The following is a 72089-nucleotide window of genomic DNA, read 5'->3' as shown; positions in this document are numbered from 1 at the left end:
AGCTTCAAGACATACTATACACACATTTGAAATTTTCCATAGCGGTGAATAACATAGAGAACCCATGGGGAAACCGAAGGTTACATTTTACTTACGTGGTAACTAACATATTTAAAAAGGAGGTGTATATTGCTATATGGAGAATCATTAACATTCAAATGATTTTCAGCCTTTTAACCACACAAATAATGGTGATAAACATGCATAAGACTTTTGCAAGAAAAGGAAGAATGACAAGCACTTTTAAATTCATAATAATGAAAAATACCTTGTAGATGGGCCGATGAGGATCTCTCATATTAACCAAAATATTATCACACTTCAAATAAAAGTGGACAATGTTCTTTTCATGCAAATATTGCATACCACATGCAACATCACGGGCTATAAAGATCAATTGTTTTGCAAATGGTTTTTAGAAGATTGTTAGTAGTAGGAATGCAATTAGACAATACTTACGAGAAGAATCACAAAACATGATAAAGGCTTGCATATCAATTTATTTTGATAATTAAGAGATTAAAATGTATTTTCCAAAAGTAAGGTGTCCTTACCTATCCTTGTTTAGAACTTGCTCGAGAGAATCATTCACCATATACTCTATGACAATTTCCAAAGTCCCATATGGTGCATTTATAACTATGAAATAGAAAGACAACGTTGGGATAGTGAAATTGACCTAAAATACTTGCCCCTTCCCAGAATTCTACTTTTTCCAATAGACAAAGAGAAAGTTAGGCCATTGAAGCTAAATATCAAGATACTCAAATGAATGAAGGTGCTTTTGAAAATGACAAAAGAAATAGAAACATAGGTAGTGTCTATTCTTCATAGGTGATCAAATATTATATTTGAACCGCATCTAGAAATTCATTCTTTATTAGGTGCATGAACTTTAAAATGAAAATATAAAACAATTCATAGGGAAAGATATCCACCATTCATTCTTGCATTGATTGTCTTCTTGTAAAACAACTACCTTTTATTTTCTTCATAACAACATCTAATTCTTTCCATTTTCCATAATAAGCATATCCATATGTGTATTTTAAACTAGTGTGACCAGTGTGACCATCAAATTCCTTGAGTCATTGAAAAAAATGGCCATAAAACTAAAGGTGCTAAATATCAAACATGAGATCTTACTGACTTCATATATATTTTATTTTTTATATTGTAATGCGAACATTAAACAATTTAACATTCTTGGATTTTAAATATAATATCAAGTCTTAATTATTACCTAATATTGTATAGTAATTAATAGATGATAATATAAAGAAGATAAATTAAATATAGGGAGGAGGGAGGTACATGCTTTGTCCACTATGTCATAACATTTAAGACATCCTTTTTATCCAAAGCTTTCTATAGTCAAATTTAGAAAATGATTCAAAAGATGTTAGTTATGTTTTGTCTATTGGTTCATAACTTTTGAGACATCCATATTTTTAAGAATTTCCTCTTAAACCAAAATTGGAAAATGACCTGAGAAAAATTAGTTGAAAATTGGATCAAAATGATGAGTTTCTAATCTTTTTGTGTGGTTGATAAAAGATTATTTTTAATTTGGCATTTAGATTTTTTTATAAATGATACTTAAAATGTACTTGTAACAATTTCCCATGCTTCATTGTTTCTTGTGCAACATCACCCCTCACTATGATCTAGAACAAGATGACTTTGTGTATTCTCTGATTATTATTTGGGAACCCATGCAAGCCCACTTAGGAAGTGAATTGTCGTTACTTGAAAGAGTATTTTCCATTGAGATTATTGGGAAGCTTTGATACCATTGTGACAATGAACAAACATCAATCATATACTTTTCTATTAAGATATGATTTAACATATTTATAATTGGACAAAATATGATTGTAATGTGAACAATTATTGAGACATTTGCAAGTTGAAGAAGGATGGACTCCAAAAATCATTTATCATATAAACAAGGTTATTCCCACCGCTAACACCATATAAACATACTACATAAGATAACTGCAAAGAAGCCACTTACAATCCAATCCCATAAGTCTAAAGGGTGTGCCATAACACAAACACCACTTTGAGCCTATACCCCACAATTGTAAACCAAAACTAACAGAGAAGAAGCCACTAGACCAAAGGCCTTTTTTGTATACATCCAAAAATAACTTTTTGAGAAGTAGCTCAGTTGTGAAGAAAAAACAAGTTTAGACTGAATTTAGAATCCTTTTTCCTATAGTTGTCCATGTTTTTATATGCCCCATTAACTTATGAACCTGTAACTCTAGTATATTGTGCCTAAACTCAACCACCCTTGAGATTATTGAAGGGATGAGAGTTTCCATATCCCTGTAATGGATCTGATTTCCATATCCCTGTAATGGACCCCCACTAGTTGAAGTATCAGATATATAGTGAAAATATTGTGAACCAGAACATCTAGATTCCTACATTTGGACCCTCACCAAATTTCTTTCATTCTCATGATATGTCTAATGAATACTTCTAATCTCTTTATCTAGTGCTTGCCTAGGGAGGAACCAAGATAAATGCATTCCAGTGGTCATGTGTTTTCTAGTGTACAATATATGGAATCATGTACAAATATAGATCATAAATGACAATATGCAAAAATGATGAAAGCTTACCCCCATCACTTCTGCTATCCTTTGCATATTTACAGGGCACATGAATGTGCTCCAAAGTGAGAAGAAAGAAGAAGAAAATTAATTGCACATTTGACCTAGAACTAGAAATATTAATGAAACAGTGATCATGTTGGTTCACTCCCTCTCCTTTCATCAATATTGTATAGCAGACTGCCCAGGATATCCTGAGTGGGGCATAAATATAGAATAATCATAAATGATAGTTCTTGGAGAAAGGCCCCCAAACCCTCTATGGGTATACAGACTTAGAGGACAATGAGGTGAAAATAGAAGGTTACCATTTACTTGGGATCCCAAAGACTTTATTAGAGGTCCTCGTGAAATTTGAGATGGATATGCCAAACATGGTGATTGATTAATTTATTCCTGTGTTGAGGGGGAATTAGTCTGCCTAGTAGAAACACACAGTAAAGGAAAAGGCATCATGTATGTACCATGGATAGTGGTGATATCATGTATGTTGGATCTTTTCTTGTTTTTATTATCTGAACCAAACCGAATGAAGTACTTTTGAGCATGGTTGGCAACTTGGGTTGGTGTCCTTGACACAACAAAGTTTCTAGAAATACTTCTCTAGTCGCCTTTACCATGCTTGCGAAGGGACATAAAAAATTGTATGAATCACATAAAGAAAAAGAAACAAGAAAATATGTTTAGTCCGTGTTGATTTAGTAACAAATTTTCACATAAAGTCCATCAAGTAATACTTAATGACTATTTTCAACAAGTAGGAACCTCGGTTAAATGCTCCAGGTTAAGCACTAACATATGTAGGTGATCATCAGTTATTGTCGGCCAATATCATTCATTCTACTATAAGGGAATTTGAAGACAATATCTTCCTTTCAATTAATCATGTAGTTCAAGATGAAGAAGGATAAGAAACATAAATATGAAGGTATAAAGCACAATTATTGATAACACATTTGGAATCTAGATGCAAGCATGGAGTGTACATGGGAATTAGCACGGCAACCATTATGAAGAATATACTGAAAACTAAGACAGAGTAAAGGAGAAATCACAATTAGACTATCTCAGCATCCAATGCTTTGGGCCAACTTATTAAATTCTTTTCATAATTCCTTTGAAATATACTGAAAATTAGTTTACACAATTTAGTCTCTTTTAGTGCCTCTTTGGTTTTCTTCTTTGAAAGTGAAACACAACAAAATAACAATTAGACTATCTCAACATCTAATGCTCTAAGCAAGGTCAGCTTATTAAGGGTAATTTCTTCGAGTAATACTTTTGAATTATATTGAAAATTAATTTACACAATTCAACTGCTTTTATTCTTTGTATGGTTTTATTCATTAAAACATAAACACAAGAAAATAACAATTATACTAGCTCAACATCTAATGCTCTAGGTAAGATCATCTTATTAAGGGTAAATTCTTCTTGATACTTCAAAATTATATTGAAAAATAGCGTACACAATTTAGTTGCTTTTATTGCCCTTTTGGTTTAGTTTACATAATTTAGCTACTTTTATTGCCTATCTAATTTTCTCCATTAAAAAATAAAGACAAAAAATGCATAGAACTCTACCTAGAATTTCGATATCACTTAACAGAACCCCAGGTACTCAATTTGAGGGATAATGCATTACTTACAATGCACCTTAGGATCTTCGATTACACCTACTTACAGATCCCCTACCTAGATAAGCTCATTAAGGTTTAATTCAATAAATTAGTTATATTAAACCGAGCTTTCGTAATATTGTGACATCCATACCGAAATTACAACTAGTTTTCCAAATACCCAAACTTTAATTAACAACATCTAACGCAGATTTTTCTATCACAACCTTAAATACTGTGATTCTTAAAAGATCACAAAACTTATCAAATTTACAGTTTCCAAGAGTAGATCAGTAAACTTAAAGGGCCTTTTCAGACAATGCAACATTCTGCACTACCAAAAAATTGTGTTCCTCCTCATCGTTTTCACAATTGCTCTACTTTACGAAGATGAAATATTCCATATGGAATATTACTGGGATGACAAATTCCAATTCACTTATTCAACTTGAGATAAGAGAGTACTTAGAATTCAATTGCAACAAAATGCAAATCACCGTAGTAACGAAGGAGATCTGAAATTTAAGACACTCAACATGTGGATTAAGTGCACTCTTACTGGGTTTAGCCAGTATATGGAAATTGCAACATTAGTGATATTTCCCTTAATATAGAATAAACATATCATAAAATACATAAAATCGATTGAGTTGGCCTTGAATATGTATCGAAGACAACAAAGAACTAATACGAAGAATAGAATTATACTAAAATCAAAAACAAAACTTCATTTACACCAAAAGAAAAAATAATAACATTCACAAATATATCAGTCTACAAATGAAGGTTACATCATTAGGTTTCAAAAAAAAAAACTACTTTCTAAACGACATTTTTCGAGATCTGGATCCAAAAATCCAAAATACATTCAGTATAAAACCCCAAATGAGACATATCCAACCCATACCTTTAGAGACGGTGCTCTGGATCTCAACACATTTATTAATGACATTGTGATTGTTCAACCCCTACTCTTCTTTGATGAAGAACTCAATGTAGCCATTGTTGTTTTTATTGTTAGGGGTGTGTGAGTGGTTGGGTGCCACCTTAATGTGGGACACCAGAAACCATTGAATTAGAACAAACCTGATACCAACAACAACCACCAAAATTAAGACCATCGTTAGGGTTTTAGTGAGAAGATTAACCCCTCTTGTTAGAGACGTAATCAATGATTTAAAAAACAGAGAATTGAATATCAATTATTATTTTTACAATTGAGGAAGAGATGTCATACCATTGTCAGTTACATGTATGTAGTAGGAAACATTAATATTCTTTAAATTGGGAAACCAATGGAAATTTCTACTTATCCAACATCTCCAATTCCTATAGATTTGGACATATGGTTTCCATCAATAAGCTGCAAACATCTTCAAATGATAAGCGCATAAAACATCATCTTGATAAACATATTTTAAATTTTCACTTTTAATAAAAATTTATTAGAAATGCACGAGTTCACTTAAATAATGGTGTCTACCTGTACAAATCAAGTTCTAGCACATATGAGAAATGGGCCCCTATATGGGCAATCCCTTCATTAGTTATATTTGGGCAGAATCCTAGTTTTAATGTGACCAATTTTGAACACTTAGATAGGGATTTAAATCCCACAAAGAACAAATACGATAAATACAAAGACATAGATGAGAATAAAATAATCTCCAAAAACTAATAGCAAATAATAATTACTATGTACATAATTATTGTCAAAATTCTCTTCATATCTAAATAGTGTACAAAACTTGTATTGTTTATGTTACAGTTAGTAAGGTCAAGCTATTGCAGGAAAGGAAAATCATCTCCTAACATAGTCAAACTTCTTTATGTGAGCAAGTTGTAGGATTCCATCTAAAGAGATGAAATATATATGTTGATGTTGCAATGACTAAGAGAGAAACACCAATTAGATCACAACAACATGTGATATCTTACTTGTTCAACTCTTTACAACATGCCATAAGTGCAGTCAATCCTTATGTGACTCCAATACACTTGCTTAAGCTTAATTCCCTCAAAGACTTGTAGCTTTTCCCAACTAGCTCCAATGTTGCGATGGAGATTACACAACCATCAAATTTGATTGCTTGTGGTCTGGCACAGTTTCAGAAGCTCTTAAAAAGAGAAAACAAATATTAAACAATGGATCAGTTGGAGAATTAATTTTATGAACTTCAATACTTACAATTGATGAAGTCAAAATATTCAACAAATTTTAGTTATATAATTATTGGTATGCAATATGCAAGAGTAAGTTGATGAAAGTCTGAGGATCCACTTGCAAGTGGAATTATTCTTGTGTAGCTAACATTCCAACACTTTGAAACATAAAGTCCACATAACATAGAACAATTTAGTTAGATGTCACTCTAAATAGAAGATAGTCAAAGATAGTAAGTCTTCTCTAGTATTTACTATATGCTTTTCAGGTTCCTATGATGTAGAAGAAATATTTGAAAGAGAACATAAATGTGGATCAAGTAAATTTCCTTCAATTGTACAATGAGTAAAAATACCTTAAAGGATAAAATAATCATAAATATAGGCTCAAAAACCTTCCAAAGAATGGAACAAATGTCATGAGAAGACAAATTTTACATGAAACAAAAATAAGATGAAGAGGATAGTAAAATATACATTGTGAGACCTATTGGAGCTTGAAGACTCATGAACTTCTTCAAAGACAAGACTATAATGTATAATTTTCATTTTTCAGCCACATAATTTGCCTAGTTATTGCTTATTTATATTGAACATCTTAAGCACCAATTATGGTTAATGCTATAACTCAATGAGATATTGGTCCTACATTAAGAAGCTACATGTGAGACCTATTGGAACCTGAAGACTCATGAAATTCTTCAAAGATGAGAATATAATGTATAATTTTCGTTTTTTAGCCACATAATATGCCACTTATTGCTTATTTGTGTTGAGTGTCTCAAGCACCAATTATGGCTATTGTTATAACTCAATGGGGAACTTGTCCTGCATTAAAAAGCTACTTGTTCCATAATGATAATAATGAGGTTTCAATAATGGTTACTACTATAACTCAATGGGATACTTGTTTTTCATTAAGAAGCTACTTGTTCCATAGTGATAATAATTAGGTTTCAATACAAATAATCGTGCATTGTCAAAATATCAAGATCAGGGGTTATATACAAAAGTTATTGTCACTTTTTGAAATATCAAAATGGACTCGATATGTATATGAGAAGTCAATGTCACTTTTTGAAATGATATCAAAATGCATCCAATATATACATGAGATACAAGAGATAGTTCATAATTGGGAAAATGAGACGCTCCTCGATAAAAAAAGAGCAATAGTAACCATCAAGTCTGCCTTCTTCCTCCTACAAAAAGATACCCTAGTACAAGTTTTTGTTTGTATTTATGTAATTTAGTTTACACGGTTGGTAAGTGAAATTACAACCCCTATACAATTTTTTTTTTTTAATTATGTTCTTCTTTTATAGGATGATAAATGAAAATTACATTATTTCATGGTATCTTGTAGGTTTTTTCCTGCCATGAAAAAAAAAATAACTGACAATTATTGCATTACATGGTATATGATTGGTATTGTGCTTGGGGAGATTTATGAAGTAAGGGATGGAATGAATCTACATTTATGAAACTCCTCCAAATTGGTTCTAGAGTAGCCATTTGACATTTTAAAAGGAATGGTTACAATTTACTCTTAAAAAAGGACAACACCTAAAATTCCATACAAACTATCAATATATGGAGAGAAATTTTTCTATTTATCATACATTAATGAAATTGATAATTTACTTGGTATATAGTGTATGTCTAGGATTTTCTGGTTCCAAGTAAATATATTCAAAACCTACGATGAAAAGCATATCCTGCCACATTTGGAAGATTAATAAATATTGGTTACGGTCTTCTAGAGCAACTTGGCTTGGAATAAAAAAAATTCAAAAAATGCTAAACAATCTTCATATGTGATATCCCACGAGGATAAAAAAAACTGGACCAATGTTATGAGACCCTGAATCGGTAATAAATCGACAAGGAAAAATAGGGAAGATTTTTAATCGGATCTAGAAAAAACCAGGAAAAAATCATGAAAAATCAGTGAATTCAATAAATAAAGATATACAAATATATTGAATTAAAAAATAATAATAAATTTTTTCATTGATATTCAATAAACCCATGTCCAAACAATGCATAATATCAATATGTCCAAAATATCATGAATGAATAAGTATCTCATATATGTTATGAATCAAAACATAATCTAAAGTATTGATTCTTGACTCCTAACTAGTGACTACATAGAACTAGACTTCTAAAAGTTTACAAAAAAATGCATACTAATTAGTAAAAAAACAGTAACTAAAATTCTAAGAGTGAGAAATAGAAGTGATTTATCCTAGTCCTTCGCTTGCTTGACTCTCAAAATTCTCCAAGTCATCTAGGCTTAAAAGAGGAGCCTCCTCCAATTGGACCCAATTCATTGCATTTGTATTATGCGGATCTATCTCTTCAAGGTCTATTGGCGAATGATCCAAACCTATCATTATCATGAAACACAGAAATGTGAATTAAATTTTGAACTTAAAGTGAAAATCAAATTATGAAACCTTCAAATTCAAATGCAATTACACATGACTATGCCAAGGCTTTTGTTCCTCAAGGCTTAGTGTCTCAACTCTCACCTAATATTTTCCCATTGCGAAGCTGTAGATTGTAATGGACAAATACAAGGTCATTTAAGTGATTTTGAGTCAAACGGTTGTGATTCTCAGAAGGTATTTTCTAAAAAATGCTCCAATTGTGCTCACTACCTGAAGCAATACATGATTGGTTTAAGATTCAAATGGTGAATCTCTTCAAATCTGGCGTATCACTACCAAAGTTTTTCCACCAAAGACATAGCAAGTGGAAAGGGTTCATGAGTAATAAGTGCTAAGTACATATCAAAGATGATAAATACTAAAAAGACCACAAAATTTAATAAAACATTTAACACACAAAATAAACAAATTTAATGAATTGATGAATCCTTCAAGCCTCAAAGGGTACTTGGAAACATCTGAGTCGTTTTTCATATAGCACTCGTATAGACAAACAATTTGGTAGGTGCCCTATAATCATGTAGTTGGGAAAATATGTGGCTTTTAACTTCTTGATCAGGGAAGCACCTTTCAGTGCATGGTCATAAGTCCTCTGCCAACCTCCCCATCCTCATTAAATTTGTTCTTATCATAAAAATATTGTGGGTTTAAGAAGGATCCAACAACATGTAAGGGGAAATGTAATTTCCGATCCCAAAGTGCATCAACAATGTCCCAAAGAGGCATATACTTTGCCTTCTCATCCCCATATCTTCTTTTGATGGCCTCCTTTGTGAGATCTATTGCCTCATAAATGTAACCCATAGCGGGTTTTCCACCGTCAATCATCCTAAAAGTTCAAACTTTCAAATTCAATGAAATGTAAAACTTTTAAAATGAAATGAAACTTGAAATGAAATTTAAAAATGAAAAAGTTAAAAGATTTGAAGTAGCCGAGAAGTCTGGCAAGGGACTCCGTCACAACAATAATCTCTTCGACATCTTTCCAGAAACCGTCATTAAACACAAGTCTCAAGAACATCCTCTTCATATTTAACTTTTTCTCAACCAAATATTGCAAAGATATGGAATTTGTTGCAAATCTGGTCACTGCAGGTCGAACAATTTCTTTACCTTCAGTGTTTTTTTCATGGTGTTTAGGAAAATAGTGTGATTGTACAAGTATTTGGTTATGGATTTTTCCTTCTCAACAACCTCATGTATCCAAGGAAGTTTACCAATGTCCTCAAGCGTTAAATCTATGTAATGGGCAACAAAATAGGTCTAGAAAATAATGGGGTGCTAAATCTCAAATGTCTACCAACAACCATATAATTAGTTGTAGTGTTGGTGACAATTTGTACAACATGTTATTCTCCCACTTCTTGAACGACTTCTTCCATCATTTCAGAAATAAGTCAGACAATCTCAACCTTGTTTGGGGCATCCTGTGATTTATGAAACATTGTGCCCACTGGACAAGATACAAGGAAATATATTAAATTTCTATTCCTGTGATCTATCCATTCATCACTCATGATGGTGCACCTTGTTTCTACCTACGATGAATGAAACTCAGATATCACAAGCATGACATATTCAACACTGTAACAAAAAATCTATCCTAAGGCTCTCTGATGAAGGGGCTTTGAACCCTGGACCAACAATAGCAAATGCATCAATCATAGCTTGCCAATAAGGACTTTTGGCATAGGAAAGGTATATCAGAATAGTACCAAAAGATAGCAATGGCCTGCCTTGCCTGACTATGGAATTTTTTTTCCAATCAATGGCATCCAAGGTAGGTTGGGAACTTGGTTTTTTGCAGAGAGAAAAAAAAGTGTTTAGGTTTCCACCTCCAAGGTTGAATGTAGGAGGATTCATTTGACCTTGAGTTTAACTTAGAATTTGAGGCATGTGTAAGAAACTTGGGTTCAACATTGAGGATTTAATAGAGGGAGATGAAAAGGGGGTATTGGAATAAGAATTTCCAACTCCAAGAGTTCCTACTTCTACACTTCTTTTTTCTTGGGGATTTTCCCATTCAACATTTCAAGGGCCAAAATTGCTTGGTGTTTGACATCTTGGTCAACATTTTTGCAGAGACCTATATTATGAACATGTACCTATGTAACATGGTACTTGAATCGATAAATTCCTCCATTACATTTCCCTTTTTAAATTTACAAAGGAGCCTTAGGTCTCTGATAACCTTGTCACAATAAGCCCAAGAAAAGTCCCTCTCCCTCAACATTGTTGTTGTTTTGGACTTGTGTTTAATTTATGGCTCCTGTAAAAGAAAAAAAATAAAAAAATTACATATATGTTGTATATATTTGTAGAAATATAGAAACACGTATTAAATAATTAATTTTATTTGGAGCTTAGCAATGAAGTAACTTGAATTAGGCTTATACAACAAACAAAAAACATCAATTAAGATTAGCGTCCCAACAAAATCAGTTAGGACTGATTTTTGCAGAGCCTTCTTCCATGTTTCACTGGCATGTCTTGTAGTCAGGAGATTTTAAGGGAACTATGGGATTTTACTTCCCAAACAAAACAAATTGTTCAGAAGGCTTAGGTTCTGTTAAAATTGTAACTTGCTTCGCCTTCTCAGACTAATTTAATGTTTTTCTAGCCCTTTCTTCACTGAATTTTCCTTATATTCATTTCATTTCTAGTAATGATATGGTAACTCAAATATGGTAAGCAATGGCACTATTATTGAAGTTTCCCTGATTGGATCCAACCTCTAATCTCTAACCCATACAAAATTCTAAACATCATTATGGAGTAAACTTTGAAATGGCTTTCCTTAATTGGATACATGTTAGAATTACAACTGAAATTACTACATTTTTAAGGGCATGAGTAAAAAAGTGGGATTGTAAAAGAGAATTCATCCTAAAGAACGTGTTAGAAAATGAAAAGTGGCAGCTTGTTAACTTATTTTCTTTAACCTTGGTACTTTCTTGTGAATCTTAGATATGTTCTTTATGTTCCTTTAATTATATATTTTCATCAAACATTATCAAGAAGCAGAAACAACAAAGAGGACACAATTGTAGCCTCTCATGCAGGGCAAAACCCCTCCAAGGGCTAAACCTGAAAAATCTTCTCTTCTTAGAATTTGTTTCAAATGAGATACAAAGACCCAATCCCTAGACCAACTCCTTTTCTCAGTACCAATTCAATGCTTCTTAAAGTCCTTTTTGAATATGCACTAAACTTCTACACACTGCAACTTCGATTTGCTAGCTACAAAACTGCTACTCGACCTACAACTTCAACCTACAATTTTGGCTTTGCGGCTCTTGAATAAACCCTAATACAACCTCCTTCTGAGACCTTCCAAGAGAAAGATAACTCTTCCTAAGGTCAGCGAGGTCTAGACAAATTTTCCTTCTTTCCAGCTACAAGTTTCAGCACTTCATCCTACTGTAATTCGACCTTGCAACACTAACCTCTTCTTGCAACCCAGAAACCATAGAACTTCGCACGTGTGAGAGAGAAAGAACCCATACAATAAGAAATTTCATCCTTCTTCCTTCTTCTTGATCTTCTCTCTCCTTCTTGCAGCTACCTAGCTATAGATTAAACTTTTTCTTGTGGATCGAACTTGTGAGTAAGTGTGTATCCAAATTAAGTTGAACTACTCTTTATATAGAATTCTCAAGGGGTCAAATTCCATCCTTTAGGCTAACTTGAGGATCCAATGGCTGACTTGTATTCTTGGAGATTCCAGGACTTTATAGACTCAAAAATAATTCTTTTTGCAATTACAAATTGCCCAGAAGGGTCTTATAAATATGATGTCGACTCCTTTGACTCTTGACAATAACTTCTAAGACTTAACAAACCCTAGAATCATGAAGAACATGCTCTTACCTAAAATACCATCAATAATGAGCATGAATCCCATGCTTTGATAATAATGATTTTCTTTTATTTTTCTTGTTTGTTACATAGGATAAATATTGAAATGAGTACAACAATTATGAAGACCAAAACTAGTTACATTTCTCAACAGGACGATCATGAAAATGTAACTCCTAATAGTTGGAAAACAAAAAAGTGCAAACAATTTTAGATCAAAAAATGAAATGTCCTTAATGGAAGTACCGAAGGAAATTACTTCAGTATTACCATGGGAAATAGCTAAGTTCGACAAAATAGGAGCACATAAGAAGGTATCGTTGGACCGTGGAAGTCTAGTGCACCACCAACAATGGACTGTGGACAAAGGATCACTAGTTTATAATGTAGAATAAACACCCAATCAAATGAAATTTTGGGAGAACACTATGGACAATGGCATCTCAGTCTCTTCTGAGAAGTGAGAGTTACAACATCTATGAACCATAGTGTATGAGAAGTCTATGAACTTCTCGATCTCTTTTGAGAAGTGTGAGTTATGACGTATGAATTTTAACCTAAATAAACCACGCGATATAAACCATGTTGCAAACCTAAAAATAGTTCTCGCCGAGTCCAGCTCTGAAAATAGCCAAAGCCACTGGAATCATAATTAATCTTTGAGTCGTGAGTCAAACTCAGTCAACATGAGTTGACTCACCCAGAGTCAACTCTGCTTGTTTGCTAGCCGATCAGACTCGGACTCATGATTAATCGTGATTGATTGTCGATTGTTGTAACACATGAGCACTTAATATAAGATGATTAAGAATGATAATAATAAATGAATCATTTTCCTATTATACTTCCCACAACCGGGATAAAGAAGATGTACAATACTATGTTGTCGATGGATTCTTGAAGCACCGCTATCAGTGATCCGATACTCCCCCTTAGTGAAAAGTATGGAGCTGAATCATTTTTACATAATATTTTTTCCTTTCTTTTTCACATAATTGATGATAAACACTTTCCTCACCATTTACAAGGAGATAAATACATATAAAGTTGAGAAAATTCCTAATTAAATACAACTTGCAAATTGTGAAATGTGCACTATCTTTAGCCAACCTATAATAAAACATGGTATGATCAACAATATATGCTTTAAGAATTGAAATAACTTCAGTTGGAAACAAATTCTGGAAGTTGTTTACAGCTAAAACAATTTTGTTTTCAAATCACATTCATTAATTATCTGCATAAATGGAATGAGAGGTAGCAATGAGTACAACTCCAATACCATATCCATCGTTGGACAACTTAATGGAAATATGCTAAGTTGTTTCCTCTCCAAGGAGTTCCACAATAACCAATTGCAAATTGTTTCTAAATTTAGGATAGTGCTCATAAAGACCAACATCCATGGTAATAATTGTTCTCTTCATTTTGTTTGTTGCATAACTCTTCACCCTGCCACCTACTACGCCTGGAGCTCCATCTCTAGCAATCTTTCTTGAGTATTCCCACAATTCCATATGCTTCATACTGAGTTGCTTCTTTTGTGACTAAATCACAAACTTCCACAATTAACCTTTGTATTTAAAAGGGACATTTGAAATATGCAATACTTTTTTATATATTAATTCTACATAAATTGCTAAAATATCATTCAAATAACGAGTCACATGAAAATTAATATTGAAATAAACATGACGCTTACCCCTAAAACATCTTTCATAACTCTATCAACTTCTCTCAAATCCGCAAATTCATCTTGATGCATGGTTGAGACAAATGGAGTCCTGCAATAAACATTAATGTTTTGTAATGTTTGGAGACTAGTAAGAAGATAATAAACATGAATTGCTTAACATATATAGGGAGATGTTGAAATATGAAATATCCAACTATTTTTAACAGTTGTAGCAACTTCAAAAATATGTGCAAAACTGTATAATCCTTTTCAAGGATTTCTAAATCTCAATTCAACAAACTAATACAACGGGTTATGTCATACATGGTTAATTTCTTACATGTTTGGGACAGAAATGTAGTTAGAACATAGTGTCAAAATTACTCTATTCTTCACACATGTTAGAATCATATTTGATGGCTTGATATACAACTTTCCATGTAGAAGCTTTACATTAGAACACAAGGGGGAGAAACATGGGAATTGAGCCACAACATGTTTAGAGAAAGAAAAAAATTATCACAATGATACTATATTTTGTTGCATGGGCTATTCCTAAAATACTTAGTAGATGTGCATGAAACAAGTTCCTTGCCAATCAATTGGACAACCATCCCATTATTCTTTCTGATAGGTGCAACTACTGACTTGGGAAAATTGTGTTGAAACAAAATTATAATCAATGCAATGAAACAATTGTACACAAAAATCTCTGCATACAAACCTAAGGATAAATGGATCAAAGAGGCTTGAAGTGGTCACATCTCCAAAAATATTTTGCTTCTCTTCCATCCTAAGAATCACCCTTCTCACAATGTCATCAAGATACATTTCCAAAACCAATTTCTCAAAACCCTGAAGAAAACTACAAAGAACCATTAGAACTTCTTCAAACTATAAGTCAGGTAGTCAATAACCCTACAAAGTTAATCAATGAAAAATTTCATGCTAGAAATTAGGAATTTACCTTATTGCCTGGATTCAAGCTATCTGCATCAAAATCATCATCATAACGAGTCTATGGCAAATGAGATGACCAAAAATTTCCTCATTCCATGTTTATTACCTAATTAACAAAGCCAATTCCAAATATTTCTTATAGTCCAAACTCCATAAGAAAGGTGAAAAATGAATATTAATTGATATATTCAACAAAAGAAGTATACTTAGCAAGATTATAGAGTGGGAAAATGAATAGTAAAAGGCGAAAGGTTACCATTCGACCATATTTTAAAAGACGGCATTGAGTTATTGTATCTGCTCGCCTACATAGCATGCATTGGTTCCTATCCCAAGACTTACTGCGACCATAACATCTTCATTGTAATAGTGTGCTCCAACTAGTGTTCCAACAATATCATTAACATAAAAATGTCAAATCAAATATGAGCCTTAGAATACTCTACAAAACAACCAACAATCAACTTTGAAGACACTTATTTTTTTACAAACTTGCAAGCCTTGCATCAATTTAAATCATGTCAAAATTGAAAATAATAAATCAACATGATAAAATATTTCCTTGAGGCTACTATGAAATTTTTTTGTTCACAACACCATGATAAAATTGATTTTGAAAAGTCTATCATATTTTCTAGAGACATCTAGTATGAAAATTTTCCATTTACAACACCATGATGTCATTGAACTTGAGTTGATTTATTTTGTTAGCTCTGTCAAGCTCCTGAATAACAAAGATGGATAATTTTAAGACTCCAAGTAACAGACAAATAAAAACCTATATGATAAGACTTGAAATTATATTATTCACAATATATGTAAGCAAGAAAACAACTGAAATGATAATTGTGTGGCTCTTGAAAAATCTATCATGCAATATCAATTTCTTATATATCAACTATACCAATGAAAATATAAGTTATATTAATCTTTCCAAGGCTACAACTCACATATTCAGCCCTTTTTGAGAAATTTCTTGTTCTAAGCAAAGCCCAACATCTTTTCCAATCTGTAAATGACCGAATATGTTATTAATACTTAGATGCAGTCACTTTAGAATATCAGTTTCTCACTGAAATTCCTCATAACATGTACCCATGCAAATCAATTATTAGTTACTTTGATAATGGGTATGATTCCATTAGAATAACTACTTAGAAGACAATTTAAAAAATTAAAGGTTACATAAAGTTGTTAATGACATGTTAGAGAATATTAACCAAAGTTCTCATGAAATTACTATACTTCACAACGGAGAAAGGGATTCTTGATAATTAAGCATAGATACAACAAAATATGTTTAGTAAATTTAGGCATAGGCATTGAGGCAACTTCAAGTCAATGGCTAGTAAACCATTAATTGGAAATATGAGAAAATTGGATTTGACACAATTAAATTACAAATTTACAATCAACACAAATGTGGTTTAGTAGAAGGTGAGTGGGCCATAACACCATTAATTGCACAATCCAATAAAATTGAAAATTGAAAATTTAAATATGTATTATGTATATGTGAAATGAAATTTAATGGTCAAAAACTATATAATACTGCCAATCGTACAATGTTTAAAATTTTGCAGAACATCAATTTTTACATTCTAGGTTTAATTTAAAACATCATATATGTCCTAAAACTAAAAAACATGTTATTGTCAAAATGCTCAACATGCAGGATCATCTCAAAGTTGTGATTGAAGTTGTCTCTAAGTTGTTCTCTGACTCCCCACCAAGTGTCCCCTCACCCACAAAGCTTTTTTATTTCCAAGGCCTTTTCCCAAAATTGCTTCCTTTTGGATCTTATCATGGCTTCATCATTGTCTTCATAACAACTATGTCCACCACCTAAATAAAACCACAAAACAATAATTTATTGGAGATTTCAATATGTCCAAGTTCAGTAAGTGAACAAGTTGCTAATATGTTTTCATAATATTAAAAAACAAGAACTTAAATTTTGTTATCCATTCAATAAGTGAACTAGTAATTGAATTACAAAATGACCTGCATCCCCTGAAGTCTAGAATCTCTTTTAAAATTTTAGCACTTTCAAAAGATTTAGTGAATTCCAATTGAATCCTATAAGATTAAATTTAGCTAATATACCATCTTTTTTGAGTTTCTTAGCATATATCAACTCCTACATTTTCTCTATAATAAATTCACACCAACCAAGGTAGTATAATGTACAAGCAAATCCAATACATGCATTACATGTATTTGAATGTGATACATTCAAGTACATAGAATTGAGTGTATTACTAAAGCAACCTCATAGTTTCCTGATAAATATTGATGTCAAGAAATAGAAAGTGGTATTTGGAAAACAAAGTAGTATAATGCACAAGCAAATCAAAATAAACGCATTACAAAATACATAGCAAATTGAAGTTATAACTACATTAACGTAATAGTTTTCCTAATAAATATTGATGTCATTTTTTCCTGATAAATATTGATGTCAAGAAATAGAAAGTGGTATTTGGCAAACAAATTAGTATAATGCACAAGCAAATCAAAATAAACGCATTACAAAATACATAGAGAATTGAAGTTATAACTACATTAACATAATAGTTTTCCTGATAAATATTCATGCCAATAAATGGAAACTGAGAATATCATCTCACCACTAGAAAAATGGCTTCTTACCTTTGATCTGAAACTGATTGCATATTTGACGCAGAGAGTAGCGGTCTCCTATGCTAATATCATAATTTTCCTCAAACACCAGATGCCTAAATCTTGCCTTCAGAGCTTGCTTCAATATAAAGTTACAAGAAATAACACATAATCATTTAAAAGAAAAGATGTCATTTCCTTGTCACGGGCCAAATTGAGCACTTCGAAGAGCGCATCATGGATGGTACCCATTTTTTTGGCACTAACTATACTCGATTAATCCACTGGAACAAAATAACCAACACATGGATACTCAAACAAGTGCATGTAATTGGCACATGAAAATACACGTTATTATCACACTAGTAACAACAAAGAGAGACTTCACCATTTGAGTTCATTTTTATGACCATCAAAGAAAACAAGCACCTTTCTCTGGTCTAAAATGCTATACTCTTCCATTATAGACTTCCATTGAAAGCTTCCAAAATCCACAAATTGTTTCTCTAAATAATATCTTCCATTGGGATCAACATAGGCTGGCCCTTTGTTTAAATACTTTTCATAATGACGAGGGGTAATTGACATTATAGGCTTGTTGTTCAATTCTTTCCTTAAAATAAAAGAGGAATGACCCTTGAAAGTGCCACTATATATCATCAACTATGGTTGTAACCACCTTGTAATGAACCAAACTCCAAAGCTGAGATCAAAACCCATACCAAACATATTATTCTTTATAGGTCTTGTATGATAAATGGGCACAAATTCTTTCAGGACATAAAGGAGGTAATCTCTTGTCCACTTCACTGTAGATCCATGTTTAGACCTGCCTATAGAAAAAATAGTTAAAGTAGGCATAAGATTTATATCCAATAAATGAATAAAAGGAATCCAAAGTTGAATTGCAGAAACATGAAGAACACTAAAAGATAGTAATATACATGAGGTGAGGAGTGTTGGAAAATGGAAAGTGGTAGTTATTAATCTTATTTTCTTAACCATGATAATTTCTTTTAAATCTTAATTACTTCTTTAGTTAGATATTGTCATCAAACAATATCAAGGACAATAACAACAATAATAGAGGACACAGATATTAGGTTCTAAACTAGGGAAAAACCATCCAAGGGGAAAACCGGAAAACTCTTCTCTTCTTAAAATATGATTCAAATGAGATACAAAGACCAAATCCCTAGACCAAGTCCTTCTCCTAGTACCAGGTCATCTGTCCTTCAAGTCCTTCCTTGGTTCTGCACCAAACTTCTACACACTGAATTTGTACTTTAGGAGATTCTAGGACATTCTAGACTAAAAAATAATTCTTTTTACACACTGAATGTCCTAGAATCTCCTACACATTTTTTAGCCTTCTCAAGGGGTTGAATTGCCTCCTGTAGGCTGAATTGCCTCCTGTAGGCTGAATTGATGTTCCCAGGGTCAATTTGTACTTTAGGAGATTCTAGGACATTCTAGACTAAAAAATAATTCTTTTTACAAATATATTTTTCTCGAAAGGGTCTTATAAACATGATGTTGACTCCTTTAACTCATGACAATAAATCCTAAAATCTAATAAACCCTAGAAGAATGAAGAACATGCTTTTACCTAGAAGACCATCAATAATGAGCATGAAACCCATGCTTTATAATAATAACTTTTTCTTTTCTTCTCTTGTTTATTACATAGGATACATATTGAAATGAGTACAACAATTATGACAACCGAAAGCAATTACAATTTCAAGACTCCCTCTTAACTAGGGAGGTATTCATAATTGTACAACGAGTACAACATCATATCTCAAATTGAAGAGTTCTCATAACAAGAGTCAGATTGATAAGGCATATTGTAAGCATCATCACCATGACAAAACTGTCTCAGAGGCCTAACTAGACAAGCTCTTCTTTAATAAAGAGCATTATGTTGGGAGGATTTTCGTGTGATACCACACTACATCTACAAGGTATATACCCCATCCGAATGTCTTCAAGGTATGTAATTTTAGGACTATTCTTATCTTAGATCTCTAATCCTGATTTCTCAAAGAATATCGGTCCTCTTTGACCACTCTTTTCTTGGATACTTGTCACATCCTCAAAGAGTGTCAATACCTTTCCTTTCTTTGATGTTATATCCTCAAGGAAACCACAAATGCTTATCCAACCCTCCATCATTCTCTCCTCATCACCTGAAGAAGAGAATGCACATGTGATGTCCAAGATCACTCCCTCTCAACCAGAGAGGGCATCCCTATTCTCCTTTAATATTGAGAATAGAACCTTCCTCCTATACAAGGAGACTACTTTAATCACTTTCAAAATCAGAGGAGATGTAGACTTCCTTTCTATTTGGGAAGTCACCATCACAAACCTTACAACTTGTCTTCAAAAAAGTATCAACTATTAGTTCCTTATAGCTACTTGAATCCCTCTTTCCTCTGCATCATCGAGTTTTTCTTCCTTTCAAGGTATCATGGAGCCACCTTCTCTCTTCAATCTTGTCATAGGTTCCAGGTTAATCTTCTTGCACATCACTTACTTCTTCGATATGAAGGCACTGCACAGAGCCTTCCTAAACTTCAAGTTGGTCATAGCTTCTTCTTGAAAGTGATCTTCCTTTGACCTTCAGGTTATCTTTTCGCATTGCGACCTTTTAATCCCAAGATGTCCACACCTTAAATTCATAGTTTCCAGGTACTAGATATTGAGATTCCCTTAATAATCCTCATACATTTTCATCCACACAGTTTAACTTTCTTCAATTGTAACCATGTATTCCTACAACACTTTTCCAGGTAGAAAAAATAACATATTAACCAGATAGCCAAATCATAAACAAGTTAGAATTACCTCACCGTGATGACCTTCTCATTCCATTAACATCCTCATCGACCATCTCCATTTGAAAATTCCTTCATGCATCAGAGTGACCAAGAATCGAATTTGATTACCAAGTTACAATTTTTTCTTCTGGAGACTATACTAGATGTTAATCATTATCTTACACATTCTAGAGAAATTATTAATCTTTATACATCCTTAAGTAAGTCAAATATTATTCTTTTCAAGCATCACATATCCATATAACTAAACATATTTTTATGTCCAACTTTTTCTTCACAAGATTCTATACATATGAATCTTATCCAAAGTTTTATATCCAACATGCATTCCTCTGCTTTTATCCGATCATCTAGCTATTTATATATCTCGCAAAGAGCTTGCGTCCCGACCCATTGCATTTATTCATTCCTTTAGCAGTATTGTTTCCACATTACATGGAATGCATATTATCCTTGTCATAGTGCTTCTACTAAGAACCTTCCAAGATGATGGTTATTCTAGGATCATGATGATCCACTTAAGCAAGATGAAAACCTCTAACATAATGTTAGATATTATCTGGTCTAATTTTCTATCCTAGATGATCTCTACAAAGAAAATTAATCATGCAAATTCCAAATATGCTACTATCATATGCTTATTTCCTATGATGCTTATGCAAAACATATTATCTAAAAGAAATATTAATCTTCAAAAAGAACGTGACAGTTAGTGAATCTTCTTTAGTAGTAAAGATCCTTCACTTCTTTCTTCTTTGCCTTTTTCTCAGGTTCTCCTGCTGCTTTCGCTACATGAACTTCACTCCTTTCCTTTCTCTTGTTGTTTTGTAGGCTTGGGAAGTCCTTCTTAAAGTGTCCAAACTCATTGCAATCGAAACATTGAACCATGGACATGTCTTTCTTCTCAGACTTACCAAACTTTCCCTTCCTTAGCTTCTTGACTCGGGCTAGAAAGGCTTGAGATTTCTTATCTGATCCAATATCACCATTAACCTTGATCCTTGATTCTTCCATTATTCACAACCCCAAAAACTCATCAAAGGGAGTTTAATCCTTCTTGGAGTAGATGCTTGTTGTAAAGCTTCTCCATTTTGGTGACAATCTATTCAGTACACAAATGGTTACTTCAGAATCAGTAATTCGTTCCCCAAGTCCTTGCAAATGGTCTCTTAGGTGAGATATTCTCATGAGAAAGGATGCCAAATCCTCATCCTTTGATTTATTCATTCTATGCAACTTATTCCTCAATGACATATTTTATCCTATTGTACTTACCGAGTACAAATTCACTAGCTTATCATACATAGCCTTGGAAGTCTTCAAATTTTCACGAATGGAAAAAGAGAATCTTTAGTGGATCCCACTAAGATCATTTGTGCCCTTACTTCCCTTTTCTTGTATTTTTCTAGTTCTTGTGTCTTATCTTTCTCAAGTTCAATAATTTTCCCAGTAACATATTCCATTACTTCTTGTCCTGTGAGTATCGAGTCAATTATTTTATTCCATGCTAGATAGTTTGATGCCTCAATGAGCTTATTTTGTTGGGTTGTGTTATATTCTTTCCACGACTAGCCCACGTAGTTAACCGGGGGGTTAGAGGGGGGGGCGGAGCCCCCCTTCGTTGCGCTGATTGTGTAGTGGGGGGTCACAGGGGGTTTGAGGTGTACCCGTAACCCCACTTTATGGCGTCCGGGACAGCGCCTCGGAAAATTTTGGTTTTGGACCCTTTGTTAGGTTGGGTGGACCCACCTATGGTTTTGTGCATGATTTTCGCACATGTTTTTGGACGCGACGGTTTTCGGTCCATGGTATTGGATGCTTCGGCATGTATAAATATGTATTGTAACATTGAAAGGAACATAATGAAAAATCAAGCTGGTAGTCCCGGTTTTGGGATCCAGGGGAAAATCTCTGTGTATATATGTTTTATGTGTTATGCTCTCACATTTTTTATTTTATGTGTTTTAGAATTTGTATGCAAGTAATTTCTGTACGGGGTTAAAACCTACATTTGGTATCAGAGCAGTTTTGGCTTCAAGGGGACGCCTTTGTTGCTGAGGGGTTTCACTCGGGCCTGTGGTAGACCCTGTTCAGTGGGAGATTTGCGAGATCAATTCTGGTGGTGAAAGAAGATGGTGAGCAGTGGAAAGATAAAGATCAAGAAATTTAATGGTCAGAGTTTTGAGTTGTGAAAACTCAAGATGGAGGATCTGTTGGTGGATAAAGATTAGTGGATCACGGTAGATCCAGGTACTAAACCAACGGGAGTGTCCGATGGAGAATGGAAGAAGTTGGATTAGAAGGCAAAGAGCACAATACAATTGTGTGTCTTAGATTCAGTATTGTTGAATGTATCAGGGGAAGCTACGGCGAAGGCTTTGTGGGAAAAGTTAGGGACTTTGTACCAATCTAAGTCTATGGTGAATAAAATTTTCTTGTGGAAAAAGTTGTATAACCTGAGGATGAAAGATGGAGACTCGGTGACAGAGCATCTGAACGGATTTAATACTGTGGTACGTCAGTTAGCATCTGTTGATATTAAAATTTCAGATGAAGATAAGTGCATCAGTTTGTTGTGTTCTCTACCAGATTCATGGGATAGTCTGGTTATTGCAATAAGTAGCAATGCAACTGCCTTGCAGTTTGATGAAATAGTCTCATCCTTGCTGACGGAGGAGATGAGACGGAAAAATATGGAGAGCTAGAATGGTGATGCCTTCTCTGTATGAGGACGGTCCCAAAACAGAAAAAATAAAAATAAAAATAAGTCATCGAGTGGGAGATCTAAATCTAGAGGGAGATCTAAATCTCCAAGAAAACCTGTAAAGGTGGTGTGCTGGAAATGCAGAAAGGAAGGGCACTACAAAAGGGTCTGTAAATCTAAAGCTCCTGAATAAGGAAAGGGATCTAATGATGCTCCTTATGGAGAGGCAAAAACCACCTCAGATGAAGGTGGGGATGTGTACTTGGCTTCTTCAAGTACACATGTAGATCATGAGGCATGGTTGATTGACTCAGGTGCATCCTTTCACTTCACTCCCCATAGAGAGTGGTTCTGCGAGTATGAGAAATATGATGGTGGTGATGTCTTCTTAGGGGATGATAGGAAGGCTAGAATCATTAGTCACGGAAAGGTAAAGTTGAAGTTGCAAGGTGGAAGAGTTAGAAAACTTCCGGGTGTTCTACATATACCTGCATTGGCCAAAAATCTAATTTCTGTAAGCAAGTTGGATGATGCGGGTGTAAAAACAGTGTTCGAGAAGGATGCCTGCAAAATGGTTTGGGGAGCATTGGTATTGATGCAGGGAGTTCGAATTGGAACTCTGTACAAGCTGCAAGGTAGCACTGTTATTGATGGGTGCAACAGTTCTGTGGTTCCTGAAAGTGGAGCAGAAAATCTAGTGGTCTCTGGAGAGAAGACCATGTTGTGGCATCAAAGGCTTGGACATATTGGAGAGAAGGGCCTTTGAATACTTCATGGTAAAGGTATGGTAGAAGGTACAAGTAATAGCTCTCTGGATTTTGATTTCTGTGAAAATTGTGTATATGGGAAGCAGAATCGGGTGAGTTTCCCCTCTGGTAGTAAGAGGGCAAAACAGATATTAGAACTTGTGCACAGTGATGTGTTTGGACCTGTGAAGGTTCCATCACTGGGTAAGTCTGTGTACTATGTATCATTTATAGATGACTTCTCAAGGAATACATGGATATATTTCCTTAAGAAGAAATATGAAGCCTTTGACAGGTTTAAAGAATTTAAGGCTCTCATGGAAAATCAAAAAGAGAAGAAGAAAAAGGTGTTGAGGACAGATAATGGTGGAGAGTTTTGCAGCAAGGAATTTGAAGAATTCTTTAAGAAGTGTGGTATAGCATGACAGAAGACTACTCCATATACACCTCAGCAAAATGGAGTTGCAGAAAGAATGAACAAGACGTTTGTTGTGGGGAAAAGTACCCGATGCGGATGACACTATCCCTACTCTAAAGGTGACAGTCTTTAGCAACAACTGAAAGTAAAGTTTTACTGTTTCCCTTTATGCAAGTACAGAGAGAATGAAAGAAGGTCAACCAACCTGGTGTCTTTCGCTTAGTCGATCCTTGCTCTTCTCTCCTTGTATCTCGTTCCCAGCTCCTTGCTCTCTTAGCCGGTCCAGCTACATACAGATCCTGCACAAAACAAGAGAGCAAACTACAAGATACATGTACTCATAACTGAAGCATGGATTAGGGTGCATCAAATATACATGTAAACACAAAACATCTATGTAAAACAAGTATATAGGAGAACATGCAAACTTTATTGATAGAAAGTAACAGGGTTCCAGAGGAAGTTACAACCAATGATGATGGCTCCAATCCAGCAGCACCTCCTCGGCAGCAAGAACTCTCCTCTTCACCTCTAGTAAAACAATCACCCAATAGCTCTGACTGCAAACCAACAGCACCTCCTTGCTTATACCAAAATTCCAGCCTCCCTAGATCTCATAAAAGAGCTCTATATATAGGGTAGAAGAAGAAAGGATGAGTCAGCTTGAGACTGACATGAAGCTGCCTTGTGTCCTCTCCCTCTTCAGTTAATCTTCAGTTCCTGTGTCCACTTGGAGATCCTTGCTTACACATGGTGATCAAGTACCTCTTACTCATCACAGGGCGAATCTCATGACCCAAGTGTCAGTTTGGAAGCTTCCTGGGCAATTGACACCTTGCAGGATGACTGTGCCACTTGGCCAATCTCGCCCAGCGCAGGTAGCCTTCAATAATCTTGACTTCCAGCGCAGGTACAGAGTGGGACAGTTGCATTCCAGCGCAGAAGCTCAGTTAAGCAGCTGACATGATCCAAAATAAGCCTGTTTTGAAGTGTTTTCAGGTGGAGAACTGATTGGAAGTGCTGTTGATTGATGACCTTGTTCTTTTAGGGGTAAGAACAACATGTTTAGGGACTGAGGATCCCTGTAATTATCGACATTCCATGCTCCATGATGCGAGGCACAAAAATGTCTATAACAGTTGCCCCCTAAAGTATGAGGCCGTTTATCGGGTGAAATGCTTTAGCTAGAGGGTCTGAAGTTCGTTCCAGTGCTGAGGAGAGTGCCCTGTAATACAATACAATACAATACATTATCTTTCATTCAATTTTCATGGTCTAGCTGAGGCGGGCATTCCCATGCTCAGCTTTTATAAATACATTTTGGTACATATGACAGACGATCGTCTGAAGACAGACTGATAATCTTCCGCTAAAATTATCATCCTTTGAGGAGGATGATCATCTGCTGCAATGATGTACATGGCAAATGCTTTTATATTTCCTGAATATATATCGCAGCCCGGATGGATGAAACTAGATCCGGGGTCTTCAAACTCGTTCGATCTTCACTCTAAGTACAAGTCGATCCACGTGAGAATTGCGCTGAAGTCGAACATGGAAAGACATCGCTTGATTACCGGTCAATAATAAAAACCGTTAACAAGCGCGAGAGGAATCACCAATAATGACGATGACCCTCAAGGTACGACAGTACAATTCACGTGGCGTGAATAAAGGACTTGGCGTCGAACGCCACGCAAAATCTTCTGGTCGAAGGTCATTGATGTATACCTGTCGCCGGAAGTGAGAAACTTGCCATTGAGGCATGCAAGCTTCAAAGTACCGATGGGGGTGTTCCTAGATCAACTTCTTGGATAATGAGCTGAAGTCGACAAGAAGCGATCCGTCAAAGGAGGGCCTTGATGAATCCCACATCAATGACACGGAACGGAGCTAATGATTTTAGTGGAGGTGAAAACAAACTGTGACATATGATTCAGGGTGGCAATCATGAATGGATGAAGGATAATGTATGGCAGTGGATGGGACACGGTTGACACTTTCAGAATGACCCCTCTTGAACATATAACGACACTGATGCGATGGATCGGTAGCATTACCCCAAATGTGGATGGTTTGGCGAGGACCATGGTGATGAGACCGGTGAATGAAACAACCCAACCCGATGTGGTACGGAGGAAAAGTGTCATGTTCAAGAGTGACTTGCTACCTTTAAACTTTGATGTTCTCCCAATTTTTCCCCAGTCATTTCTGACCAGTACCTCTTTATTTTTGTCAAGCTTGAGGAGGATAACATATGCTTGTTCTATAACCTGCCCTTCGGGCAAGCCCATCGCTATGATTTAACGAGCCTAGCGATAGGGAAACTCGTTCTCGTCTAAAGAAAAGTTTGTCGCTATTAATCATTTTAACGAGTCTAACGACAAGGAAAACTCGGTCCTTTTCATTTTTAGAGAGTCTAAAAAGGTACAGAAAGTTAACTCCATAATTCCTTTTTCGTCAGCTAATCCCTTAAGTCCGAAAAAGTATAAAACAATACAGAAGGGATGGCTGTTCGGTACTTTTAACGAGCCGAACCAGGCAAGCGCTCGATCCTTTTGTGCAATAATCCCTCAAGTCCAAAAAGATTAAAATTTAGAGGAGGGATAGCGTTCCGGTCATTTAACGAGCTGGAAGGCCAAAACTCGGCAAACTTTTCATATTTTACGAGTCAGTGAAAAGAGCTGAAAGAAGACTCGTCTTTTGAGGAACGAGTGATAAACAGGGATAGCTACAGATTCCAGGTACAGGTTGGAATTTCCAATCACGGCAGTGTCACAAGGATGGCTAGGTGAAATCACTCTTCGCAGCTGTTTCTCAAAAGAGGTAAACACACAAATGGAAGTGAATGATCGGCCAAATGAACGGTGGAGGTGATGGATGAAAACACGATCAAGGTTCTTATGGCTGATGAATTTACGATCTCAAAAGGCTATTTACCGGTTCATTTTTTCCATGAGCTTGAACTCTGGGGGAAACTTTTGCTCACACTTTTCTATTTTTTAACGAGCATAAATTCAGGCCTAAAACTGCTCGAATTTTGCGTTTATTTTTTAACGAGCATGAACTATATGCTAAAACTGCTCGATATACCAGTCATAAGAACGCCTCCTATAAGGACCAATTTTTATAGAGCTTATGCCTTACTACAGCTATGCTCTTATTTTAGCAAATTTTACTTTTGCCCCACAGGCTTTCTTCATGCAAGTTCGGAAACGGCTAATCCTACGAGTTTAAAGGGTTAGACCTACAGGTTTAAAGGGAGGACCTAAAAATTTAAAAAATCAATAGTCGTCCCTTGCTTGCATTCCAAAAGTTTGCATGCCCCCAGGTATAGGATAGAATTTCGAGGCTGCCCCTCCTCTCCCCTACTTCTGTTTTTCTTTGGGTGTTCACAGTTATTTGTCATCTTGCTAATCTAATGCTAACGATACTTGTCTTCTCATTATTTTAAGGGGTCTTATGCAGTACTCAGACTTCCTGTCGGCCCACTTTTAACAAACAACTATTTGTGACAATAGGAGAACACTACTCAAAGATAAAACATTGGTATTATTGAGGGAGGCTTGCCTCTTTCTTATTATCCGAAGAGTGGTTCTATTCGCTGCCGCAAATCAATCTCTTTCTTCGGCGGTGTCTATCATTGGGTTGTCCAAAGATGGTTACCTTCTGTCAAAACAATACGGTCTCCTTCTTCGTAAACTGCCCCTGCTTATCCTTCAAAACATATGTTTCGATGGGCGAGGCTTGAATTTAAAGATGGTGACTACTTGTTGCAATAAGGAAATTCCCACTCGGGTATTGCCCACTTTTTTAGACAAAGGTGAATGATTCCCAGACACATAACTTTAACAAAAGATTATTATTCTAGAACAACCCCACTTCCTACGGACGGGGTACGGACTAGTCATATTCTTCTGCGGAAATTCTTCCTTATACCCGGAGTTTCTTCTGCCCGAAGCAGACCAGGATGCATGCCCCCTGGGTCCTAGTCTTTCTTTCCGAATCACTCGCATTCATCGGGAAGGAGGACTGGGGGCGGAGGCGTATCTTTAGTGAACAGACCATTTAGGATTGGTATTTGACTATTTGCGATGCGAGATCCCGGAAATGAAAGTTGGTCTACGAGCTTGACCACCCTTCCTTCGTGTGGAAAACACATTACTCTAAAGAGTGAGGAGACTATCGCTCCCATGCAATAAATATAGTCGCGTCCAAGGAGTAGGTTATAATCCAAGGGTCCTTGAACTACCAACACGTTCATCCTGACGGTCTTCCCCTTCAATGTAACAGGTACATCGGGGAGGATTCCTAATGGTCGACTGGTTCCTTTATCAATACCTGAGAGATTTCTTAACTCAGGTAAAAGCGCTGGGGAACCCAGTGCTTTCCAAGCAATAGAGGAAAGGATACTCACAGATGCCCCTTCATCAATGATAGTACCAGCCATAATCATTCTATAGATCTGGACAATGATTCTGAATGGTATACTGGCTGGTAACCGGGGTCTGCCTAGTTGATTCCAATCAAAGGATACAACCAGGTTGCTTGGTGGTGGGACCGAATATACGGCCGGATATGACTCTGATGATGTTCCTTCCTGCGATAAAGGAATGGGCGCATTGCCCGGATGCTCATCGGAGTCGGTGCTGATAAAGAGAACCTGGATGGTGTCATCCTTGTTCTCATCAGTGAGGGTGTCGCATGAAGATGACTCTTCGGCGACGGTGTCATTTGAAGACGGGTCTTCAATGACGGAGTCATTGGACAATAGAACCTCTGAAGGAAGAACCGGGTCAACTGCCGTTTCGACCTTTAGACTTTCGTCTGGTCTAGATTCGGTAGGTTCATTCTCAATGACCGACACATCAGCTGACCACTTGAGTGGTTCAACTGGATTTTCAACTATCGAGGGATTAGGCGCGAGTTTTCGGTATCCAGGCGGAAGTTGCACCGGTGACACCGGGCGATCTTCCAAAACTCTCTTTGCCTCATCTAAGAATGGACATTTGTGGATGGCATGGTGACCTTCACACAATAGGCAGGGTGATCTTGGTCCCCTTCTTCGTCCTTCACTCTCGCTAGTTGAGGGAATGCAATCAACTTGACAACCAGAGGTTGATGCTACCGGATTGTGCAACCTTGGGGACCAGTCCCTTAGTATCCGGGGAATACAAGGACAATCTCGATGGAAATGGATCCCTTTGCAAATGACACATGGCGATTTAGGCCCGGTCGGTGCAGTGTGTGGGTTTTTGTCAGTCTTCTTCTGCTTGCCCCCAGTCGCCTTCACCAGAGGCTCCTTCTGCTTCTTTCCTTTCTTCTTCTTTTCCTTCTTCTCCTTGGGAGGCTGACTTTTGCCGGCTCTACCTTGTGAAGATGAAGGATCAGATGAAGTATCACAAGAAGTGGAAGGCTGGTGGGTAGTTCTAGATTGTTCTGACAGTTGATTCGACTGCTCAGGATTAGTGGCGATTTGGACAACATTAGTTGAAAAGAGCCAAACAGGAAGGCCGATTGTCAATCCTGGAAGTGACAATGTAGCCATAAGAGGCGCACCAACATCTCCCCAAGAGGAGAAGGGATTTGGACTTCCGCCAAGGTTACTTCCTTGGTTGGTGGGCTCCATACTTTTCAACTGAAAGATCAACGTGGGAATAACAGGTGATTATGTTCCGCTTTAAAATAAATTTTATTTACGACGCTTTTAGACACAAACTTGCTTTTTCATGTTTTAAGAGTCGAGAAAAAGCTAAAGATGACTCTAGTCGCCTTCGATGTATTAACGAGCCCGAAGTGACAAATGCTCGGTTGGACCTTTTCAGTTATAGAGTTTGAAAAGGGCCAAAAGAAACTGCTCTGGAGATCTAGGCAGAGGGTGTGCCAAACCTTTCGCGAAACCACAGAATACGTTTTACGGTACGGGTGGTCGATCTTCCTGTGTTCACTGCATCGCGATCAGTAGGGCGGCCGACACGGTTTCCTAAGGATAAAGGATAAAAGCCTATAGGGGTCTCCCAATATACTCGACGGTACGCGGGAGCTCAAATCCGTGTTAGTGCCACCGACTCTCAGGAGGAATCACCCACCTTCGTAGAGATCGACAGTCACTATGTTTAACGATGCCAGAACACGTCTCTACCTAGACCTCTAGATGTTTTCGTTAAATTCCAAAGCGTTGTTATGTAAATTGAGTTTATTTTAATGTTGATCTTTCTTAACAGTTTGCCTTTCAGGTTCGCCACGAGATGTATATATACAACTTCCTATATGCAATCTAAGAATGAGAAGCAAATCTTTTCAATCTTTCAACTTTGAAAACCTTAATCTACTTGAGGGAAAAGAAAGACACAACTTTTTCCACAGATCAAAGAACACACACTAAAATGCACATTTTCCTAAATCGTCAAGCATACAGTCAAATGCAAAATGCACAATGCATGTATTTCTTTTCGTTATCCTTAATGTTGATGCTAACAAAAGGAAACTGTTGTATGATTTTTGAATCAACTTTCAAGTAGAAATAAACAAGCTTGTCCACAATCAAAAAGACACCTTATGAAAGACTTGTTTAAAATACAGGAAAAGTATAGATTCAAACCATAAAGTGAAAAGCAAACAAACTCAAACAGCCATGAACAGTAATAACACTAACTCATAAGATCACAAAGATACTTTTACAGCTCAGGATCTAAGAGGCCACAGCTACTAGGTTCGCTTTTCACAATGGGAAATTGTAACTGAAACAAGAAATACTGAAAGAATGTTTACAATTTCATCACACAACTGAGGCGGAATAATGTCAAGAAGAAGTGGTCTACAGCAAGTACAATAACCAGCAAGCAATCAGCCAAAAACAAGTGCAAACAGGGCCAAAACACAAAGGAAGAGCTGAGCTAGACTAAGGCTAACTGGACCAGCGCAGGTTCTAGTCTACCAGTTTCACTCTCAGCGCAGTTCCCGAAGGGAGCACCTGCGCTGTAATGCAGACTGCCTGTGGACAACCTGCACTGACTTACGAGAGTTACGTCTGCAAAGAATTCCGGGTCATAAAAAGCTCAAAAATGTACTGTTTTTGCTGAAATAAAAAGCTATAGGTTAAGTACAGGCTAAGGGATGATCAAGAGGATGAAGATCTATCACAAAGAGTAAAGATTCATCTGTAGATTAGCTCTTTAAATCTTGAATTTGCTCAGCAAAGGAGCAAGAGTAGCAAAACCCTCTACTTCGCTTTTGATATAGTCAAAAGCTTTTCGATTCGGTACTCTTTTCTTCAAGAAATGAATAGCAAAATACTACAAACAACAACAAGATACTTGGATCCCCAGCGGAGTCGCCAGTTTGTTGTGGAGAAAAGTACCCGATGCGGATGACACTATCCCTACTCTAAAGGTGACAGTCTTTAGCAACAACTGAAAGTAAAGTTTTACTGTTTCCCTTTATGCAAGTACAGAGAGAATGAAAGAAGGTCAACCAACCTGGTGTCTTTCGCTTAGTCGATCCTTGCTCTTCTCTCCTTGTATCTCGTTCCCAGCTCCTTGCTCTCTTAGCCGGTCCAGCTACATACAGATCCTGCACAAAACAAGAGAGCAAACTACAAGATACATGTACTCATAACTGAAGCATGGATTAGGGTGCATCAAATATACATGTAAACACAAAACATCTATGTAAAACAAGTATATAGGAGAACATGCAAACTTTATTGATAGAAAGTAACAGGGTTCCAGAGGAAGTTACAACCAATGATGATGGCTCCAATCCAACAGCACCTCCTCGGCAGCAAGAACTCTCCTCTTCACCTCTAGTAAAACAATCACCCAATAGCTCTGACTGTAAACCAACAGCACCTCCTTGCTTATACCAAAATTCCAGCCTCCCTAGACCTCATAGAAGAGCTCTATATATAGGGTAGAAGAAGAAAGGATGAGTCAGCTTGAGACTGACATGAAGCTGCCTTGTGTCCTCTCCCTCTTCAGTTAATCTTCAGTTCCTGTGTCCACTTGGAGATCCTTGCTTACACATGGTGATCAAGTACCTCTTACTCATCACAGGGCGAATCTCATGACCCAAGTGTCAGTTTGGAAGCTTCCTGGGCAATTGACACCTTGCAGGATGACTGTGCCACTTGGCCAATCTCGCCCAGCGCAGGTAGCCTTCAATAGTCTTGACTTCCAGCGCAGGTACAGAGTGGGACAGTTGCATTCTAGCGCAGAAGCTCAGTTAAGCAGCTGACATGATCCAAAATAAGCCTGTTTTGAAGTGTTTTCAGGTGGAGAACTGATTGGAAGTGCTGTTGATTGATGACCTTGTTCTTTTAGGGGTAAGAACAACATGTTTAGGGACTGAGGATCCCTGTAATTATCGACATTCCATGCTCCATGATGCGAGGCACAAAAATGTCTATAACAACGTTGATGGAAAGGGCAAGAAGCATGCTCAGTGGTGTTGGGTTAGGACAAGAATTCTGGGCATAGGCGGTGGAGACAGCATGTTACCTGGTCAAAAGATCACCTTCATCAGCGTTGGAGGATAAGACTCCACAAGAGGTATGGACTGGTAAGAAACCCTCTCTTTCACATCTAAGGGTATTTGGATGTGATGCATATGTACATGTTCCAAAGGAGAAACGAACCAAGTTGGATAGTAAATCTGAAAAGTGCATCTTTATTGGGTATAAGGATGGTTTAAAGGGTTATAAGCTTTGGAACCCAATCACATAGAAGGTTGTGTACAACCAAGATGTGGTGTTCAGATATGTAAAAGATATTATTAAACATGAAGTCCAACCAAAGGAACCTGAGAAGATAGAGTTTGAGCTTAAGGAGGAAGAATCAGACTCTACAGTAGAGGAGGAATCAGAAGATGAACAGCCACAAACTCCGGGTATGAGAAGATTAGTTCGAGAAAGAAGGCAGCCAAAAAGGTATAGTCCATCTACTTTCTGTTCAAATTTTGCTTTATCTATTACTGACGATGATCCCAGAACTGTGAAGGAAGCAGTAGATTCAAAGGATGGCAAACTCTGGAAAGAGGCCATGGTTGATGAAATGGCATCTTTGCACAAAAATGAGGCTTGGGATCTGGTGGAGTTTCCAGCTAGAAGGAAATCCATTGGCAGCAAATGGGTGTTCAAGAAGAAGACAAATGCAGAAGGAAAGGTGGAGAAATACAAAGCTCGGTTGGTAGCAAAAGGTTATTCCCAAGTGCCGGGAATTGATTTTGGTGATATTTTTTCTCCTGTTGCCAAGGTAATTTCTATTAGATTACTTTTATCTGTTGCTGTTGCTTTTGATTTTGAGGTAGAACAGATGGATGTGAAGACATAATTTCTTCACGGGGATCTGGAAGAGGAAATATACATGAAGAAACCTGAAGGCTTTGCGGTGAAGGGTAAGAAAGAACTGGTATGCAAGTTAAAGAAGTCTCTGTATGGGTTAAAACAGTCACCAAGGATGTGGTATCATAAATTTGATACATTTATACCGGGACTTGGCTTCACCAGAAGCAAAGCATATCACTATGTGTATTTTAAATTAATTGGTGACCGTGTTATTTATCTAGTCTTGTATGTGGATGATATGTTGCTGGTTGGAAATGACAAAGAAATTATCCAGGATTTGAAGACCTAATTTTCCTCCAAATTCGACATCAAAGATCTTGGTGCTGAAAACTATATTTTGGGCATGGAAATTAAAAGAGATCGGGCAAAGAGGAAGCTCTGGTTAAACCAGAGGAAGTATGTCGAGACAATACTGCAGAGGTTTAATATGCAGGATAGTAAATCGGTGAAGGTTCCTATTCCTATAGGTGTGAGGTTATTTGCTAAACAGTGTCCCAAGACACAAGAAGAGGAAGAGGACATGTCCCGTGTTTCATATGCAAGTGCAGTCGGTAGCCTGATGTATGCAATGGTCTGTACTAGACCATACATTGCACATGGAGTGGGAGTATTGAGCAGGTTTATGTCAAAACCAAGGAAGGAGCATTGGACAGTAGTGAAGCAGGTTTTCATGTATTTGTGTGGCACTAGTGATTATGGTTTGTGCTACCAAGGAAGATTAGGATTGGATAGAATGTTGGATATTCATGGATTTGTTGATGCAGACTAGGCTGGAGATCTAGATCAGAGAAGATCTACAAGTGGGTATGTGTTTAACCTATTTGGAGGTGCAGTTAGTTGGATGAGTAAGAAACAATCTGTAGTGGCACTATCAACTATAGAGGTAGAATACATGGCAGCCACTCATGCAAGCAAGGAAGCAGTTTGGTTGCAGAGATTGTGTGTAAGTATGGGGTTAGTACAGGGAGCTATAAGGATAGACTGTGATAGCCAAAGTGCAATTTTCTTGGCAAAGAACCTTGCATATTATTCAAAGACAAAGCACATTGATTTTTAGTATCAGTTTGTGAGGGATATGATAGAAGACAAAAAGGTGTTGCTGGTAAAGGTGGACACTTTGAAAAATACTACAGATGCATTGACAAAATTTGTGAGCTCTGAGAAGTTCTCTTGGTGTAGAGAGACAATGGGCGTTTCAGGGCTGGAAAAATGACTAAGTGTTATAGACATATTTGGGCACTGCAACCCCAATCACATATGTCCATAAAACAAGGGCTTATAAACCCCTAAAAGTGTTGTTTCATACCCTAAAGGATCAAGGTCAATTGATTACATCATTTCCCAAAAGTTCTCCCTGAAAAACTGCTCAGAACTGGTCAAAACTAGATCATCTCACTTGCTCCATGGCCAGGGTGCGATGCATCTCACCTTGTACACACACGAGGTTCGATTAATACTGAAAAGGCCTTCTGTAGGGTGCGATGAGCTAGAATAGACAAATGGCAGAGACAGTTTGCTAAGTGGATGATCAAGGAATCTTCTAGAAACTTCTCATATGACACTTGCCTCTCAGAATTCGCCCAGGGATGAGTAAGAGATCAATGAAATCTCCAAGTGGAACCAAGAACTATTAGTGGAATGACACTAATCAAAACCCAGAGCTAACTCGCACCTCTGCAAATATCTATATATGGATCCCTCATCTTAGAGATCCAGAGGCTGAAGGCTGGAATTTTGTAATTTGCAAGGAAGTGTTGTTGGTTTCTCTTTGAAGACATGTTGGGTGATCTTGCTTTGTATGAGGTGAAGAGGGATTTTCATGCTGGGAGGATGGCGCTGGGTCAGACCAAGTGGTTGTAATCCTCTCTTCTACTACTTCTATCAATAAAGTTATTTGAGTTTTCCTCCATATTCTTGTGTATCTCTGAATATTGTGTTGATATATGCATTTGTATGGTCAATATATATCTGATCCTATATTGTTTATAGTGATAGATCTCTATGCTTTGATGGTATTATGCTGCTTTGACTCTACAGGTGCTCTTTGAAGCGGGACAAGTAAGGAAGGAGTGGTGAGATTCTGTCAAAGGGGAAAGGAAACAAGCAAGGAGCCAAGTGAAAGACTGAGGTTGGTACTCTCTACTTCTTTCTCATCTATCTCTCATAAAGGAAAACATAATTGACTTTAGTTTGTTTGTTTCTAAGAGAGCTACCCATCTTAGTGGGACTAGCAGCTCTAAATAGACACTAGTTTTCCCGATAACAAAATGGCGACTCCACTGGGGAACGAATAGTTTGATTGCTTGTCTCTATTTGTTTGCTTCATAAACTATAGATGGAGCTTGAAGTTAAGCCAGCTAGCCTTCGAACTGCATTTTCTATGCAAGTGAAAAGTAGATCAACGCTACTTCAGTCAATCTCTGGGTTTGTTTATGAACTGAACAAATGACTTGCAAACATCCTAAGTGCCCTAGAGGTAGCTCAAGTAACCTCATTAGATCATCCCCTATACTTTGTATTTACTAACTATCATTAGCTCGGCCTAAATCCATGAACTTAGCTGAAAATTGTGACCAAAAACCAAGTTAAAGTCTCGTTCCTGGACCATCGCATTGTCTCCTTTTGGCAGACTGGATGCATCGCACCTCCCGTGTGCAGTAGGTGGGATGCATCCCTACTTCCCTGTGTTACAGGTGCGATGATCAGGTAAGGCTGTTTTTGCCTCCAGATTTTAGTTTTTTCTTCACTGTCTTCAGCTTTATTCAGGGGTTTTGCTGTCTGTGATCAGTAGACCACTATGGAAACCCCCTTCCTTTGCATTATTCAGCCTCCGTTGTACAAAGAATTGTGAATGTTTTTATGTATTTTTTGCCATTTACAGTTCTCCTTTACAAAATAGTAACTTAATCGAACTGTCGTCTTTTGATTTGAAAGTGTCGCAAGTGTCGTTTTCAGTCAAAGAAAAGAATTTTTCTCTTTTTGATAGTCGATTACACTGTTACTCTTGTATTTGATCTGAATTAATAATATTTCAAGTGTCGAAAGCAGTTTTTAATTCAAAATCGCAAAGTGTCGTCTTGTCTTCCTTTCGTTTTTTGAAAAGAAAATCGTTAGTATTGTCGCTTTGGAAGAAGAAATAATTCAGATTTGTATTGAGCATTCTTTTTGTCATTCACACACCGAGAAAGCGGAAAACAAATACATGCATGTGCATTTGCATTTAGACTGCTTGTTGATTTTGATTTAGGACAGTGCATCTAGTATGTGCTCTCTGCTCTATGTTGAAAGGATTTCGCTTCTCTTTCTTTAGTAGCTAGGATTTTCATTGCAAAAAGGAGAGTAAACACCTGTTTATCATCTTAGATTGCATATTTAGGAGTTTTATATCTACATCAAGCGGTGAACCTTAAAGGAAAACTTCTTAAGAAAGATCAACTGTAAGATAAATTCAATGAACATAAAAACGCTTTGGAACCTAATGCACAACATCTAGAAGTCTAGGTTAGAGACGTATTCTGGCGTCGTAAAGCCTAGTAACTATCGCTTTCATCGTAGGTTGGATGATTCCTCCTCTTTAAGACGGAAAGTGCCAGTACGGACTTGTGCTCCCACGTACCGTCGAGTATATATTGGGAGACCACAATAGGCTATATCCTTTATCCTTAGGAAGCCGTGTCTACCGCCCTATCGATCGCAATGCACTGAACACAACATTTGGGAAAATTGACTGCTGTACCGTAAAAAGTATTCTGTAGTTTTGCAATTGGTTTGGTAATCCCTCTGTCTACATTTCCAGAGTAGTCTCTTTCGTTCCTTTTCAGACTCCTTAAAGGAAAAGGTTCATCTGAGCACTTGTCACTTCAGGCTCATTAAAACTCAAAGGCAACTAGAGTCATCTTTAGCTTTTTCTCGACTCTTAAAAATTAAAAAAGCAAGTTGTTTGAAAGCGTCTAAAATTTATTTTAAACGGAATAACGTCACTGTTCCCTCGTTGATCTTAGGTTGAGAAAATGGAGTCCACCAATCAAGGATTTCCCCTCGGGGGAAATCCTAGACCTTTTTCCTCTTGGGGAGATGTTGGTGCACCTCATATGGCCACATTGTTCCTTCCAGGATTGACAATTGGCCTGCCAGTATGGCTTTTCTCAACCTCTGTCATTCAAAGCACCGTGATTCCTGAGCAATCAAATCAGCAACTAGATGATACTAGAGTTTCCCCCCAACCTTCTACTTCGTTTGTTTCTCCCTCTCCTTCTTCCTCTTCACTTGGTGAAGATAGTAAAACTAAAAACCAAGTAACTAAGAAGAAGAAGAAAGGGAAGGAGAAGAAGAAGAAGGAGCCAACGGCAAAAAGGGGCAACCGTACATTGTCTAGCGAAAATCCACACACTGCACCATCCAAACCTAAATCTCCATGTGTCATCTGCAAAGGGGACCACTATCATCGAGATTGTCCTTGCATCCCACGGATCTTAAGGGACTGGTCTCCCCACTTGCACAATCCGGTGTCGTCAACCTCTGACGATCATGTTGAGAGTACACCGTCAACTAGTGAAAACGAAGTCACCGGACAAAAAGGAAGATCTAAATTTCCTTGCAGACTGTGTGAAGGCGATCATGCCCTCCACTATTGTCCCTTCCTGGATGAAGCTAAAAGAGTCTTGGATAATTGTCCTGCATCACCACAGCGACTTCCTCCTGGATACAAGAAACTCTTACCGAGTCCATTGCTAGTTGAAAATCTGACTGACACACCTTTGTTGTCGGTCAAAGCACCTATCATTGAAGATAAACCCTCTGAGTCCACATCGGACCAAATTCAATAGGTCGAGATGAAAGTCGACCCCATCTTGTCTTCAGAGGATTTACCTTCAGATGATACAGTCACCAAAGAGAATGAGAATGACACCGTTCAAATTCTTTTCGTAAACACAGACTCCGATGAACATGGGGGCAATCTGCCCATTCCTTTACCGCAGGAAGGAAATTCATCAGATATGTATCTAGCCGTTTATTCGGTCCCACCTCCAAGCAACCTAGTCACCTCCTTCGATTGGAATATACTAGGCAGACCCCGTCTACCATCTAATGTACCATTCCAAATCATGGTGCAAACTTACAGAATGGTCATGGTTGGTACCATCATAAATGAAGGGGTTTCTGTGAGTATCCTTTTCTCAACTACTTGGAAAGCGCTTGGTTCACCATCGATTTTGCCTGAGATGCGAAATCTGACAGGCTTCGATAAAGGAACCAGTCGACCGTTAGGGGTCCTTCCAAATTTGCCTATAACTTTGAGAAGGAAAACCATTTATCTGAATGTAATGGTAGTCCAAGGAACTTTAGATTACAATCTACTCCTTGGGCGCAACTACATTTATAGCATGGGAGCTATTCTTTCCTCACTCTTTCGAGTGATGTGTTTTCCGCATGAAGGCAGAATGGTCCAACTCGTAGACCAGCTTTCATTCCCCGATTCACACATAGCTAATAGTCAAATGCCATCCTTAACAGGTCTTTTTGCGCAAGGAATGTCTCATCAATCTCCAGTTCGTCCACCTGATGAGCGCGAGTGATTCGGTGGTTGTGACTGAAACCCAGGGGGCATGCACCCTGGTCTGCTTCGGCAGGAAAACTTCAGGTATAGGGTAGGTTTCCGTGGAGGATATATGACTAGTCTGACACACTCGTCCGTTTAGGAAAATGGGATTAGACTGGAATAAGATACCTCCGTCAGAAGGTATGCCTTTCCCGACAGAACAAATGTTTTTCCTGCAAATTGAAGGGTAACCTGGAAACTCTACTTCGCTATACCGGGCATGAAAACCCTTTTGCATGAAAGTGAAAAACCACCATTTATTTTCCTAGTTTGTAGATTCTTAACCCTTTAAACTCATAGGATTGGTCGTTCCTAGCTTACATAATAAAGGGAGTCGGAGCAAAATTTCGAATGGTGTAAGCTCCCTAAAAATGAACCTATCGATGAGACATCCTTATTATACGATTGGCACGAGCAGTTTTACGCGAAGTTCAAGCTCGTTAAAAAATAAACCTATCAATGAGCATATGTTCCACCAGAGTTTAAGCTCATTAAAAAAAATGAACCCACCTTCGGTAAATAACTAGTGTGATCGCATTATTATCAGCTTTTGAGCCTTGTTCGTGTTCTTACCATCACCTCCACTCTTTTTTTAGCCGATCATATGCCTCCGTTTGATTGTTTACCCTTTTGAGGAACAGCTGCAACGAGTGATCCCATTAGCCACCTTCTTTACACTGTCGTGATTGAAAATTTCCAAACATTACTTGGAACCAGCTGCTATCCGAGAAAATCACTCGTTCCGCAAAAAACGAGTCTCCTTTGAGCTCTTTTCATCTGACTCATAAAATATGAAAAGATTTCCGAGAAATTGGCCTCTCCAGCTCATTAAAGTGATTGGAAGTGCCATCCCTCCTCTAGATTTTAATCTTTTTGGACTTGAGGGATTATTACACAAAAAGATCAAGCGTTTGTCTTGTTCGGCTCGTTAAAACTATCGAAAAGTCATCCCTTTCGCATTGTTTTATACTTTTTCGGACTTAAGGGATTATATTATGAAAAAGGAATATTGGAGTTTCCTTTCCATCTCTTTTTAGACTCTCTAAAATTGAAAAGAACCGAGTTATCCTTGTCGTTAAACTCGTTAAAACAATAGCGAAAAACTTGTCCATTCAGACAAGAGCGAGTCTCACTGTCGCTAGGCTCATTAAAACATAGCGACAGGTTTATGCGAAGGGAAAATTATAGAACAAGCATATTTTATCCTCCTTAAGCTTGAAAAAAATAAAGAGGTACTGGTCAGAAATGACTGGGGAAAATTGGGAAGAAAACTTGAAGAAACTTTATTGGTAGCAGGTCACTCTTGAACATGACACTTTCACTCCATCACCATGATTGAGTTGGGTTGGGTTATTTCGTTCACTGGTCATATCACCATTGGTCCACCGTACCATCGAATTTTGGGGTTAACACTACCAATCCATTTCAGTGTCGCCGATATGTTCAAGAGAAGTCGCTCAGATAATTCACCAACCCAGCTTGTGTCTCATCCGCTGCAATACCTTCACGCTTCATTCTTTCATGACCGCCACCCTGAACCTTGTATCATCAGATCGTTTTCACCTCCACAAAATCATTTGCTCCGTTCTATGTCGTAGATGTGGGATTCATTAATGCCCTCCTACGATGGGTCACTTCTTGTCGACATCAGCTCATTATCCAAGAAGTCGACCTAGGAACAACCCTTTCAGTACTTTGAAGCTCACATGCCTCAATGGCAAGTTTCTCACTTCTGGCGACATGTTTACATTAATGGCCTTCGACCAAAAGATTTTCCGTGGTGTTCGAAATCGACTCATGTATTCACACCACGTGAATTGTACTGCAGTACCTTGAGGGTCATTATCATTATCGGTGATCCCTCTCGTGCCTGTTAACAGCTTACATCATTGGCTGGTAATCAGGCGATGTCTTTCCATGTTCGACTTCAAAACATCTTTTCACATGGATCGACTTGTACTTCAGGTGAAGATTGAATGAATTTGAAGGCCCCGGATCTAGTTTCATCCATCCGGGTTGCGATATATTCAGGAAAATAAAGACATCAAATGTACATCATTGCTGCACAGATAATCATCCAAGCCAAAGGATGATGGCTCTACCAAAATCATCAGTCTGCCACACAGATGGTTGTCTGTCATATGTACATGAAAATGAATTTATAAAGTTGAGCATGGGAATGCCCGCCTCAGCTAGATCATGAAAATATTATGAAGATAATGTATTGCATTGTATCTTATTACAGGTCACCTTCCAGTTCAAAAAACCTCGGATCCTCATGATAAAGCATTTCACCCGACATCAAAAGATTTACAACCTCATGCTTTAGGGGGCAACTGTTATAGACATATTTGGGCACTGCAACCCCAATCACATATGTCCATAAACCAAGGGCTTCTAAACCCCTAAAAGTGTTGTTTCATACCCTAAAGGATCAAGGTCAACTGATTACATCATTTCCCAGAAGTTCTCCCTAAAACATTGCTCAGAACTGGTCAAAACTGGATCATCTCACTTGCTCCATGGCCAGGGTGCGATGCATCTCACCTTGTACACATGGGAGGTGCGATGCATACTAAAAAGGCCTTCTGTAGGGTGCGATGAGCGAGAATAGACAAATGGCAGAGACAGTTTGCTAAGTGGATGATCAAGGAATCTTCTAGAAACTTCTCATATGACACTTGCCTCTCAGAATTCGCCCAGGGATGAGTAAGAGATCAATGAAATCTCCAAGTGGAACTAAGAACTATCAGTGGAATGAAACTAATCAAAAACCCAGAGCTGACTCACACCTCTGCAAATATCTATATATGGATCCCTCATCTTAGAGATCCAGAGGCTGAAGGTTGGAATTTTGTAATTTGCAAGGAAGTGTTGTTGGTTTCTCTTTGAAGACATTGTTGGGTGATCTTGCTTTGTATGAGGTGAAGAGGGATTTTCATGCTGGGAGGATGGCACTGGGTTAGACCAAGTGGTTGTAATCCTCTCTTCTACTACTTCTATCAATAAAGTTATTTGAGTTTTCCTCCATATTCTTGTGTATCTCTGAATATTGTGTTGATATATGCATTTGTATGGTCAATATATATCTGATCCTATATTGTTTACAATGATAGATCTCTATGCTTTGATGGTATTATGCTGCTTTGACTCTACAGGTGCTCTCTAAAGCGGGACAAGTAAGGAAGGAGTGGCGAGATTCTGTCAAAGGGGAAAGGAAACAAGCAAGGAGCTAAGAGAAAGACTGAGGTTGGTACTCTCTGCTTCTTTCTCATCTATCTCTCGTAAAGGAAAACACAAGTGACTTTAGTTTGTTTGTTTCTAAGATAGCTACCCGTCTTAGTGGGACTAGAAGCTCTGAATAGACACTAGTTTTCCCGATAACACTAAGCTCTCTTGTGGCCCCCTGTGGAAAGAAAACAACAAGTGGGAGAATGTTGGGTTATGTTATATTCTTTCCACAACTAGCCCATGTAGTTAACCGGGGGTTAGAGGGGGGGCGGAGCCCCCCTTCGTTGTGCTGATTGTGTAGTGGGGGGGTCACAGGGGGTTTGAGGCGTACCCGTAACCCCACTTTATAGGGCCTGGGGCAGCACCCCGGAAAATTTTGGTTTTGGACCCTATGCTAGGTTGGGCGGACCCACCTATGGTTTTGTGCATGATTTTCGCACATGTTTTTGGACGCGATGGTTTTCGGTCCATGGTATTGGACGCGATGGTTTTTGGTCCATGGTATTGGATGCTTCGGCATGTATAAATATGTATTGTAACATTGAAAGGAACATAATGAAAAATCAAGTTGGTAGTCCCGGTTTTGGAATCCAGGGGAAAATCTATGTGTATATGTGTTTTATGTGTTATTCTCTCACATTTTTTATTTTATGTGTTTTAGAATTTGTATGCAGGTAATTTCTGTACAGGGTTAAAACCTACATATTTCTCTCCTTGCAGAAAGAACCCATGTGACTTGAAGATTGAAACATGATGTAGTAATATGATACTTACTTGAGACCAAGATTCTCCTTGATGATGTATTTAATCTTCTTGATTCCTTCAAGATCTTTGAAGTGTCTTTAATAATAGCTTCGAGAGCCCCTTGATCCTTCCTTCAAAGATGTCTTCCAAATATATCTTCTTCCATAGAGAGATCAATATTATTTAAGTCCTTCTCTTAGATCTTCCTTTGATGCGAGTTTGGTGTAGAATTGATCTCCTTTAACGTATAAATCCCCCTTCATTAAGTCTTTTCTCAAATTATTCTTGACAATCAATTTCTTCCTGAAGATATTCCTTTTCCTTCCCCTTGATAAGTAACTAGTGTCCTTTCAACTGCCTTCCTTATTCACCTTAGCTCTAATGCCATGATGGAAAATTGAAGTGGCAAATATTAATCTTAGTTTCATTAACCTTGATATTCGCTTGTGAATCTTAATTATCTTATTTATGTTCTTTAATTAGATCTTTTCAATGTTTCATCAAACAATAACAACAACAATAGAGGACATATATATTAGGCTCTCAGTCAGGGAAAAACCCCTCTAAGGGGAAAACTTGGAAACTCTTCTCTTCTTAGAATTTGCTTCAAATGAGATACAAAGACCCAATCCCTAGACCAAGTCCTTATCATAGTAACAAGTCAGCCCTCCTTTAAGTCCTTCCTTGATTATGTACCAACCTACTACACACTGCAACTTCGATATGCTAGCTTCGATATTGCTACCCAACCTGCAACTTCGACCGTGCAATTTAAGGAAACCTTGATTAGCCTCCTCTTTAGACCTTCTTGGATCAAGAAATATCCTCCTAAGGTCAACGGGGTCTAGATAGAGTATCATTCCCCTCCAACTACAATATGTTGTACCTCGTCCTACTGCAACTTGATCCTGCAATTTGGACCTCCTTCTGCAACACAAATAACGCTATAATTTCAGACGTGTGATAGAGATAGATCCTAAAACCAAGATATTTCATCTTGATTTCATCTCTTAGATCTTATCTCGCCTTCTTCTAGCTTCCCAACTACATATCAAACTCTTTCTTGATAGATTGAACTTGTGGAGTGAGTGAATTCCAAATGAGGATGAACTGCCCCTTTATATGGCCTTTTCAAGGGGTAGAATTCCCTCCTTTAGGTCGACTTAATGTTCCCTAAGCTGACTTGTACTTTAGGAGCTTCTAGGACTTTCTAGACACAAAATTAATTCTTTTTACAAATATATTTTTCTTGGAATGGTCTTATAAACATGATGTTGACTCCTTTGACTCATGACAATAAATCTTAAGACCTAACAAACCATAGAAGCACAATGAACATGATTTTACCTAGAATACCATCAATAATGAACATGAAATCTGTGCTTTATAATAAAAAAAAATTATTTTCTTCTCTTGTTTGTTACAATATTGAAATGAGTACAACAATTATGAAGACCAAAACTAGTTACATGTTCAACAAGGAGTGTATAGGTTTTTATAGAACACAATAATAACACAAAATATCAAACAATCCATCAACTCTATCAAACTATAATATCATGTTAACATACATAATAGAATGTTGGATTACAGATTCATGATCTTAAAAGCATGTAAATATTCTCAGAATTTGGTTCAAGAAACCAAATATTCAGATGAGTCCATTGGGTTGTGATCAACTTGTTGAGATGGGGGCATTGCCATGATAATGACATAGGTTCAAGTCTTAGAGGGAATAGAACTCTGATCGTATGCTTGAGTTGGGAAAGTTTGATGCCACCAACATTAAAGTGGGTTTTACCACTATAGAGTGGAATTTGGGTTCATGGCTCCTCATGAATTAAAAAATACCATTTATGTTTAAAAAAAAAATTCAGTTGGGTGCTTAATTGACTAAAAACTAAAATACAAAAATAATAAAATTTGAAATTAAAAAATAAGTAAATATCTTACCAATTTTTATGTTGGGTGCTTAATTGATTAAAAACTAATGAAAAACTAATAAAATCTAAAATTCGAAAATAAGTGATCATAGTCAAGGTATTAAACATACACCAAGGTACTCCGAGGGAGCCAAAATATGATGAAGATTCATTGTCTAAGCCAAAATCTAGTGAAGTTTCATTGTCTATGAGAATTGTAGAAGAGCTACATCCCTTGTATGAGGGAAAACCCAAGAATCAAAACCAAAAATGACAAAATGCCAATAGTAATAACACTCGACCTAGTTGTTTTTCCACCTCTAGGTAGCCCTTTAGTATTATTCTGGATGAAACCCATCTTCATTGTTATTGTAATGTTTTCCCGGAATTATGTGAAACTCACTCAAAGAGTTTCTAAGAACATATCTATAAGTTTGCTTGTTTTGTGGCATCATAAAACACTTTATACTCAGGTTGATCACCCCACTGCTTGAGTTTTAATGATATAAACACCAAAACTAGATTCTGATGGCTATCATGAAGCAATATTCTCCTCGCTTGACCAAATTCAAGGCTTTCCGAATAATCAAAGAAAAATTTAAGCTCTAGCCCTAGGATTAGTGCACATGATTAACCAAATATTAAAGGATTTGTAAATCCACACATTAGGATTTGAGGATTGGTAGCAGTTGTAATCCACATTCATCACAGATTGAAGACATTTCTGGGTACCAAAAATCACATTTGAGGGGCAATCACAATTATAGTTTAAATTATTAGCAGATTCATGGATATTTATAGTACCAAAATAAGAGCCTAAGGGCTTGAACAATGTGATGATACACAAATGAATCCAACATATATACGAAAAGAAGCTACATAATCCATTAAGAAAAATATGCTATAATTGAAAATTTTCTTCCACCATTCCTGTACAACACAACACCTTATAACCCACAGGGATGTTGAGAAGAAACCGAAATAATCCAAAATATGCTAAAAACAAATCAATTTTTGGAAGAAGAATGGTGCAGAGTAGAGAGTAGCAATTAATTGAGTTAGTAAGTTTATGACTCGAAGATGAAATGAAAAAAGGATCCCACCCATTAGCCAAAATAAAAAAAAACCTACAAAGTTTTTGTAAGAATTACATAAGGTATACAATTTAGAAGACAAAATAAAATATAAAACAAAGATGCTGCAAATACCATGAATTTTGATGATCAATCAAACTACACCAAAATTGTGGCCATATTAAGAATAATTTACCACTCAAACCAAATAAATAAAATAACCCTATACAATTTACTTATGCATTTAATTGGGCCATCACGCAAAATATACATGCATACACTCTCTGTAAAGTACTTACCTACTATTTGTGTAGAGTTGATTGATTTCAACTAGAGTTGAAGTCCTTCCATGGGGTGATCAATCATGGTAGAAGATGATGCTTCTCCAATTGTTTTATAGTTACCTAGAAAAGTGGCACGTGTTAGCACAATGAAATTTGTTAGGTAATCAAGGTATATGTGCAAACATAATTATATTTAAGTGGATGAGGGGAACAACTACATGGCATGCTTAAATGTTGAGTGGATGGTCTTTCCCTATTAGATTTATCATTTTATCACTTGTTTCTCCTTTAATTACAATTTAGTTAGATGCACATTCATTCAAATGTTCCTGGCATGGAAGGAAAGGTTGGATGATCTTACATCTCTCTTCAATCTTGGTTTATCGCCGTGGATTGTTGCATCGCTGTTAAAATAAACATACCACACGTTAATGATTTGTGATAACTTGATACAAAAATATAAAACCATAACTCTATTCAATACATGAAACAAACCTAGAACCATAGACAATGCATTATTTGATTAAGGACGTCCTCTCCTGTTGATGTATTGAAACTCAAATGGTTCAGATTCTGATGAATGGGCATTTAAATCAATTTCCAAACAATTGTTTTTTTTTATTCTTTTGTGTTCTTTGTAGGGCTAAGAAAACTCTTCTTCCTCTTCAAAAATGAATCAAGAGAACCCAACTCAAATGTGAAGTCAAAATCCATAATGTGCAAATTTTTGGCTTCATCCAACATTTTTTTAACCAGACCAATCAACTAGTTTTTCTTTGTCAAAGTAGTAGGAGGGTTATCGAGAATAAGATGTAGGTGGCTAAACAAATCCTCTTTCTCCAAATGAATTTCCCTGGCATATTCATCAACAATATATGTGGCTAGAGGAGTGGCATCAACATCTATATCATGGTTATGGGTCTCTATATTGATATCATGAGGGTTATTGAATATGTTATCCATTGCATGTTGATGAAGTAATGAATCTAAATTATCCGGGTGGAAATACAACCAATTAACCTTTATGGCATGCTTTCAAATGTTTCCATGAGTAGACCATGGGAATTCACATGTTATAAAATCTATGTGATACCATGTGACAAATTACTTCTTATCTCAATTTGTTTGAATTCTCACCCAGTAATCATGGGTTATGCTCTCATGAGGAAAACAAACACTATCCAGAATTTTTCTTGCTCTTTCCACTTATGATTGAAGTTGCTTATATTTCTTGTAGTTGTTTAGAAATACTTCTTCTTTCAAAATTTCCTTGAACTTATAACAAGGTTCAATGGTTATCAGTAGCATATACAACAACCAATCCATCCTATAGACCAACCAGATAATTTTTTTTCTTTCAAATAACAATGGTCTCCTGATTTAAATGAGGAAACTCCTGAAAACCTTTCACCACATCCCTAAGTGCAAAGAGAATTAATTTATCTTAATATATCACCTTTATAGAAGACAAACATGGATACAATAAGAAGATTTTGTTTACTTACGAACCTTATCTCAAACCACCTAATTCTTGTGTAAATAGTCTAAGAACTTCTCTCCATTTGCAAATTTGATAAAAAAATTGATTGATTGCATCATCCACTTTAGTATTGAGAGTGTGTTTCATGATGAAACCTAACTCATTGAACATCGCATTGGATTTTCTAGAACTAGTCATCCAACTAGTTCACTTTTTTTAACCAACCCCTCTGTACATACCAAACACATAAGATCACATCACAACCTACGATCCTCCTTCCATATTCAATGCATTTTAGTGCAAAAAATTCAGAATAAATGCAAGTTTGATTATATCACACAATATTAAAGTTACCTCAAGGCAGTGATTTTACCAAATGCATCATCGACCATGAAGACATGAACTTTCCAATCAAGACAGATTTGGAAACACCAGTGCATGAGCTACTCATACCATAGTGCAATATCATCTGATGTGTTTCGTGATGCCATGACCCATGCAACTGTCACCCCACTTTGTTGTTCATTAAATTCCACAAGTTTATACAATTGATGCTATCATATTCAACATTACATAAATTCAAATACAAGTTATTAACCATATTGAATATCTACAAATTAAATATGTATATTCAATCAATCATTGGTATCCGACTTAGCCCATATTTATTTGTATTAAAATTTGAATCCATGGCCATTAAGCTATTGTGTGATAGCTTGACCATTGTCTCCAACATCTACTTTGTTTGAGTTCCTATTATAAAAGGGACCTCCACACGATTGGTATTTTGGTAAAAGAAAAAATCTTCTCAATTCTTTTCATACCAAAGGTTTACACTCGTTTCATCCTTTTTGTGCAGTGGATAATTACCCTTAGCCAACTTGTTATATATGTTTACAATATCTTTCCTACATAAGAATAAATCCCTATCCCAAGATTTTTCATCCATGTCGACATGTATCTTAATGTGGGCTCTATACACCATATCAACATGCACTCCCAAAAAGAAAAAACTCTCTGCATAAACAACAATGTCCCTTGAAATCCTTGGCCTATGCAAGGTCCTAGACTCACTTGAATTGTCATGTCGGCCATGACAAGGCCAACCTTCCCCATCTTCATGTTCATATATATTGAAAGTTAGTATTGCTATATTAGGACTTTCATTCACAACCTTCACAATAAAATGGCATTGAAAGCCCCTCTCTGAAACAAATGAGGTCTTTTGTTTAATTTGAGACTTTTTCTTCTCTCATTTGGGCCAAATGAACAATAATATATACACCAAAATTTTTGAAAAGTTAGTACATATAAAGAATGATAAATGTGGTTTCAAAGGACTTAGACAATGAATTTTTGAAATACTTACACTTCATATCGCAATGTAGCAACGAGTCTTTGTCTTCGTTCTCTGTTATGTTTCCTTATGAAATTACATGGATCAATGGGATTCACTTCCACCCCTTTGATAAAGTTAGAAACTCTTTGTTAAGGGATTAAAGAAACCCGATCAATACTATTGTTATTTAGATTTATTTCAATCCAAACTAAGTCTTTACTAGAAAGGGTTGTCTTTTCTTTGAAGTATTTCACCTCAAGGTCCATGATATGCTCCCATTTGCCTTGCTTTCCCATTTTGAATTGATCTTGTTAGAAAATATGCAAACACATTAGAGAAATAGCCTATACAAAAATATGTTAGCAACAAAGCTACGCATTGTAGAGAAATAAAACAAAAGAAAATTGATGAAAGAACACAAATGAATGGATAATGGTCATACGATAGTTAAAAACCAATATTTATAGGTCAAGCATCCATGACAAAAAACAAATATTAACTTTTTCTTTACTGATATATATCTAATGGAATACAATGTATAACACATGCAATGCAACAATCTCCTTGAAAATTCCTGCCTCTGGTGGTTCTATACCTTTGCATATGTCTCAGGTGGTAGTGTCTTAGGGGTCATTGGTTGTTTCCCGAGATAGTCATGACGCTGAAATTTAAAATTCTTTCTTGACCACAGGCTCAAGTATTCCATTTGTATCTTATCCTTATTATTATATAATCATATTAAGAGGAGGAGGAGAGGACATAGTCATTTTTTCCAAGGAAACAACGAGTTGTATAAAACATACTAGATTGTATAGCCCTTGTTGCAGCCAACAAATAAAATCTTGATGCCTATCTAAGGAAAATTGTTTTTCAAAGTCATAATTCTATTTGTGTTAAGTTTGTGCCTTGTATATAAGTAGAAAGAAACAAAAGGAGTAAAGGGTATTTCAATAAATGTGAAAAGGGTTAGAGTAGTTACAATAGTGTTTAGACATATGGGGACTGGGAGGTTTTTTGTTGTTGTATTATTCCAAAACATCATTGTTAATCATGGTATTATCTATTGGAGTTTTCGTACTATTTATTCTTCCTCTAAGTAAAACTGATGACAATTATCACTCAAGTTGGATTGGGAAAAGAAATAAACCATTGCAAGTTATGATGATTTTGACAAGATTTCTATGGGAAATATTCAAGTGCCAGACAAACCCTTTCTACTTTTGATGTTGTTGTTTTTTATGATTTTCTAATCTAATTACTAAGGCCCAGGACAAAATTTGTGTCCTACAGAAAAATAGCAATCGATTATAGGGATTTTCAGTCGCAACATATTAGGTTTTGTTTGTGACATATTTTCTTCTTTGGAAAACCTACAAGCATATTCTTCGACTTAGAACAAGGGAGCAAGCTTCATGAGAGTCTAAACCAGAAAAATTATAGTTCTCGTTAGAGATATTTTTCCTATACCAGTTGGAAAAACACACAAAGAACAAGTGGACTCTTTCTTGAGGAGGTTTTGCTCGTAAACATTTAAAACATCCTTGATTGTCATTGACATTTCATAGGTATTTGAAATTTCACACAATCTTCTCCTTTGATCATAATATTGCTAATTTTTGTCATAGTGGAAATGTATTATTTTTTTAATTTGTAATAATCGACCTCCATTGAGGGCTAGTAGTAGTAGCAATAGCTGAATTAAGGAACACTCTTAAAGTATAGGATACGATAATTTTATTTACCTCTAAGGATACCCTATACATCTGTGTAACTGATGAAGTTTTTTTACTCTCGATCTCTTAAGCATTGAAAGTCATTAAAAACACTAAGGTGCAAACCTCTCTGCTTTTAATAAATCCATTAAGAGACCATTTTTAGTCTTGCTTCTTTTATTGTACATTAGGGTACACACAAAGCAAATCACTTAGGTTATGCCCGTGCAATAAAATTTGCACAAAATTGTAGAGGCTTTTACCCTTCCCTGTTAGCTCAGGATTGTGAAAAACTTGCTTCAGGGTACAAAAGAGAATTTGAAAGTTCAATAGTTCGATTAATTGATTGGTACCTATTTTATGATCAGGGTGAAAACAACCTTACAAAAGTGCTCACGCTTGAGCACTTTGTACAAAAGGAAAAAAAACTTCTTGTTGAGAGAAACATAAATTTTGGTAGAATTGTAATAGATTGTGGGTTGGATTTTTATCTAGCTGGTTTTATAAGATGAAATACCCGTGACTGCTACTAGTTTGGTTATAAGTGGTTGGGTGTTTGACGATTTTTTTGAGTTTGAGGTCATTTGATCATTGGGTATAAACTTTGGTAAGGGAAGAAAACTACGAAAAGAGGGCCATATACAAAAAATGACCAATTTTTTTTTTAAAAGATGGTGCTCCAATGGTCCTTAAAGGATATAATGAATGGAAATATCTTTAAGGAAAAGGTTGGTTTTTTTTTGTAATAAATCATATGTTAGCTACGATTTCTTGACATAACTAGGAGTGATCAGTTGAATTTTTGGACATTTTATATTTCAATCTCAATGAATACCTAACAAATTTTATTTTATAATAATTTTTTGGACATTTTTATAATATTTTTTGGACGTTCTCCCACCAATTTAATGGTCTTCCCACTCCATGTTTGTGTGTATCACCAACATCACCAATATTCTCTATTTTTGATCCAAATCAGATCCATAAACGACTGTCATAGAACCATGACTATATCGGGATGAAACAAATCCTTGAAGAATCCAAAACAGCAATCGAAAACACCCTGAACTAGTGGCCATGGCAGCCGGTGCGGAACAACGAGGACCTCGGTCAAAGCGCGTTCGACGAGGACCTCGGTCAAAGCGCGTTGAACGAGGCCCATGGAGACTGCGCAGGAGGTCAAAATAGCCCCTGGGAGCCCCGGATCGAGAAAAGGAGCTGATTTTTGATGCGTTGCTGGGCAAACAGGGCCGAAAAGGAGGAGCGTTAAGCACTCAGTCACGTGGGGAACTAGAGGACCGCGGGTGGAAAAAGGTAAAGGCGCTAAAGTACAAAGGCGGGACCCGCACCCTGGAATTTGGCAGTATTGATCGGGGTGCCCTTGAACGGTAAGCGGTTTTGGAGAAAACGGAGCGAGCACCCTCAGCGATCGACGCATGGCAGCGAAGGTAAGAGAAAAACCGCCGCAATCGCGGGTTATCGGTCGAGCAAGTCAACCGCGCTCAGTGTGCGAATGACGTTGGATCTAGAGGAGCCCAGATCGGACGGCTGATATTGCGTCTGATAGACAACGGAATTAACAGGGGATTAAGCCGCGATTTAAGAGGACTTGGAATCCATTGACCGCCACGGTGGAGAAAGAAACGAATCAATGAACAGGATGGCGCTGTTCCAGTGAGGACACGTGGCTACTTCTCAAGTGTTCATGCTGATGTCAAACAGGGAATTCCAAGCACACAGGCAACAGGCGAATCGAAGCAGGCGGGAGAGGAACCAAACAGGCGTGGAGGTCGAATGGCTAAAGCCATGAACAGAGATAGTGAACGGGGATTCGAAGAGAGATTCAGATCGAAGAGTCCAAGTGACCAAGAGAGACAGTGAACAGTGAACCCTGAGAGGAGGACTGAGCATAGAGAGAAGTAAAGCCAAGCAGAGGAGACAGAGGGCCGAGCTGACCATAGGCAGCATCGAGCACCAAAGAGCTTGAAGAATCAAACCTTCCCATAGAGGAATCTGTCCGGATTGAGCATCACAGTTGGCTCTTTCCACTGTAGACCAAGGGTCACAAAGTTGGTAGGAAGAACAAGAGTCTGTGTACTCCAAGTGGCTTGGGGAATCCAAGAACCACCCTGCCAAGCAAAATTTACTTCAGGAGAACTCATATCGAGTCCCTGCATTGTAATTTCTCTACTAAAAGACACAATAAACCAAGGCCACCACTGAAGCTGGACCGGAGACGTAGCCTGGAGAATAGGGTGAACTCCTTATTAAAAATTGTTTGTGTCTTTATGTTGCTTACTGTATTTCTCTGTTGTCTTTCCATTTATTTTCTGTGTATTGGAAATATGATCGATCCGTTGTTTCAATAACACAGAACACACACCAGCACATGGGTCTATAATACCTTTTGTTTAATAAATCTTCACTGAGGTCACTCATAGGGTGATTATCAGATCAAGTGGTATCAGAGCTCTAGGCTGTAATGTTAAAGAAAGCTTGTGTTGGTTTAGCTATGAATGCTCACTAGATCAAAGCTCAAATTAGGAGAAGGAGAATTGGTGGAAACTAATCCTGAAATTGGGAGAGTCTATTCTCGAAAAACAATGTCAGAAGAAGGTTCTATAGGGCCAGACTCTCAATTCATAGAAATTTTCCTAGCTATAAAGTCCATGGTGGAAGAAATGTATAGGGACTTTAGAAAGCATAAGTGTGAAGATTCATTAGGCTCTAAGCAAGATAAAGAAGAAGATGAATCTCATTCCCATGACCGCTCCAAAGGAAAGGGGAAAGAAGAAAGCTTCCCTACACCTCCTAGTAGCCTTGTGCATAATAAGAAAGCATCTTTGATTAAGTTATATGTTAAATTTGATTTGCCTATATATGATGGAGAGATAAATGCTGAAAAGTTGGACAATTAGATAAGACAAATTGATGTGTATTGTAGAGTACAAAATATAGACTCAGACAAGAGCAAGATTCAGCTGGCAAGCCTTCGCCTAGGGGGCACTGCCTTGGTTTGGTGGGAAGGCAGGACCCAAGCTGATATGAGGAAGCATGGTAAGACCATCTCTGTCTGGAGTGAATTTATTACTGTAATAAAAAAGTAGTTCTATCCATTGGCCTACATGCAACAAGCCATGATGAGTTGATAAACTCTTTGGCAGTTGAAAGGGAAAAGTGTACAAGGGTATACTCAAGAGTTCCGAAAGAGAGCATTGATGTTGGGTATTTCATTAGACTCACCAGAAACTCTTTTGAAGTACATTGGTGGTCTACACAGCTACATGAGGGATACCATCCTCATGTTTAATCCCACTAGTATAGATGAGGTATCTGTACAAGCTACTCATCTAGAAGCTAGAGGAAAGAATGGAAATCCAGAAGTTGGGGGACCATCCCAACCCACTGTAAGCAAGAGAATGGAGAAAAGAAAGCAGAAGTGGAAAACAAGGAAGGCTAACAATGCACAGAAAGGCAAAGCCTCGTGTACCCATTGTAAAAAGGAGGGGCATGATGATGAGCATTGTTGGGTTCTGCATCCAGAGCTGAGACCTAGGAAGTCCGAGGGCAAGAAGAAGAAGACTGCTGCAACTATTCAGAAGGATTTGGGGTCAGACTCGGGAGATGAAACAATCATTGCAGCCACAGGTATACAAGGTAAGAACTCTGAAGCATCTACTAGTAATTCTGCTCAATCTGTCATTGATGAAGAACATGAGAGAAAAAGGCGTGAGCTTTTCCATATTCAAGTTGTTTCCAAATATCAAAAGATTGATACTTTGTTTGATAGTGGCTCGAGCATAAGTAAATCTGGTTTCTAAAGCAATTGTAAAGAAATTGGGATTAGCAACTACACCTCATAAGAAACCATACCCATTAGGATGGTTGAATGATAAAGCACAACTACAAGTGACTAGACAGTGCAAACTCAAGTTTTCTTTCGGGTCAGCATTTGTAGATGAGGTTGAGTTATATGTAATTCCTTTGGATATATGTGGAATTGTTTTAGGAAGTCCTTACTTGTATGATAGAAAGGCTATTTTCTATAGAGTTGAGAACAAGTATCTACTTGTTAAAGATGGAATCGAATACTTTGTAAGAGCTCATAAGCTCAAGAATAATTATACTCTCATAAACTCAGGACATATGAAAAGAATGATAAATTCATGCAAACAATTCTTACTAATGGTTGTAAAGGAAAAGAAAAATGATAAAACCAATGTATTTGAGGGCTATAATTCTGATCAGCAAGCTGATATAGAAAATATTGTTTTAGAGTATGATGTCTTGTTTCAAGAACCTCAAGGTTTGCCACCCAAAAAGGGAATAGTACATGATACTATTTTGTAGCAAGATATTCCTTTGCCTAACATTGGGATGTATAGATTATCTGCTTTAGAGAATGCTGAAATCAAGAAACAGGTGTAGGAGTTGCTTGAGAAAGGGTTCATCAGGCCTAGCACATCGCCATGTGGGTCACCAATCGTTTTGGTGAGAAAGAAAGATGGCTCGTGGAGAATGTGCATTGATTATCGAGCACTGAATAAAATAACGATAAAAAATCGTTATCCCCTTCCTCGCATAGATGATCTTTTAGATCAATTGAAGGAAGCTGTTTATTTCACCAAGCTGGATTTGCATAGTGGATACCATCAGGTCAAAGTTGCAGAGCAAGATGCATGGAAGACTGCTTTCAAAACAAAGCAGGGATTGTATGAATGGCTGGTTATGCCTTTTGGCTTGACCAATGCCCCTGCTACTTTCATGAGATTAATGAATGATGTACTCAGACCTTTTCTTGATGATTTTGTTATTGTGTATCTGGATGACATTCTGATTTTTAGTAAAACATGGGAAGAACATTTAAAGCATGTTAAGCAGACATTAGATGTTTTGAAAAGAGAAAAACTTTATATTAAACTCTCCAAATGTGAATTTGGCAAAACCTCTCTAAATTATTTGGGTCATATAATAGGGGGAGGTGAATTGAAAATAGATCCCTCTAAAGTGGTAGTCATTGTAAACTGGCCTAAACCCAAGTCTGCTACAGAAGTGAGAAGCTTCTTAGGAGCAGCACAATATTGGAGGAAGTTCATTTCAAATTTTTCCTCAATTGTAGCTCCCTTACATGCTTTGACAGGATTGAACAAGGTGTTTCAGTGGGGAGGCAAACAACAGAAAGCCTTCGACACCTTGAAAGAAAAAATTAGTACAACACTTGTACTAGCACTGCCAGATCTACAAAGACCATTTGAGATCCAAACTGATGCCAGTGACTATGCCATGGGAGCAGTGTTGACACAACACGGTAAACCCATATGTTATCATTGTGAGACTTTTAATCCTGCAGTAGTTAACTATCCTACCTATGATAAAGAATTGTATGCATTAGTTCAGAGTGTGAAAAAGTGGAAACATTATTTAATGGGCAAAGAAACAGTAATACATATTGATCATCAGCCACTTCAATATCTACACTCTCAAACTAAGTTGCAACAATCAAGACATTACAGATGGATGGGTTTTCTACAACAGTTTCATTTAGTCATCAGATATAAAAAGGGCATACATAACAAGGTTGCAGACATGTTATCTAGACCCATTATAAATGCATCTACCATACTTAAGCATAATTCTGTGCTACATGAAAGCTACATAGAACAGTATGCTCAGGATATGGAATTTAAAGATGTATATGCAACTTTGAGTCAAGGCAAAAGAGTAGAAGAATTGGACTATCATGTGAAGGACCGACTCTTATATCATTGTGGGAAACTCTGCATTCCACAAACTGAGAGAGCAAAGATAATTAGGGAAGCACACACTTCTCTGATGTCAGGTCACTTCGGGGTAAGTAAAATAGTTGCACAGCTGCAAAGGTTCTGTTATTGGCCAAGAATGAGTGAGACAGTTTCTAGATATGTAAAGGGGTGTGCTATGTGTGCTAAAAGCAAGCCCAGCAACAGAAAACTAGGCTCGTACACTCCATTGCCAGTTCCTTCTCACCCTTGGGAAAGCATTTCCATGGATTTTGTTGGAGGACTACCTAAATCTAGGAAAGGTCATGATTATCTATATGTTGTTGTGGATAGGTTCAACAAAATGTGTATTTTGATACCTTGTAGTAAACAGATTACAGCTGAAAAAACTACAAAATTATTCTTTGAACATGTATGGGTTCATTTTGGATTACCCACTTCCTTTATATCTGATCGAGACACCCGATTTGTGGGAAAGTTTTGTTCCAGTTTGTGGGAACTAATGGACACCAAATTGAAGAAAAGCACAGCTTTTCATTCACAAACAGATGGCCAGACAGAAGTAGTTAACAGGACAATGATCCAGTTACTGAGAGGATATTGCAGCAAACACCCTAAGCTTTGGGATGAACACTTGTGTTATGTGTAGCATGCTTACAATAGAGCCAAACACTATTCTACCTAGAGATCTCCTTTTGAGACCTGCTTTGGTTTCATACCAAGGTCTCCCTTGGATTTTTTCTTTGGTAAAGATACCATGGTTGATGGACACAGTGATGTGGACAAAGCAACTAGGTTCATTGAACAGATCCAGGAGATCCACCAGGCAGTACAGGAACAACTGGAAAAGAGCCAGGCCAAGTACAAGGCTAGGCATGATAAGCATCGGATGGAGCATAGTTTTTAAGTTGGAGACCAAGTCTGGCTGTATATCAGCGAGGACAGGATGCAAGGTGAAGGCAAGAAGCTAAAACCTATCAGGTATGGACCCTTCAGGATACTTGAGAAGATTGGTGAAAATGCTTTTCGCCTTGATCTGCCAGCTTACATGCACATCTACTCAGTCGTGAACGCAGATTGCTTGAGGTTGTTTGAACCTTCAATGATTGAGGACCCTGAAGAGCAGAGTCAATTTCCTTCTGTTGATGACCTACTACTTGAATATCTTAATGAGTTGCAGGAAGATATAGTGTTGGACAGGAAGGTAAGGACGACGCGCAGTGGATAGGTGGAATACCTCAGAATTGGGCTTAAAGGTTCGAAGCTGAGCAGTGCAAAGTGGATTGAGATTGGACAAGTGAGACAGAAGTTTCCTCACTTAGTCGATGCTTGAAGAAAACCAACTTTTGGTGGTCCAAAAGCTTTTCAGTTGGGAGGTCGTGATCCAAATCGGATCCATAAACGACTGTCATAGAACCATGACTATATCGAGATGAAACAAATCCTTAAAGAATCCAAAACAGCAATCGAAAACACCCTGAACCAGTGGCCACAGCAGCTGGCGCGGAACGACGAGGACCTCGGTCAAAGCGCGTTGATCGAGGCCCATGGAGATTGCACAGGAGGTCAAAATAGCCCCTGGGAGCCCCGGATCGGGAAAAGGAGCTGATTTTCGATGAGCGTCGCTGGGCAAACAGGGCCGAAAAGGAGGAGTGTTAAGCACTCGGTCGCGTGGGGAACCAGAGGGCTGCGGGCGGAAAAAGGTAAAGGCGCTAAAGTACAAAGGCGGGACCTACACCCTAGAAACCGACGGTATTGATCGGGGCGCCCTTGAACGGTAAGCGGTTTTGGAGAAAATGGAGCGAGCACCCTCAGCGATCGACACGTGGTAGCGGAGGTGAGAGAAAAAAACTCCGCGATCGCGAGTTATCGGTCGTGCAAGTCAACCGCGCTCGACGTGCGAATGACGTTGGATCTAGAGGAGCCCAGATCGGACGGTTGAGATTGCGTCTAATAGATAGCGGAATTGACAGGGGATTAAGCCGCGATTTAAGAGGACTTGGAATCCGTTGACTGCCACGGTGGAGAAAGAAACGAATCAATGAACAGGTTGGCGCTGTTCCAGTGAGGACACGTGGCTACATCTCGAGCGTTCATGCTTATGCCGAATAGGGAATTCCAAGCACACAGGCGACAAGTGAATCGACGCAAGCGGGAGAGGAACCAAATAGGCGTGGAGGTCGAACGGCTAAAGCCATGAACAGAGACAGTGAACGGGAATTCAGAGAGAGATTCATATTGAAGAGTCCAAGCGACCAAGAGAGACAGTGAACAGTGAACCCTGAGAGGAGGACTGAGCACAGAGAGCAGTAAAGCCAAGTAGAGGAGACAGAGGGTCGAGCTGACCATAGGCAGCATCGAGCACCAAAGAGCTTGAAGAATCAAGCCTTCCCATAGAGGAATATGTCCGGATTGAGCATCACAGTTGGATCTTTCCACTATAGACCGAGGGTCACAGAGTTGGTAGGAAGAACAAGAGTCTGTATACTCCAAGTGGCTTGGGGAATCCAAGAACCACCCTGCCAAGAAAAATCTACTTCAGGAGAACTCATATCGAGTCCCTGCATTGTAATTTCTCTGCTAAAAGACACAATAAAACAAGGCCACCACTGAAGCTGGACCAAAGACGTAGCCCTGGAGAATAGGGTGAACTCCTTATTAAAAATTGTTTGTGTCTTTGTGTTGCTTACTGTATTTCTTTGTTGTCTTTCCATTTATTTTCTGTGTATTGGCAATCTGATCGATCCCTTGTTTCAATAACACAGAACACACACCAGCACATGGGTCTGTAATACCTTTTGTTTAATAAATCTTCACTGAGGTCACTCATAGGGTGATTATCAGATCAATTTTGGTCAGTGTGTTTCTCTACGTTATTCTGCTTGTGCGAATTTAATACCGTCAGTCCAGAGAAACTTTGCAAAATCAACGTCATGTATTTCATTATTGCATTGGCTTTGGTTATTATGATTTCGTTGCTTCAACACTTGATTTCTTGGCCCAAGTAGTTTTTTTGTATTACACCTACTTTTTCACTCTACAAGCCCATCAACAAATAGTGTCGTAATGTTTGAGTCTTGCGAAAGCATTATTTCCATGGTTTTTCAAGAATAGGAATTAAGGTGTCAATTACGTGTCCTTTAAAACCCAAATATAACCCTATTTAAGGTAAAAGGTTACTACATATAATCAATTTAAATGCACAAGTAGAAGATCGTCCAGAATTGGGACTACATGAGAAATGTTGCAAGAACTAATTCATGTAAATTGAAAAACTCAATAATTCTTAATGTTGTTTATTATCTCATGGACATAGTTTCGAAGGATATTATGGACTCTTGTATTATTCAATGTAAAGAAAAGTTGAAAAAATCAAATGGCCGCAACCATTGGAATTGACTCTGGACACCATGCCTAGTTCAGGTTTCAAGGGCTTCAAAAAGAGGATTGAAATCGAATTTTGGGCATTCCGAGTCTCTGAAGAGAAAGGTGGCCTAAGAAATTTGAGTTTCTCAGAATTTGATGAAATTCTCAAGGCCATTACCAAGGAGACCAAATTAATTGGCTATCACCATATTATGAATTATTATGCAAACCATGATATTAAAGGTTCAAATCTCGCATGGGTCAAGCCAACAAAAAAGAAATAAAGAAATAAATATTTGTTTTTCAAGGCCACATAGTACACGATAGTATCTAGCCTAAGTAACAACTTGTTTAATTCTTACATTCTCTATGTTATTATTCATGGCTCTTAGCAAATAGGTTGCAAGAACCATTTACCAATTCATGTATACAATCTATTTGCTGCCAATTTCCATATACAATCATATCAATTTGTGAAAACATTATAATTTCTATTGCAATTGATAATGCTTGAGAAACACTTATAAAATTTGTTATCATTAGATAATCAGATTGTTTATTTTTACATGGCTCATAGTCTAAAATTGTTATATCTCAAGGGCATTCATGCCCCCATTTCTATTGTAGGCGCTCTTTAATAAATCACAAATTGTTCCAGTTTTCTTTCATGGCATGTTGTAATTTCATTTGCAGGTTCATGTTACATTATTGATCCTTCTAAGAGTTGAAAATTTGAAGAATGACATATTTTGTTTTGCATGTAATGCCAATAGAGTGGAGGGAAAACAGAAGCCAAAGTTTGGAAGAAACAATATTACTTCCAGATCTCTAAAGTCAGCAGCTTGTGAGCACTCAAATTTATTGGTTTATCATATTTGTGTTGTGCAATTACATAAAGATTTCTAAGGAGAATTATCCCACCACAAAAACAAGAAGAAGTTGGGAAGGAGAAATAAGTCCTCAATTGTGGATTGTTAAAAGAATGCCCAAAAATTTAATGCCTAAACTACTTGGACCATATAGTCGAACAAGCGATATTGAATTTCTTAATGAGCCTTACAAATATTATAAATGTTTTGTAAAATGATATAAATCTTTACAAGCCAACATAAATAGAAGTGAGTTGTGCTTCCCTGCAAATTATGGCAGAACAAGAGAGCCAAGTTATAAAATTCGAAACATGCGATAAGTTAATCCTATTTTTAATTTGGGGGAGGGGAAAGTGAAAATTTGAATGACTCACTGATTCTGAGCTTTAGATATTAATTTAAATATTTCTTTCACAGTCATTCTAATACTTAGCCCATTTTGTATGGAACAATCTCTTTGTTATGAAAACACTTAAATCTTGTTGTAACACTTTAATAATAAATATTTTCTCTATGTTTCTTCTCATTTGGAATTTACTATATTTGGGGTCCTTGAACAACATTTTGGATTATTTTCTCTATGTTTCTTCTCATTTGGAATTTACTATATTTGGGGTCCTTGAACAACATTTTGGATTAGTTGCAGAGGCTTTTACCCCTCCCTGTGTATTTGTAGAGGATAATTTTGATTATGTTAAGCAATTTGAGGATGCTCGGTCCACCATTTCCTCAAGGACGACCTCTATTACTGCATCTATTGCTCGACCCACCATACCAACCATAGTGGAATACTAAAAGAAAACACGGAGACACATACATACCACAATATTAAAAAAATGAAAAGTGCAACATAAAATAGGAAAGGCCTCAATCATTCTTTTTGAAATATTAGTGATATCTGCATTGGGCATATGGGGATGACCAAGAACCCTACAATATTTGTCTTATTCTACGTCGAGTTGTGAAATGCCCGGGAAACAGTCCTCTGCAATCCTCTGATCTGTTCGGTTCTACGTCCAGTTTTGCAATGCCAGCGGAATATTCCTCTGTGGTCCCCTATTCTATTTCGATTTTGGAGCAACTAGGTGGAAATAATTTGAGCAGGGCAACCATGACGTAACCATTTTGGAGCGAGGAGATGGTGAGTAATGGAAAATATTAACAACCAACCAGTAAGGCAATCATTGGCGGTGGCTGGCTCTGGTCATCATGCATGCATGGATGCTGCTCCCCATTCACTCTAGCAACGACCGTCTTTTCCAGGAAGTAGCGCTTATCCATGATGGATGTGACATTGAGGAGGCTTGGGACAGTTTGACGGCTAAACTAGGCAACTCTCATCAATATAACATACCCATACATATGCATCATATTTCCGGCGACGTTCAGCTTCAACTTCGACGGCGCAGGCCTCTCGCTCCAACTCACGAAAGTCCATCATTCGTACTTCATCGTTAATACAATTTGTACAAGCATTCAATGCCACCGCTTCCTTTACCATTTCAAACCTCTTCGTTTTTCGATTTCAAACTGGCATTGGTGCGCATATTACCATTTCAAACCTCCTTGTTTTCGATTTCAAACTGGCATGGGCTCTCATATTTTATTTTCAAATGAATTGAGATCTTAAACGATTTCAATCTGGGCAATAGCACCCAATTTTTTTTTTATGCTGCGCTATTGTATCCACTCTCGGAGAACAGCGACTGACGAAGCATAAACAACCTCAACAGAACCAGCCCCCTGAGGGAATAACAAAGGGGACATGTTCATCACGGGGAGGAGATGTCAAGAGTTGCCAAGCCTGTGCGCTCTGTGGATTGCAAAACCGTGATTAGCAATACACCATCTTGCGAAGGTGGTGCAGTTCCATCACTGAAAATTCAGGGAAGCTATTGAAATTGAAAGAAGGCCTAACAATCTACTGCTGGAGTAGTTGCTGGATCCTTGCCCTTTCTTCTTAGTCTTGGCTTCCTTTCCCCCTTTCACCCCCCTGCCACCCCCTTTAACCTTTTCTTGCTTTTGAGATTTCCCGAATCCTTCTCTTTTGAGCCTTGTCTTTCCATCCTCCTAGGGTTTTTCCTTTGGTTTAGTTATTTTACTTATGGTCTTGTTCTTGACATTCTTGTTTTTAAATTATGTCCCTCATTCTATTTATTTTTTCTTGACTTGTTCTATTAGATGACTTTCCTTTTTTTTTAAAGCTTTTACCTTTACCTTAAGATCAATATAAATTAAACGTATTCCAATAAATATTATTAAATCAATATTATTGAATTAATTCCACTAAATCAATATTTTTGAATGAAAACCACTTTCACTTTCCCTAGTGATAATAGGTTGATTTAACAACCTAAGATTAATATATAAATAAAATGAAATTTAATAACATTCTTGTCCCTAGTAATTTAAGTGATTAAATTAATTAAAAAGGAATTGAATAAATTAATTTAATAAAAAAGAATTTTTTTCTAAAAACCCCCTTCACCATAAACTCTATATTCCAAATCAATATCAATATTATTAAATTAATATTAATAATTTTAATTCCACTAAATCAATATTATTAAAAATAACCCCTTTTAATAATGATAATAAGTTAATTTAATAACCTAAGAATAATATATAAGTAAAATAAAATAAAACAAGTAGCCACTATTGTGGCGCTAGTCCCTGCCGGTTAATAGAAGGGTTTGGTGAGTTGTTATGATGAGATTTAATAGGTGTTTAATTTGCATTGTCATTAGAACTGGTTTGCATTACTAGTGTGTTGTAGGCATGCTTATTTGTATTAAGATTTAGCGAATTCGATAGCGAATTGTTGTATGGACTTTTTGACTTTATGCAATGAGTGAAATATAATGAAGTTTGCGTTTGTTAAGTAAGAATTGTGATAAATGTAAGAATAGTTTTAGACGTAATTTTGCAATGTGTCATGATTTAGAAAGTGTTTAGATTAATAATTAAAATGTAATAAAATTTAAGAGTGAATCATGGAAACCTTGACGGGGGAAAACTATAAAATGTAATGATAATGCATTATAATGTATGAAGAATTAGAGAGTGTTAAAGTAAGTAATGTATTTTAATAAGCATGGGGTATAAAATATATTTAAATGCATAATAATGAATTCATGGTGCATAAAAGATAGAATTTTGTTATTTTTTTACATTTGAATATTATGGAAATATTCATAAAATGATAATGAGCAAATAAACATTAATATGAATATAAATTTGTTAATTAAATCTGTGGTGGAGAGCGTTCAATATTTAGATAAATGATTGTCGAAAGTCAAAGAAAAACTGAAGCATTTAAAAATTATGGAGTCTTGAACCCATAATTGAAAGATTAGATATCTAGTAACATGTTTGGACATAAGTGATTCCATTGGGGTTAATGTCAATGATTGGGGAATTATTCCATGGTCAAAAGAACAAAAGATATATTTATTTAAAAATATTGTTTATCATAACTTTAGTGTGAACTTTAAATTTGTCCAATTACTAATTAGCAAAGAAAATAAACCCTGCATCTAATCTCTAATTAGTAATTTGTTGCATTTAATTAGTAATTTGTTGTGATGCAAAAGGACATGACTTTTGGTCTTTTTTATAGTTTTGGGTTAGTAAATATAGTATCTAAGTACAATAGCAAAGCAATTTTGATAAGTTTATTTTATAAATTAAAAACTAAAATAAACACATTAAAATTAAAAAAACATTTAAACTCTACAAGTCGAAATGTAAATTGATCGTGACCTCCAAGAAAAAATTCATTATCTTTTGGTGTTGTATACTCTTGCTTTTTGCAATATCTGTGTTCCATTTAAGCAAGTTAGTTTTCTTATTGAAATTTTTTCAAAGTATAATGGAGGCACTTACATCACAGATAAACAGATGGCATTAAACATAGTTGTTTTTCTATTTTGTGATTATCTTAATTAGGGAGTATAGTTTAATATAATTCATTTATTTGACATAACATAAACATAGGAGATATGATGACATATAGAATGACGAAATTTGGGATAATTGAAAATAATAAAAGAATGGAGATTGACTATACCAGTTCAAATTACTCTATTTATTAGTTAGAAATAATGTTTTGACACTTCAAATTACTTTATTTATTAGTTAGAAATAATGTTTTGACACTTCAAATTACTCTTTATTAGTTAGAAATAATGTTTTGACAGCTTGATTTTTTAAAAGTTATTATGTTATTAAACTTTATACCTGGTGACAAGAAAGACTTGCCTTGCCATAAGCTAATTATTGCAGGTTAATACAACTGGGAGAAATGATATTACATGTTATAAATTATGAAAGTCATATTCAATTAATACTGTTTTAAATAAAAAATAGATAACAGTTCATTTCAATGTGCGAATCTTTTTATTCAAGGAATTTTATTTCTTTGTGATTGGAAGTGTAGTCTTTCCATTATGAATACTGAATAATAAAAATATTATAGCAAATTTATACTTAGTTAAAACTATAAATAATTTAATAGTTATAATTAAATATGAATGGATAAGCAGTATTTAATATTATATGGGTAATTTAAATCATAAAATGCATTATTTATTTAAACAATGCAAGATAGAGTGTGATATTACAATTAAATAAAAATAAATAATAATAATATTTTTATATTAGATCAGAGATATTGAAATTTAATTAAACATTAGCATAATGAATCAAGAGCCATAGAGACAAAATAAAAACTGCCAATGCAATTTTTATTAACTAATAATTAATGCATTAAACATTGGCATAATGAAAAAATATTGGACCAGAGATATTGAAATTTAATTAAACATTAGCATAATGAATCAAGAGCCATAGAGACAAAATAAAAACTGCCAATGCAATTTTTATTAACTAATAATTAATGCATTAAACATTAGCATAATGAATCAAGAGCCATAGAGACAAAATAAAAACTGCCAATGCCAATTTTTATTAACTAATAATTAATGCAATGCAACATTCCACTAGATGAATGTTCACATACAGACAAAATAAAAACTGCCAATGCAATTTTTATTAACTAATAATTAATGCATTAAACATTGGCATAATGAAAAAATATTGGACCAGAGATATTGAAATTTAATTAAAGATTAGCATAATGAATCAAGAGTCATAGAGACAAAATAAAAACTGCCAATGCAATTTTTATTAACTAATAATTAATGCATTAAACATTAACATAATGAATCAAGAGCCATAGAGACAAAATAAAAACTGCCAATGCCAATTTTTATTAACTAATAGTTAATGCAACATTCCAGTAGATGAATGTTCACATACAAGATGATCATTTAAGAACATAGCATTTGTGCTGTAACATTTTGCCATTCTGTCAATACAATGTCATTTTGCTAGCAATGGAAGCACTTCATTCCAAGTCTGCATATTTCAAAAATTTCAGTTGAAAGGGATCCCATGGAATTTGTAGAAATTTATGCTTCTTTATACTGCCGAATTTTAACAAGATCATTTCCAGACTTTCCTAGAATGGCTGCAACTGTGCGTTCAGATGTTGCAACTTCAACTGTAGTTTTTGTGATAAGCTGACCAGCTGTTGTCACACTGCCAAAGGTGATATACAATGCCAAGGACATTAGCACAGAAATACTGATAAGCAAAAGCACTATGATAGTAGCAATTGACAAAATTTTGCAAATGTTGTGTAGCTTTCAAACCTGGCAGAAGTCTGTTGACAAAGAATTGGGTCCTCAAACTCAGAGAAATTGCCAATACTGTTTATATTGCGATTTGACTGAATTTTGAAACAAAGCATATAGTTAGTACTGCAGGGGTTCGTGTTTGCAGATAGATTTATGGTTAATTAACTTAAATAGAAATTTAATTGAATCAAGGAATCTGCTTTTGTTCTAAGAAATCAAAATAAAAAAGTAGCAACAGAGGGACAGTAGACGAATTGTTGGAAAATGTTGGAAAATGTCGGAGGGAGATCAAGAACTGCATACAAAATTAGTGCACTTGTTTGCTGTGGATTGCCTGAAATTTCAATCAGTGATTCAGATTTCCCTGGTCTAACTTCAAGAAGATTAACTTTGGCATGAGAAATCTGACCATACAAAGAAAACATGATCAGTAAATAAAGTGTGTTCATAGCAAGGCATCAACAATTGAGCTTGTTATTTGAGCATGCAAGAGTCCATGGTTATTTGAGCATTATAAGTTAATGGCATTGTGGTTGAATACTGAGGGTTTGTCTTAGCTGTGGTCAGCATGCGCTGTGGTGGTCTGATTGGCGGCCAGCTGTTCCTGCTCGAGATGCTGGAAAGTTTGGCTTAGGTTTTACTGTCTTCGTGGCCTTTGGGTTTTACTGTCTTCGCGGCCTTTGGGTTGGTATTGTTACTTGCTTGTTTAGCTCTGCAGTCTGTGTGATTTTTCATCTGTGGTGGAGTTCCTGGTTGCTCGGATATTGTTAGTTGCTTGTTTAGCTCTGCAGTCTGTGCGATTTTTCGTCTGTGGTGGTCTTGTGGGCGGACAACTGTCCCTCGTCGAGATCCTGGAAAGTTACTCGACTTGGGTTTTACCGTGTTCGCGCCCTTTGGGTTATTATTGTTACTTGGTTATTTAACTGTGCAGTCTTGCCTGCTTCGTAGGTCCAGCAGTATTGTCTCTTCATTTTCCTGAAGAGTCCATGGCTATTTGAGCATTATAAGTTAATGGCATTCTGGTTAAATACTGAGGGTTTATCTTACCTGCATGGCTTTTATGAGCAACATAAGCTAAGTCGAACCAAGGTTTTGGAGGTTGGAAAGGTTGGTTTTGGGGGTGGAAAGGTTTTGTGGTGTTATTGGGGGCCTCGCATCGTTGGAGGTGAAGGGCATCTGGTCCGGTGACTCCCAAGCCGTTGTGTAACATTGGTATGAATCGAACCGCGTTCGCGCCCTTTGGGTTATTACTGTTAGTTGGTTGTTTAGGTCTGCAGTCTCTGCGATTTTTCGTTTGTATTTGTTGTATTGTCTGCGGTGAAAACACAATGCGGTTTCTGCCGGCCGTGATGCTGTGGACTTGTCTTAGCTACATGGGTTTTATGGAAATTTCTGTAAATGTCGGTTTCGACCGGCATTTGGAATGAGATGACTTGAGTCAAGCTATGGAGTGTATTCAAGGTTTTTTGGTTGTATAATTTATGTGTATGTTTACTTTGGTGCATAATGTTTTTTTAAGTTTGTAATTCTGTTATGGATCTATGGATATTCGACTTTGATATTAGTCCTAGAACGGAAGGTTGCTTTGTTGACTAAAGCTGTATAAGACTAAAACAGATGCCTAAGATGGCTTGTTGCAGTTTTGCAATGTTGACAAGATCTGTTTTGATTTGCAAAAACAATTTATTAGAAAGTGAGTATTGTACATACCTGAACCAATTGATCAGTTTCGAAAGCACATCGAGGAAGCTGTTCTCTTTGTAATATTCTAATATTGGCAACTTTTGTGTGCCTCATATCAGAAGTCAGTACAACACCCCTGCCAATTAGACAACACAATTTCAAAATAAGATCAAGTTGCTGAAACATACTTTATCATATGCAATCCTATTACTGGTTACAGAACTGTATCTGCGATCAAACTTCAGATTCACGCTAACTAGCTAAACATGAGAATGCAGAAGGAGAGATCAAAAGTGTGAGGCTACAAAGCCATAAACTTTTGGAACAAGGCCTGTAGCATGTGCTTTTCAATGAGGTCTAATAGAAACATTGGCTGAAAATATTGCACAATGCTGAGGATGTAGGCAATTAAATGCAAAGAAACGACTAGAAATTTTAGGCACAGGTTTCATAAAAAGTTTTAAGTCCGCTTGCCGAAGTACTCCAAAGGTAGCTTCTGCATACACAACACTGTGTGTGAAGTGCACTTCAAATGATATAAAAAATGAAATGGGTTGAGGTAAACTTACTGCTTGGACATTCTTTATCATGCTTATTTTAAAACGCCAAATAAACCTTATTCTCCGCCCCGTAAACCTTAATTCGACTTAGGAAAAACGCCAAATATTTCCAAATATCGCCGCGGTCAACCCAAAGTCAGCGATCTATCGATCGCTTATAGTCCCCAGCAGGGACTAATAACTATGTGTCATGATCTTTGTTTTTTTATTCTCGAGTCAAATGAATGCAATTAAACTAAAACAGAATGCACACAGAATGCAGACTAACACGTAGCAAAGTTTTAGAGACATATATGTAAAAGCAAGTGAAGCAGAAAATAAATGTAGTTTCACGTTTAAGTCTGAGCGGTTCTATTTTTTTTTTTTTCCAAGAAAAAAAACGAACTTTTTTATAAGAAGTAAAAAAGTTACATGCAGATGAGTTAACATTCTGAAGTGTCCGCCTAATAAAAGGCCAGCCTCCTCTAGAGAGGATCATCAGCACCCCTACAACATGCTGCTCAAAAGGAAACCATGCACTCGGCCTAGACAGCCGAAACCAGAAAAAAGAAATCATTGTCCAGACGACCGAGATCCAGCTGGGCCTCCTTTCAAGAGGAAAACGACCCAGCTGATCCATACCGAATTATCATAAACACAGTCAGCTCTACAAAACGGAGCATCAATGTATCTGAAAGTTTGAAACGTAACCAGAAGTATTTTAAGTCTAATGCTACCAGCTTTTCATGAAAAAATGACAGGAAAAACTCTAGAGCATCTAGCAAGAAAGAGAAAACTATGCATATGGAGGGAGATCCGACACCCGGATCTGTTCCTGGATCTGCTCAGTTATTCTCCACGAGCCCATATTTTGTTGTAGACCTGCCTTAGAAAGCCCATCTGCAACCTCATTGAATTCCCTGTATATATGTTCAATGGAAAAGACATTAAAACGCTGCTTTAAAGATTGGATTTCTTCTAACAGAGGCAACAACATATAATTCTGGCATCTGAATTTCCCAATAACCCAATTTATAACATTCAAGGAGTCTCCATAAATCTGAATAGTGAGGATGTTTTTTTGGATGAGCCAACATAGCAGAAGTTTTAAGGCAGAGAGTTCGGCAAAGTTATTTGATCCCGATCCAACTCCAACCGATGCCTTGAGAGAGTGAGCGTTATTTATGTGAATGCATATCCCAGCACCCGTAATATTGTTTTGTGCAGCACCGTCGAAAAAATCCCACGGGATCCCATCCCGAATATTGGGTGCTGTCCTCTGATTTTGACTGTTATGTTCCTCATCCACAGGAATGCTGTCAAGAATGGCGATGCTTTGGATGGCCACTGCTGCCACGGGAGTTAACTTTTCTCTAAAAATGCTGCGATTCCTTGCAAGCCAAACTCCCCAGCAGATGATGGGGGGCAGATTCCTCAAGTTCCTCCCCTGAAAATGGTTCCACCAGTATTCCCAGGATGCATTCAAATTGACCCCTTCCCATCTTAGTTTTACATTCAGTAGCCTTTCTGCTTCTAGCCAAACCTGTTTTGTGAACGGGCATAGCAAGAAAAGATGATCAATGGTTTCTTCATCCGCGAAGCACAAAGGGCATCTGCCTGGTCCCTGTTTAAAACGAGCTTGAAGAACGTCCCAGGAAGGAATCTTATGGTTTAAGGCACACCATAAAAAAATTCTAGATTTTTTTGGGCACTTTAACCTAAACAAAGGTTTTGACCACCAAACAGGAGGAGTCCATCCTTTATTCTTCACCAAGAAGATATAGCCATCCTTTGGGGAGTAGTATCCTGATTCAGCATGTGCCCAGACCAGAGAATCTGGCCTATCCTTTATTCTGACATTTGATCTTCTCAACTCCTGAATATAACGCTGCCAATCGTTTCGCCAAATGACATTTAGACCAATCTCATCTTCAGTCTTCCAGGCCTGACCCCAAATAGATGGCTGCTCCATACTAGCTATCTGGCTTAAGCTTTTTATACCTATGTCATCCAGATGAGTAATCAGTTCTGGGGAGAGGGCAAAATCTTCGCTGCAACCAACCCATGGGTCTCTGCCAATCCTCAAGCTTTCTCCATTCCCGACTTGCCATGCCAACCCTTGTTCAATTACCTTAAAAGCCTCCGAAGTGGCTTTCCAAATGACTGAGCAGTTCCTCCCTTTCTTATTAGGCCTTCTTATCCAATCTTCAAGCGGAATGGGGTCAATGTATTTCCTTTTTACCACCTTAGTCCAAAGATTCTCCATAGATATGATTCGCCATCCTGCTTTAGCTGCTAAAGCCTGGCTAAAATCAACAAGGTTTTTGAGCCCCCATCCTCCCCAATCTTTTGGCCTTGCGATTCTGTCCCATGCCACCCATGGGAGAACAGACTCTTCCTTGGACCCAGACCAAAGAAATCTACTGCAAAGCTGTTTTATTTTGCGGAGGATTCCTTTGGGAATCCATGTCAAGGCTGCCCAGAAAACTGGAATAGCCTGCAGCACTGTGTTCACCAAAGTTATCCTTCCAGCCCTCGACAGCCACTTGAAACTCCAATGGGAAATTTTTTGTTCAATCTTTGCTACCAACCAGTTCCAGTCCTGCTTCCTGTAGGAGGTTGGCTTGAGCCAAAATCCTAGATATTTAAAGGGCTGCTCCATATTACAAGTTCCAAAGGGCAACTGGGTCTCAATTGCAGTCTCCTCTTGTCTACTAAAGCCCTCAAAAATCAGCTGAGACTTTCTGTCATTTATT

The 72089-nt window shown here is 37.0% G+C and overlaps 3 pseudogenes; all 3 read right to left on the bottom strand.

Moving 5' to 3' along the window:
- Window positions 1–2786: 2786 nt before the first annotated feature.
- LOC149168727 (transcription factor MYBS2-like) lies at window positions 2787–3263 on the bottom strand (annotated as a pseudogene).
- Window positions 3264–13949: 10686 nt separating this feature from the next.
- Window positions 13950–16587, bottom strand: LOC149168726 (hexokinase-3-like; annotated as a pseudogene).
- Window positions 16588–16967: 380 nt separating this feature from the next.
- Window positions 16968–62913, bottom strand: LOC149168725 (uncharacterized; annotated as a pseudogene).
- Between the last annotated feature and the right edge of the window lie 9176 nt (window positions 62914–72089).

This window comes from Pinus tabuliformis, chromosome 4_2 (genome assembly GCF_031772625.1).
Source record: "Pinus tabuliformis cultivar Carrire ecotype Pingquan chromosome 4_2, CPIR1, whole genome shotgun sequence".
Lineage (NCBI taxonomy): Eukaryota > Viridiplantae > Streptophyta > Pinopsida > Pinales > Pinaceae > Pinus > Pinus tabuliformis.
This window is presented reverse-complemented; position numbering and strand designations above follow the sequence as displayed.